The sequence below is a fragment of the Hakea prostrata genome, chromosome 7 (assembly GCF_041222555.1).
Source record: "Hakea prostrata isolate BN-2017 chromosome 7, UWA_Hpros_2, whole genome shotgun sequence".
NCBI lineage: Eukaryota > Viridiplantae > Streptophyta > Magnoliopsida > Proteales > Proteaceae > Hakea > Hakea prostrata.
In genome coordinates, this window is record NC_142606.1 from 65,480,508 (window position 1) to 65,552,596 (window position 72,089).

General features: G+C 37.5%; 2 protein-coding genes across 2 annotated transcripts; both read left to right on the forward strand.

Annotated features, from left to right (window-relative positions):
• Positions 1-11,473: 11,473 nt before the first annotated feature.
• LOC149011724 (putative UPF0481 protein At3g02645) lies at positions 11,474-11,884 on the forward strand. Its single transcript, XM_089162735.1, has one exon. The coding sequence runs from the start codon at positions 11,474-11,476 to the stop codon at positions 11,882-11,884; it is 411 nt and encodes a 136-aa protein (XP_089018861.1).
• A 12,026-nt stretch (positions 11,885-23,910) lies between these two features.
• LOC149011725 (UPF0481 protein At3g47200-like) lies at positions 23,911-46,656 on the forward strand. The gene is made up of 4 exons (XM_089162737.1): positions 23,911-24,011; positions 24,136-24,253; positions 45,108-45,242; positions 45,391-46,656. The coding sequence occupies exons 1-4, from the start codon at positions 23,911-23,913 to the stop codon at positions 46,654-46,656; spliced, it is 1,620 nt and encodes a 539-aa protein (XP_089018863.1).
• The last annotated feature ends 25,433 nt before the right edge of the window (positions 46,657-72,089 follow it).

Genomic DNA, 72,089 nt, shown 5'->3' on the forward strand with positions numbered 1-72,089 from the left:
GGTTATGCTGTTTTCCTGGGACCCAACATCGTTTTTTGGAATTCTCAAAAACAATCCATTGTTGCTCGTCCAGTACAGAGTTTGAATATCGAGCTATTGCTAATGTTGCTGCTTGCTCACTTGGCTACAATCTCTACTTCTAGAGCTTCATATATTCCTAAGGCTGCTCGTGTACTCTGGTGTGATAATATTGGTGCCAATTATCTTACTGCAAATCCTATCTTTCATGCTCATACCAAACATGTGGAGATTGACTTCCACTTTGTTCATGATAAAGTTGCCAAAGGAGATCTTCATGTTCGTTTCTTATCTACTAAGGATCAACTGGCTAACATCCCAAGCCGCTAACTACTCCACATTTCAGCACCTTGCTGGCCAACCTCAAGGTCGTCAGTTCACCTCCCTTGAGTTTGTGGGGCCGTATTAGGGATACCCTAGCCGCCACTTCATCTCAAGCTTATGTAGCTAGGGTTGTTTCCAAGAGTTCCACCGCTGTTAGAAGTCTCATAACTGATCAAACACCAGTTACTACATTCAAGGATTCCAAGAGTTCCATTGTTGTTAGAAGTCCCATAGCTAATCAAACACCAGTTACTACATTCAAGAAGAACTCTACAATTGGTACTCACAAAGACTCTAGTCAACTCAAAGAAGAGTTTGATACTGATTGGTACAAAACCCTAGTCAATATTTTATGTAATCTAAAACACCTACCTTCTTGTAAACCAAAACAGTAACTCAAGAGTCCTAGAACCACAACTACAAGAGTCCTGGAACACTTTTTTTTTTCGCTAGAAGGGTCATTTGTATTAAAAAGCAAAAAGAAAAATAACAAACATACTATCAAAGTGCCATCCCTCAAGCCCGCAACATCAGTTGCCCCCAAATACACCCAATCTCACTGGATTCAACTCAAATAATCACGATAATGAATCAAAATCTGAAATGAGAGCGACCAACAACCTCTAAATCAAGTTCTCTCCTTATCATTGCTATCCAGGGTATATTAACATCAGTTTGTTCTAACCTTTTTATTTTTACTTGGGCAACCAGGCTTACGACGAAGAGAGCCACCCTCCACTTGATCAGGAAGAGAGCTTGAAGGAAGAACTACTTCTAAAAGCTACTGCTCATCCATACTAGAGTGAACGACCAAAAAGAGCCTTCCAAACTATCTAAATTTTGTTGGGCCCCACACAATCCCACTTGACGCTCAACCGAATTTTGTTGGACCAACAGATCATTAATTCCTACCGAATTTTGCTGGGCCCCACATGGTCCCACGTGATGCTCAACCAATTGATCATTATCTCCATTTAAATTTCGTTGGGTCCCACTTGTTCCAGCAGAGCAATCCACGCTACTTGAAGGAGTTGTAACCAACTTCAAATTCAATTCCGAATTTTTCTTGGCCAATAAATCATTATCTTCAACCGAAATTTGTTGGGCCCCATATGGTCCCATTTAATGCTCAACCAACTGATCAAGATCTCCATTCAAATTTTGTTGGGCCCCACTTGTTTCAGTAGAACAGTCCACGCTACTTGAAAGAGTTGTATCCAAATTCGAATTCAATTCCGAAAATTGTTTGGCCAACTGATCATTATCTCCAACTGAATTTTGTTGGGCACCACATGGTCCCACTTGATGCTCAATTAACTGATCATTAATTCCATTCAAATTTTGTTGGGCCCCACTTGTTCCAACAAAGCAGTCCATTCTACTTGAAGGACTTATAACCAACTTCGAATTCAATTCCTTGTTCAAAATCTTTTGAATTTGAAAAGGATCCGTTCCAAGAGAGAAAGAAAGATCACGGGAGGAACTCTTACCCGACTCAACTACCACCTCAAAAGGAACCACTCTATTGGATTTGAGTTTTGAATTCAAATTAGAGATTGAATCAACTGAATCTTCATTGGATGAAATTGCATGAATCCTCCAAACCTGCCTCCTCTAAAGCCACACGGATGGATTGTTGAAGTGAACTAGGAGTCTGCATTCGCACACCTACATTAGGAATCACATCCACAATAGGAATTTCTATGCTTGAAGGCTGCACCTGCAACTCATTCACCTTAGAAGATAACTTACAATAAAGTGGTGCTTATACAAACTAGATCGTTAGATGAAGCTTCCCGACTACACTGGTCGGCCCTGCATCTAACCTTTGTTTTGCTGACCTTCACTGATTGAGCAAATTCAACATGCATCACCCACTATATGTGCTTGTTATTAGGGACAGATTTCCTAAACTACCTCTAATTAGAGGTTTCACGCGCAGTACCAAAAACTGCCACTATCAAATGACTGCGATACATTTCCTAGTGGTTTTCGGTAATTGGTGGAAAATTTGCCCCGAGTCAGACTTTTTCTTGTAGTGACTACGTCCAACATTAAAACCAATCGATTTTGATGCTATTGTGTGCACCATCTTATTGTATAGTGGAGAAGACATCAAAGTAAGGTCATCTTCTACCTTCAAAAATAGAAGATGTCGATGGATGCATATTCTTTGAGAAGACTTGGGACTGTTAAATTCAATATAGCGTAGATGACTTCGTTTTTTAATCATTCAGCTCTATCAATAGCTTGCTTCCCCATTAGACTATTCAAAACTCCATTAGTGGCACATGAGTCGGCATTCATCTTATGCAACCCTCTTATTGCATAGTAGTTTCTACCTCCGAAAATAGAGGATCTTGGGTCGTATTGTTTAAGTAGAGTTGGGATTATTAAATTCAATCTAGCTTAGACAATTTTGTTTTCAATCATTCATGCTTTGTCAATAGGTGGCCTTTCCAATGAACTTTTTAAGATTCTATGCGCCGCGCCGCTGGGGCCCCCTCCGGTGATGGATCGATTCTTAAGGGCGTTGGTTACATGAATCTAGAGATTTCAAATCTCGATTCATGATCAGATCAACCCGTTTAGTTGTCACAATGACTCGTCTATGATCCAGCTATGGGATTCACACCTCCAGTGATGGAATCTGATTCTATAAAATCATGTTTGGTGGCTGTTATAAAAGAGGGACAAAAGGAAAAGACAAAACAAAATTTAACACCATTAATCACGCTTTAATAGGTTACAATAAAAGTACGAGAAAAAAACTATAAAAAAAAAATTAAAAATACAGAAGAATCCAAATTTAATGGGATATTAAGAAATATAAAATATAACAGAAAAAGAAAAACGGCAAATAGACTTATTAGCCTCCAGGTTTACGATTTAGATTTGTATTTATCTTGCAGCAGCCAGCGGCGACTATTAAAATGATTCATGCCCTGTCAACGGGTGGCGGCTTCTCCAATAGATTATTCAAAACTCCATTATTATCACATGAGTTGCCACCCCCCATCCAGCCATAGAACAACTCAAGCATCACAATACTGTATTCTGCAGCCTCGTTGGAGATCCATAAAAAAGCTAAACTTGTATTCATTGATGAGATTTTAAAAATTCACAACTTGTTTCAGTTTTGTCATTTTAGAATCAGCTCTGGATCAATTTTCGCACCGACAGCTAATATCTCATTTTCTTTTCTACCGTTATTGATTTATGTCAATGAGGACTTTAACTAAGCCCTCTTTTTATAATAAGTCAATGAGACTTCGAGTAAGTCACGCTTTTCATCAGTTACAAGTAATATATTATCAATATTGTCACTCTCACTATTCTTTAGGTTGATGATATTATCCTTACTAGTAGTTTTGACAGTCTCTTGGCCCAGTTTCTTTAGGATCTAGGCTCTGTTTTTGCATTAAAGGATTTAGGTTCTCTTCATTAATTTTTTAGGCATGTCTATTACTCGATCTTCTACTGATCTACATTTGTCTCAGAGCTAGAATATTCAAGATCTTCTCAAGTCGGCAAATATGACTGATTGCAAACCACACTCTATTCCAGTTTCCACTACTGACAAGTTAAGGAAGTTTACAAGGGAACCCATGATGTATCATAGTATCGTTGGTGCCCTTCAATATGCGACAATGACAAGGCCCGATATTCAATTTGCAGTAAATATAGTTTGTCAGTTTATGCACTCTCCTACAGTTGATCATTGGTCAGCCGTTAAACATATTCTTCGCTATTTAAAAGGAATTTCCTCACAAAGACTTATTAATCATGACTCTCCACTTAGTTTATCTGCCTTTTCAGATGTTGATTGGGCAAGTTGTCCTAATGATCGCAAATCTACTGGTGGTTATGCTATATTTTTCGGATGTAACTTTATCTCTTGGAGTTCGAAGAAGCAAAATATGGATTCTCTAAATCTCTAATTTTTGAAGTAGTCCTTATGTAACTTTGCCCATATATGGTTGTTTTGTTGTTGACGTTGTGCTTTTACTCTTTTTATTTTCACCTCGTTGAAGCCATTCACAGCTATTAAAATCGTGATCTTTCTAGTTTTGAATTTTGATGATGACAATAGATCATCTCTAGCAGTTGAGATGAAGTATTGGGAGCTTCACTCCATGGCCATTGATGCTAGTTCACTAAACAATGACCAAATCAGGACATTGGTGGAGTCCATAGAGGGAAATCTAGAAGAGATCAATTTCTTGCAATCTAATTACGACATATTTCGAGTTTCCAAAAGATTTCTCAAGTCAAATCTAGAAGCCCACACCCCTCTATCAGTCTCAGTGGGCCCTTTGCAATATAACAAGGAGCAGTTACTAACCATGGAAACTGTTGAGTATGGCTCGTGCTTCGCATTGTGTCACAGACGGACATGGTGGTCCCACTCTTCGGTGAGCGAACGGGTGTCTTATATTCTGTGGGTCCATGTAATTATAGTTTTAATTATATTTGTAATTGAAATAGGGTTTGGATCAATTACTAGTACTGGGACTTACCTTCCATGATTCCCCATTTGATCAATGGGAAAGAAAAATCAATCTCCCGCCATGGACCAGGAACCCCTTCGCAGCAGACAAATTTTTTGTAAACTCTGTCCTCCTTGCAGACATCTTGGGTTTGATATTTATCTTCCTCAACCAACTCCTAGAGAAAGTGGCCAACCCAATACTGCATAGTCTTGGGGAGGATGACAAGCCACACACCTATCTCTCCAACCCTCATTATTGGAAGGTAGGGTACCCTCCAACAACAACATGAATTTGACCTAAGCAATCCCCCTTCCCTAAGTAACCAAGCTCTTTCGTGTAGCCTAGGGATCCTAATCTGGAACTCTAAAGGAATTTGGAAACCAATCTTCATCAACTGAAGATGCTTAGGGTGAAGGACATTGGGAAAATATTGGGGACTTCACCTAGTAATGAAACTAGAATGCCTCCAGTGGAGATGGGTTTCAAAATCTCCAAAGAAAGGCAAACTCAACTCTGTAGTGTCCTCTAAAGAAGCATCTTCTCAGATAGACTCAACATGCTCACTACCAAAGATAGAAGCAGGTTCCTAAAGCTCAGTAGGGAAGTTTCCCTCAAAAGGGTCTCCTCTAATCCCCAGATCTTTCCGAGTTCTCTTGGGAACGCCAAGGTTCCCTTGGGCATCATATTTCTTGATCAATTTTCTACCCATGGTCTCAAGCAAGGTTGAAAACTTAATAAGGAGTAAGAAGGTTGAGTTAAGAGGAAGAAGGTAACTTTGATGTAGATTGATGTAAAACTCTTGTGCTTCAAAAATCATAGTTGTAGTAAAAAGGAAAAAGAGAAGAAAGAGGAAGATGAAGGTTTTATAGCAAGCCAAATTTCAAATGGACGATCCAGATTGCTTCCAATCAACGGTTACTAAAAGGCAACATTCTGTTTTGGGATAACGTTCAGTTAATAGATAAACGTGGCAATGTGGGGCACGCCTCAAGCGACGTGCATGTCACCTCAATTACTGTCAAAACCATCAAATCATTTCTTGGTTTGCTTCAAAAGCAACTCTGGTGGTTCGAGTTCTCAACTTCAAGCGCCGTTTAGGTGGGATCTTGAGAAGTTACTCTCTGGATTGAACCCCCTATATTCTAAATCCGAAGACTAGGGGCCTTATGTTATATCAATCTTTGCTTAGACCACCGAACTAGTGTGAACCATTCGGATTGAGATAACCAGTTTCGGCTCAGATGAAAGGGCCAACTAGCTACTTTCCGGTGTTCACTTTCTGGGAAGATCGTTACGCCTATGGAACCACCATTTATGGATTGCCACGTGGAAGTTTTAACATACTGTTGTAAGCGCTCATTGGATTTCTCAGTTGTCACTTCTTGGCAAGAGTCGCAAGTCGATAAGAGATAGTCCATGTCTATCAGCACGGTGTTAGAGCATTAAAGCATTAAATGCATTGCTCTTATACATTAAATGCTCTGTGCTTATCAAGGGATGCACCAATTTTCCTATATCCTCCTGGGAATTGCTTCCTTGCAACTTGTCTGAAGTTCAAGAGGGGATACGTCACATCCAGAGCCCACGATGGTCAGAATCATTAACAGATATGAGAAAAGGTGTATCAAGCCTCTAGCTACTTGCGCAAGATTGATGACATTCCAAATCCTCACCCTTCATTCAAATTGGAAGAATTGGATGGTTGAGGTTCGTCTTTTCCAGCAAAGACATCCTATTTGCCTGTAAGAGTAAACTTTCATTTTTGGATTTGGTAAGCCAAGTAAGCTTAGCATTTACTCCTGCGACTACCCAAGAGCACTGATGAGCACTGATACTCTTTGGGCATTAACTCCTCCCTATGAAGATTTGTGTTATCTATAATCTGACTTTTCCATCGGAGGTGGCTTCCCGTCAGCAGAGGCGGCCCACTCTCACTGTTCTTCTTATCCACAAATCACTAGTTCAAGGCATTTTTGGACCAAAACCGAGTTAGCAGATTTTGGAACAACATAAAGTATGTTCATGGGAGCCGGCTTTACTAAAAGAACCGGGTAGCTTCGGTCTCGGAAGCAAGGTTGATAGCTATGTATGTAGGACTGAATCTTGCTTTGTTTTTTTTTTTTTCTTCTAGTTAACGGATTGAAGCTTGCTAAAGATAGGGGATTCACACCTCTAGTGCTGGAAATCCAGCTCTATAAAAGTAGTTAGCCTGCTTGCTCCATGAAGCTCTTGGTAGATGTGCATGCTACGGTTGTTATACATAAATGTCCAAATTTTAGTTATCTCCCATGAAGAGGTGACATTCTTTCAAGATCCGTAATTGAACTTGTGGAGATCTTCCAAGCAAATTAATTTGTGTAGAGGCTTAACGCCTCACAATATTGCTCTTTACTAGTGTTTTCTTGGGGCGGTTAGTCTCAATTCTCTTTAAAGCCAAAATCTACATGTACTTCTTGTTGTACAGTGTAAGTTTATTTTCATCTGTTGAACTTCTAAAATTGCATGGATCACTCTTGTGGTCCAAATAATTGCAACTTAAATATGAAGTCATAGAATTATAACTTCATTGACCAAAATACCTTTTCTTCTTTTATGTCGGAAAAAAAAAACAATAAGTACGAAGTTGAATATCCATACACAACATTTGTGATAGGAAAGAAGTGTAAATGCACATTTTTCTGAACTCAACTCTGTGATGTAGTACTTCTATCCTATTAACAATATCCATAAGTAAATGAACATTTTTGCTTTTTGGTAATTCCGTAAGTAGATTGTTATTCCCAGATTGATACTAAGAGGGGGGGTGAATCAATGTTTTCAAAAATTTACCACAATGTGGCTGGGTCTATCAGATAGTGTACCACCACTCTGCAATCAAGGCACTCCAATATGTGCAACAAAGAAAAATAAACAAAAAACGCAATGCACCAGAGTTTACGTGGTTCGGCCAAATTGCCTACATCCACGGAATAATACCCTACCTAGGGTTTCGTATATTACTCAATACACTCTTAGATATTTTGACTGCTACAACAGTCCAGGAACACCAATCCCTGCTATAGTCTAAAATGCAATTCAGACAAGGGCACCAACCCCAACCCCCTAGACAAGCTCCAACTTGCTAGGTCACAATGTAAACCAATAATTCAAGTTCCCCATATTACATTCATGAGCTAGATTCTTCATCATTAAACATAACCTAGAAAATAATAAACAATCACTTGTGAATACGGGTTACCTCAACTTGTGTGAGATACATGATAATAATACTTGTTTCTCTTGGGTTATGGGCCCACCACGCTTCTGCTGCACTTTTAAGACAGGCTAACAACAGCCCTTTATCTTTCTTGAAAGCAAGTAACTACAACCATGTTCCCTTCTTTTCTTCTGCTGCTTCTTCTTCCTTCTCTTTCACTTTCTTTCTTGTTCAGCAAAACAAAAGACTTCCTTCAACAACAACTTTTATTCCCAAGCTTCAGATCTCCAAAGCCAACCAACGTCTTCTGGTTCGACCTCCACTCTCTTCCCAAGCTCCTCAAAACGTCCTCCCTCTTTTGCTGGAGTTTGCTCTCCTTTTATAGATTAATTTAACTCAGAGTTTGAATCAAACTCAGAGTTCCTATCTGACTTAAACAAGGAATGTTTTAACGTACAAATCAGACTAACTTAGAGATTTCCAATGAACAATCCCACCGTTGGATTTGAAGTTCAAGAAGTCGTGAAGCTCTCCTCCAAAAATCAGCTCAATCGGACACTGGATGACCATCCGATGAAGAGGTTGATCAAAATTGGACTCAGAGTTTGAATCAAACTCAGAGTTCCTATCTGACTTAAACAAGGAGTGTTTTGACGTAAAAATCGGACTAACTTAGAGATCTCCAATGAAAAATCCCACCGTTGGATTTGAAGATCAAGAAGTCGTGAAGCTCTCCTCCAAAAATCGGCTCAATCGGACACTGGATGACCATCCGATGAAGAGGTTGATCAAAACTGGACAGAGACCCTCAAAAACGGGATTTTTGAGTTTTCTTTATTTGAATTGGATTCTTTCTCTCGGAACCTTTTTGTGTGTTGCTGTACCATATCAAAACCCACTAAAGTTGCCAACAATGACAACACCTTCATTTTAGGCCAATGGAACAACATAGATGAACCACCATGTTTTGACTAGCCAATTAACTATTGGGTTGAAGAATGAAATTGCTGTTTTTTTGTTCAAAAATTGCCATAATCTAGAGGGAAGGAAGACCCAGGAATCCGGGTCTACAGACACATTTTACTGCATGTTCGCCTTAAGGTGAAGATAACCTTTTTTATTGTTTTTAAATAAATATCTTTTGCTGGTCAGGTTAAATGAATGATTATAAGGTATTCAAGCAGTATTTCGTATAATTATTATTAGGTTAATAAGATATTGATTTTAATACATTAAAAAAAATTATATACGATCTTTAATAGGTTACAACAAAAATAAGGAGAAAAAATTATATATTAAAGAAGAATCTCAATCAATGGGATTCTAAAAAATAACGAAATAGAGGGTGAAAAAACAGGTCTTGCTTAGGTGTCATGTAATTAATGCACGACACCATGCAGTGTATGATTTGGATCAAAACAAGAGTTCAGAATTTGATCTCAACTACATGTTCCACACAAGTGCTGAAAAATAATTTTGCAAAATGAACGATTGAAATCAATATTTCGATTTAAGTTTCAATCTCGACTGTACACAGCACGGTGCCTCGCATATACCCCCGCAGAAACTCGACTGTACACAGCACGGTGCTTCGCATATACCCAACCAATTCAAAAAAATAAAAAATAAATAAAATGCTCGATTGCTCGTGCCATTGTGAACGGGTGGCTTTCTCCAAAAGACTATTCAAAACCACATTAATGGCACTTGGATTGTCGCTAATACAGCCATTAGGAATAGGAAGATTCCAAATAACAACTCCATCCCGCAAATGGAGAACTCCGAAATGGCCAAGTTTGTGTACTTTTCTAGTACTTTAAAATTTGCAATTTTTTTTTTTTCTGTCATTTTAAAATCAACTGATCTGTATCAAATTTTGCATCCATTCACGTGGGGCGTGGAGAATACGATTCTTTTGCCAACAACTAATATAACATTTTCTTTTCTTCCCATTATAAATTTAAGGCCAGGAGATTTTAAGTGAATCCCCTTTTTTTTTATCAGTTACAAGAAATTTGCAATATTATATTTTTGCTATTTTTTATTGATGTTATTAAGGGAATTTTTTTTTTTTTTTAGAACTTTATTTACTGAACGTGGTGCATTAGTAGATCACATGACTTGTTAACACTCATTTGTCCAAGATTTTCATAATCATCATTGATTTCTAGTGTAAAGCTCTCCTCCAAAGCTTCTCCAAAACTTTGCTTGTTTGAGCTCTTCTTTGTCCCCAAGAATATTTGGTAAGCAATTGTTTCATGTTAGGAAATTTCATTTTCTTCAAATTTCCTAATTGATTACCCATCTAATTTCATTTAAAAATATGAGTTCTTATTAGGGATCTCTTGTGATGTTTTGAACTTTTTTTTTCTTTTGGATTTGTGTTAATTGTGGAATTTTTGTAAGGATATCTTTGTTGTTTCTACTAGCTTGATTTTCAATTTTTCTTTCTGGTTGAAGCCATTCTCAACATATACTTGCTATATAATCTTGATAAAACCCTTTTGATCATCTAGTTACTATTTTTTTTTTTTTTTTTTTTCTTTTTTCCGCATAAATCATCTAGCTACTAGTTGTAGTCTTATTATTGTTTTGTTTCCTGCAACTTTACTAATGGATTATTACACATCTTTGGCAGTTGTGTTCTTTCCTCTTCTTCTTAGTTGAAAAGAAAACTAGCTATGGAGCTTCATTCAATGGCAAATGCTTCTAGTTTTTCTGGTGATTCTAGTACATCTATGAACAACGATGATGAAATCAAGAGACCAATCAAGTCCGAGGAGGAAGAACAAGAACAGGTCAGTTCACTTTACTCAATGGCCGATGCTACTGCTGGTTCTTTAACTTAGCTTGTGATTCTACAACATTTATGAATGGAAATTTTAAGTTAGTGATTTTACTAGATGTGTAATTAAAGAAAATGTTGACATATTGCCAACAGAGCACTGACGAAATTAAGATAATGATCGAGTCCATGGAAGAAAATCTAGGTGGCCCAATCCTTTCTAGTGCTGAAGAATTAGAATCATTAGAGAAAGGGGGAAACCCGCGGGGCAGGCCCCGCAAAAAGAAAAACAACCCCAAAAAACAACCCAACCGGGGGGGGGCCACAAACCCCCCCCCCTAAAACAGGGGCAGAGGGAGCGGGCGGAGAGGCAGTTTATGCTGAAAATCAGCCCCTTCGGTTCTTGAGCATTCAGGCCCATCAAGTAAAAAAATATTGTTTAAAAAAAAAAAAAAAAAGCATTTGCTCGATCTTTTAAGATTTGTTCTCATCCCATCATCTCCATGGGAGATACCATCTAATGAACTATATGTGCAGCTTGATTACAATGCATCGCAACTGAAGAGTGCTGGTATCAAGTTCCTGAAGAAGGAGGATGCTTCTAATTTATTTGACATACATTTTGACAAAGGAGTATTGACAATCCCAACTATCAAAATGTTTGATCAAACAGAACTTCTCCTTAGAAACCTTATGGCCTTTGAGCAAGGTAAACCCGCCACCAATCGCTACTTCACAGCCTATGCAACCTTCATGGATGGCCTCATTGACACTGATAAGGATGTGGCTTTGCTAACAGAGCAAGGAATTATTATAAACTGCCTTGGCAGCCCAGAAATTGTGGCTGTCACATTTAACAACATTACCAAAGGTGTTTTCATGAGTCCTTACTTCAATGGAGTTGTCAAGGACTTGAATGACTATTACAATAAACCATGGAATAAACTGATGGAAAATTTGAGGCAAACCTATTTCAACTCGCCATGGGCAGGAATTTCAGTCGCTGCTGCAGCGGTTGTCATCATCTTAGCAATAATACAGACTATTTGTTCTCTCTTACAAATTTAAAAATGAAGGCATTACTCAAAACTCTATGTCATGTATCACTTTCTATTTTCTTAGATGGTCATGGCTAGCTATTAAGTGCTACTTGTATCATATTCACATGATTTTCATTCATGTGTTTTTTTTTTTATTGAAGTATTCATGTCAAAAGGAACCATTGAGGTGTACTAAGGCAACTATTGTTATACCAAAATAAAAAAAGGGCAACTTTTATTGTAAGGTTGAGGGTTTGTGGTTCCTATATCTAACTGTTTTTCCTTTTTTTTCTCTTTAATATTCATATAAGTCTGATCCTTTAATAAATAACATGAATCTCCTTCCTTCCTTTTTTTTTTTTTTTTTTTTTTGATGAAACATGGGTCTCTTTTTTGAATCTCAAAAATGGAAGTCTTGTTTGATATTTTTAGATTGCTATGCACGTTATTCTGTCCAGTGTTGAGTTTTTCTCCCTTTCTTGCATTTTGTGATTCAAGTTCAGTAGTAGATACCTGAAATCTCCGATCCCTTATGTATTGACAAAAAATGCCAGGAAAGAGAACATCTCACAGTGGCTGAACTTGCATAGAAAAGCTTGTGCCAAGTTTATTTTTTATTTATTTCACTTGTTTCCGTTCTGTTCTTAAACTACTAAAGTTTCTTGTAACCATTAAATTAACTTTTTTATTTTTTATTTTTTTGCGGGGTGGGGGGAGGGGGGGTGGGGTGTGGGGTTGTAATAAGGTTTGTAATCAGAATTCTAATACAGTCAACTATAAGAAAAACACAGGAAAAATGGGGCAAAAAAAATCATCACGTTTTAGGTTACAATGGAAGTAGAAGGAATAAGAACCAAAAAATAAGAATCTCAATTTCTAAGAAGTGCCTTTTTCAGGCGATGGAGGCTTTCGGTTGATTTCACAATGCCCCAAGAGATGTTGCTGTGATAGCAAAAGCCACCAGATAGATACTTTGCAATATGCTATGATGGGGCTCACAAGGAAGGTATGGGTGGCTATGGCTCTCTATTGGGCATGACAGTTGGGGGCGGGTGCAAACCCGTGTTTGCCATGGCTGGAGGTACCCTTGTGATAACATTTTGTGGACTAAGCTAGGGCTGAAGAAGGCGATAGAGTTACATTTGACTCGTATTCATCTTCGCTCAAATGCAGAGGTAGAGATTTTCATGATCACAGAGGTTTACCATCTGCCACGGTATGTTTGTGATTTGGTGTGGGACGTTCGGGAGTTGGCGAAACGATTCAACTTGTGCATTTTTGTCCTTCAAGTGAGGGAGGTGAATTGTGGTGTAGATTTCCTGGATGCATTCGTTCACTCCACTTCAAGAAATTCATTTTAATCCTGATGCTCTTCCGTTTGTATTATCCAAAATTGTTAGGAATGATTTCAATGGCAAGAAATATTATAGAGAGTAATATTTTTAATAGAAAGATCAGCTTTATTAAAAGAGGGATAAAAAATATTACAAGAACAAAACACTTTCAAACCCGCAACAATTGTTGCCAGTAAAAATAACTGCAAAACAACAGCACTAGACGTAACTAGGAATACTATGGAAACCATAATAGAATAGGTTTAACGAAATATCTTTCTCAATCTATTGTTGATGAGAGAGAGTTGTTTTATATCATATGAGTGATTACAATTAAGAACATTACATAAAAGACATGGGTAAAATAGACATTTTATCTAATACCCTCCCGCAAAGTCAAGGGTCCTGAAAGGAGCCTGAGTTTGGAACGAAGTTGCTGAAAGCGAGACACGGACAATCCCTTTGTAAGAATGTCGGCAAGCTGCTCATGTGTAGACAAGTAGCGAACATGAAGACCCCCATTGGCAACTTTGTCACGAACAAAATGAAAATCTATTTCAATGTGCTTGGTACGAGCATGAAACATCGGGTTAGCAGAGAGATAGGTAGCACCGATATTATCGCACCAAAGAGTGGGTGTAGAAGAGGATGCAAGACCTAGTTCAGTAAGAAGCGATTGCACCCATGTTAACTCAGTAGTTGCCAATGCAAGAGCCCGATATTCACTTTCTGTACTTGAGCGAGCAACAGTGGTTTGTTTGCGAGACTGCCAAGAGATGAGATTGTCACCCAAAAATATCAAGAACCCTCCCGTAGACTTACGATCATCTGGGCAACCGGCCCAATCTGCATCAGTGTAAGCCATGAGATCACGAGTGGAAGAGGGAGTGAGATGTAACCCATAGAGTATAGTTCCCTTGAGATATCTTAACAACCTCTTCAAAGCTGCCCAATGTAAATCAGTCGGAGAAGCCAAAAACTGACACAATTTGTTGACGGAGAATGCTATATCGGGACGAGTCAAGGTCACATATTGTAAAGCTCCAACAATACTTCGATAAAGAGTGGGATCAGGGAGTATTTGACCACCCTCCTTTGATAAAGTTGAAGAGGGAGAAAAAGGAGTTGATATTGGTTTAGCGCCAGTCATACCAGCCCGATCAAGTAAAGTACAAATATATCTTTGTTGGGAGAGAAGTAACCCTGTAGGAAGTGTAATGAGTTCTATCCCCAAGAAAAACCGTGCCGGTCCAAGATCCTTTAGAGCAAACTCAGATGCCAAAGTGTGCATAAGATGAGAAATAGCCTGATGAGACGGTCCAGTGATGAGAATGTCATCAACATAAACAAGAATGAAGAGCGGACCATCATCATGATGACGAAAAAATAATGAAGAATCAATCTTAGACCCCATAAACCCAAGGCTAAGCAAAAAGGTACTCAAACGATGAAACCATGCCCTCAGTGCTTGTTTGAGCCCATATAAGGAGCGCTGAAGTTTGCAAACATGACCCGGAAAATTACAATCAACATAACCTGGCAGTTGATGCATATAAACATCCTCAGTGATAGAACCATGCAAGAATGCATTATTGACATCAAGCTGTCGAATGGGCCAATGAGAAGAGACAGCTAAGGCAAGAAGAATGCGAATAGTGGTCGGTTTAACCACAGGACTAAACGTTTCATCATAATCTAAACCATATTCTTGAGTGTAGCCTTTAGCAACAAGACGGGCTTTGTGACGCTCAATGGTACCATCGGAGCGATGCTTAATTCTAAAAAGCCACTTGCAACCAATGATATTACCCATAGGGGGAGGAAGAGTTAATACCCAAGTCTTGTTAATAATAAGGGCATTAAACTCGGCGTCCATAGCTTGACGCCAAACAAGATGCTTCGAAGCCTGAGAGTAACATGTCGGTTCAACATCAACTTGACATGTGCTAATGAGAGCCATGGGAATAGGATGTTTTGTTGCAAGAAGACTAAAAACTTTCTTGGGAACCCGAATCCCAGCCTGTGAACGGGTCAGCATAGGATGCGTGCGTGAAGAAATAGGGTCATTTGATGGTGCATTAGAAGGGTTATTTGATGGTGCATGAGGTACAGCTGAAGGTGAGTCATGGAGTACACACTCATTTTGTGACAAAGGCCCAGCACCCAAAATACAAGGTAAGGAAGAGGAAGCTATTTCCAAAGTCCCTGTAGTGAAAGGCCCAGATGGTCCATGATAGTCATGAGGCCCAACAGATATGGGTAAACCATTATCCATATCTAATGAAAAATTAATACACTTATCAAAATGTCCAAGTCCATTAGTTACATGCCCAGAATTATCAAAATGTCCAAGCCCATTAGTTACAGGCCCAAAATGAAGACAATGTTCAAGTCCATTAGATACAATACCAGTAATGTTAACAACATAATTATCTTGTGCTTGTGACTCACTGCCTTGAGTCTGAGATCCATGCGACCTAATAACAGAATTTTCTTGAGCTTGTGACCCTCGTCCTTGATGCTGAGATCCATAAGACCTAATAACAGAATTTTCAGGAGCTTGTGACCCACTTCTTGGAATCTGAGAGCCATGAGACATTGACAGTGAAGATGAAGGAGATTCAGCATCTTGAAAAACAACAAGAGGCACCGCCGGCCATAAAGAACATTCTTGAGCCTCTTGACTGGAAGAAGAGGATGATAATGACCTATTTGCTTTCATAGGAAAGATCATTTCATCAAACATAACATGGCAAGATATGATTATCTTTTGTGTGAGTGGGTTATAACATCGATAACCATGGTGATTTGCACTATATCCAACAAAAATGCAAGAGGCAGACCTATACTCAATTTTGTGTTTATTGTAAGGTCTTAATAGGTGAAAGCACCTACAGCCAAAGACCTTCAAGAAAAGATAATCGGGCGGACGATTATGCACCCGAAAATAAGGAGAGTCATATCCAAGAACTGCTATGGGAAGACGATTCATCAAGTAGACAAGCAGAGAAAATGCTTCAGACCAAAAATCTAAAGATAATCTAGAGTGGGCAAGTAATGACAAACCAACATCCACAATCTGACGGTGTCTGCGTTCAACTCGTCCATTTTGTTGAGATGTATGGGGCAGGATAATCTATGTCCAATACCACAATTTCTGAGAAATTTGGAAAAACTTTGAAATTCCCCTCCCCAATCAGATTGGAAATATTTAATGGTGGAAGTAAATTGGTTCTCAACAAACACTTTAAAAATTTGAAAAACAGAAAATGCCTCAGATTTATTAGAAAGTGTATACAACCATGTATAACGAGTGAAGTCATCTACAAATGAGATATAATAGCGATGACCCTCATGAGAAGGAACAAAAGAGGGACCCCAAAGATCAGAATACACAATTTGTAGAGGAGCTGTAGTATGAGTATGACAAGTACGAAAAGGTAAACAATGAAATTTGCCTAACTGACAAGGGGTACAAAGGGAACTATCCTTGCTACCAACAGTAGGAAGAGAAAAACGTTTTATTATACGACTGACCATAGGAGAAGCAGCATGCCCAAGTCGAAGATGCCAAATTGCAGGTGAAGCAGAAACAGCTGACAAAGCCGTGGGAGAGGATGATGAAGATGGAAATTTGTAAATGCCATTGTCAAGAGGACCGGTCAGCAGGATACGCTCCGAGGAGAGATCCTTCACATGAAAACAAGAGGCATGAAACTCAAGATAAACAGCATTATCTGTAGTAAATTTACTCACAGACAGAAGATTAGCAGAAACAGTAGGCACATGTAAGACATGATTAAGAGCAAAAGAGTTGTGAGAACAATGAAGAGTAGTATTGCCACAATGTTTAATTTCCAAACTTGAACCATCACCAATTTTGACAGTCTCTGAGCCATTGTATTCTGAAGCACTGCTCAAGGAACTCAGATCGGAGGTAATATGATGAGATGCCCCTGAATCTGGAACCCAAGATGATGATTGAGCAAAATTTGCCTGTGGGGAAGATGCAGCAAATGATTGAAGCTGATAACAAAACCGAGCAGAGTGTCCGGAGCGATTGCAAAGATGACAAATAGAAGGTCTTGAAAAATTTTGATGAGGTCTTGAAAAATGTTGATTATCTCCCCGAAAGCTACCTCTAACAGAAGATCGATTACCAGAAGAATTTTGAGGTCTGAGAGCACTGAAATTCTAAGATCGAGTACCACCTCTATATGCCCGGTACCCAGAAGCATAAGCAGGTCATGTCCTAGAACCAGATTCTTGATCAGTCCTGTAACCCAAAGCTGAAGAAGAGGCTAATTGAGCAGTAACATTAGTGAGATCTTGAAGGGCAGTAAGCATACGAAGTTCCTCACACAGCAAAAGTCCATGAAGATCAGACATGGAAACTGGAGTTTCTCTAGTTGTCACAGAGGTAACAAAAGCACTATATTCAGATCCAAGACCTCCAAGAACATAGAGAACAAGATCAGAATCAGAGATCGATTGATTCGCTAGGGAAAGTGCATCAGAGAGTTTCTTTACCCGCAACAAATAAGCAGAGATGGAATCTTCTCCCTTCTTGATCGAGTGTAACTGCATCCGAAGTTGCATTATTCGAGCCTGTGAAGCAGAGGCATATGTGGACTCAAGAGTCTTCCATACCTTGAATGCTGTAGAATATCCAACAACCTGGGAATGAACTTCTTCAGTAAGAGACGTTAAAATCCAACTTAACAAGATTTGATCCTGTCGTTGCCAAGTAAAATACGCAGGATTTTGCGATGAATTGAACACTGAAGTCGATCCAGAAGGTTCAAGAAAAGGGGCAGGGCAAGGGAATGAACCATCAAGATATTTCAAAAGATCAAAACTCTTTAGTAGAGGCATGAACTGAGACCTCCAAACAAGGTAATTTGTTGCAGAGAGTTTAATCGACAAGAAGTGGTGTATATTTGAGAAATTCAACTGTGGAAAAACATCAGACGAGGTAGAATCCGAAGCAACCGAATCAGACGCCATAGCAGCAAAACAAAAATTAGATCACAACCGCAAGAGAACTGATCACAACTGCAAGAGATGAGAAACCAAAAAAAGGCGACAAGAAACAGATCGAACACCAGAGACACAATCGACCAAGAGACAGAGACACAATCGTCAAAAAAACAGAGACACGATCACAATAGATCAGATCTGAAGAAACTTCACCAAGAAACATCAAGAATCATCACAAAACACCATGAAGATCCATCACCAAACTACTTAGAGCAACCAATCAAACAGCAGAAACTTCAAAATTGGAGCACAAAAATCTGCAGATCGCACACACCAGCACCAAACAAAGCTGAAACCAACAGCGCCAAACAGGTGATATTCTTCAGCACCAAAAGCTAGAACAAGAAAATCGCACATACGAGAGTAGAAATTGCAGAAATTGCACATACAAAACCACAGGAAGAAATTGCAGAAAACACAGTGAGGAGACCGAACCTGCACCTGATACCATAATAGAATAGGTTTAACGAAATATCTTTCTCAATCTATTGTTGATGAGAGAGAGTTGTTTTATATCATATGAGTGATTACAATTAAGAACATTACATAAAAGACATGGGTAAAATAGACATTTTATCTAATAAACCAAAATCTAGGCTGTTGCATAGCATCCCTACCAAACTCTGCATGAATATGAGTCAGCCACTCCAAGTGTGAAATCCCTCATAAACCCTAACCCGAAAATTTATGTTGTGGGTCGGAAGACCCAAAGGCAAGGTAGAAGACAATTGTGGGCCATTCCATTGGAACCCATTGGATCTGACCTAGAACCAATGGAGGTTGATGATGAAGAACCTAGTATGGAAACCCTGTTTGACTTTGAAAGAAGATGTAGCTTGAGTGATGATGGACTTGAGAGATGGACTATGAGTACACCCTTGGAAGGTCCTATACAACCAGGTAAGACTCTCTCTTAAGTTGGAAAAGGACCCAAGTGGAGCTTGTGGCTTTTAGAGTCCAAAGGACCATTTTTGACTAATAGGCACTGGTTGATTGATTGCCTTGGTCACCCCAAGCGACCAATCTAGTCCTCGAGACAGATTTGGTATTTTGGAAGTTTTGGTTTTCCTAAACCCTATATATAAAAACTTCGATCTAATTCAAACCACTTTGCCTCTAAGTTATTGTGGAACATGAGAAGAACCCTAGAGCTCTCTCTTCAAGGCCAAAGAAGATCCCCAAGCATCTGTGAGAGATTCCTCCTTCGAATCTTCTCCAAGGTTAGTATACGATCTCATACTCTCTAGATCTATTCTCTGTTTTGTTTCTACCCATTGTTGTGATTTTGAGAAGGATCTTATGCTACTGTAATGATCTATTCTCTTATTCTCACAGTCTTAGAGTGAATCTCCATTCATTCTATCCTTTTTGTGGACAACAAGGTGTGATTTCAATATTAAACCTAGCATGATCTTCATGATCTTAGTTCTACTTGAGTTGTTTGACCTTTAACCTATGCTAGATCTATTCTTAGGTTATTTGTTGATCATGATCTACTGATGGTGTTGCTAACCAATCAAAAATAAAATCCTATACTAATCTAGCTAGCAGAAAGTATGGGATTGAACTATGGGCAACTAAAAGGCTAAGTTACTAAGATTGAATTCAACAAAACTAAATTTAAATTAAATCTATTAATTAATGCAAAAACTTAAATGAATATGTGGAGACCTTTGAGATTTCAAATCCCCAATGCTTTTCACTAACCGATGTAATTCTACACTTCAAAACAAATTAATGATGATTTTCCTAGGTATGCCCTATCTTCGCAAGATTGTCATCCTTCGCTGAAGCTTGGCACGCTTAGTTTGCTTAGCTATAGAACATCTTTGGCTAAACTCAAACACAATCAACTAGAAGATATAGAACATTCAAATTAATGAAATAAGCACTGGTTCATCTACATCCCGAAGAAAAGGAACTAGCTACTCATTATCACAAAGTTCATAAAATAAATAAAGATGAAATTTGAGAGAGAGAGAGAGAGAGAGAGAGAGAGAGAGAGAGAGAGAGAGAGAGAGATGTGGTCTTCTTCTTGAGCAATGAGAGAAAGATGAGGGCCAAGATCCGCGTTCGCCGTCTTCTCCTTCTCCTCTGTGGTTGGCTTCTCTTTATGTATTCTACACACAATGAATTCCCCCTCTTTACCCTTCACTTAGACCTTTATTCGTTTGGATTCTGAAAAAACTCAAAATTAGAAAGTTGAATATATTTTAGATATCGTTCCATAACAACTTGAATCACTGCAATCCAAGTTCATACGAGAGAGATATGTACAAAATACTCAAGGTGGATCTGCTTACACAATTTTCAGATCTTATTATCAATTTTGTTCCTTGGACCTCTACCTCTACCCAATTGTGATGGTCCACAGTGTCGACCAATAGACGACACTTCACCTATGGCTTAAGACTTCTTTATGAGATTCATTGAAAAGATGCAGTTCGGTTCAATGGTGTTCGGTCCTATATCTGAACTTATACTAGCCACCAACTACATTCGGACGATGAAGAAGCAAAAGTGAAAATTTCATTGATTTAAAGGCCCAAATGGGAGGGCCAACCCTTACCCCTAGAAAAAAAGAAGAAGAAATTCAAACAAGAATAATACTAGTGTTGATGATTACAATTCTGCAAGAGTGTCAGGAATCTGGTCATTTGCTGGTTCGAGAGCCTGGTCTTGAGCGTTTGTTTGGGCTACAACATTTTCTTCCACGGTCTCGCGTTCGGGAGTCATTGGAGCCTCATCGCTGAGGTAGCCTTCGATGTTCGGGTTAGCAAGAGGAGGATTGTCTTTCTCTAAGACCCAATCCTGGATATCCAGTCCTAGATCCTCGAATGTCTCCTCGTAAATGAGGTCCACATATTGCTCAATCGGGAAGGCAAGGTCCCTTGCCAGAATGCTTTTCCAGACCTCATTGATGCCAGCCCGATAAGCCACTAAGTTATAGAGAGCCAGTAGGCTATCGAAAGGCTTGCCATTTAAATACTTTGCAACGCAAGCCTTCCAAATCTATGGGCTCAAGCTTTTGGGACCCGAAGGGTTGGCAGACATCAGTCTATCCTCCAACTCCAACTTCTCCCAAATAAGGCTCTCAATCTTGGCCTCCGAAGAAGAAACGAAAGTCCTTAGCTGGCCCAGCTCCTTTTTCATCTCCTCCATTCGGGACTTGGCGACCATCAGCTCTCCTACAGCAGTGTGGAGGCGAGCACTCTCCTCCGTCCGCTTTGAGACCTCCTATTGTCTGGTCTCAGCAATGGCATTGCTACGCTTAGCCCGAGCGCTAAGGCGACCCACTCTTAGATACACTTCCATGTCACGATGGAAGTGTTCTGTGAGGACCCTGCATCCGAAAGACATTCGAGAGTAAGCCAATAAACATAAGGCAGGAAAAAGAAAAAAAAGAGACGAGAGATGCAAGTACCAAGATTCAAGACAAACCTGATAGAGGAGTTCACCAGTTCCTCATCGGGCATGGCGTTCAAGGCCTCCCGATCTCCAGGGGCACAAGCGTTGACGACCCAGTCAATGGACTTGTCCGTGTTTCGGGAAATCAAGTCCCCGGTCGTCAACCTCCAGTTGGGGACATAGACTCCCTCACCACTGGCTTTGCTTCTCTTGGAAGCAGCATCATCAACTAACTCTCGTTTCCTCCGAACTAGAGAAGTGTCATCATGGGTGGACTCAACAACGTCCACCAGTTTCTTTTCCTTGGCAACAGCATCCTGCCTTATTTTCAGAAGGCCCTTTGGGCCGCAGCCACCCCCTTTGGGATAACAAAAGAAGAAACCCCCTTCAAGGCAGGGGAACCTTCGGGAACCCTATCTTTTCCCTTTCTGAGTACCCGTTCTTCTGCAGCATTACAACTCTGCTTGGCCAGAGCCTTCACTGCAGTTGGGTTGAACTTGGGAGGCACTACAAGGCAAAAAAAGAAAGATTAGCATCATTACAAGAGAAACAATAGAATTAATAACAGATAACAAGATTCAGGCACTCACCATGGGTCAGACCCCAAAAACGAAAGACCAATTCGTACTCCATGGCATACCCATGGATTTCCTGATGCGGTCAAATAGCTTTAATGGCTCGAACCGCCTCATCCTTGGTTGTAGAGAGAGAGGAAGAGGACGATTGAGCTGAGTATAGGTGTTCGAGTGACTCCAGGAGACCGGGAAGTTAAGCTCAGACTCGGGAGCATGGTAGAATAAATATTGATGACGCCATCCCTTATGGTTTGAAGGGCAAGTGCCATCAGCAAGGATTCCCCCTTGCCATCCTAACTCACCCTTCGAGCGTTTAGAGAGAAACACCCAACCGGGAGGGTTGGACTTGCTCAAACAAAAAAATGGGAAAACAAAGCTCAACAGAGGTAGAAGAACTTACTTGTTTAGTAGAACCCTCTCCGTCAATTAGACGATCAACGGAGTCCTTATTGGAGGTCCTATCACTACCCAAGGAAATGAAGAACAACAAGGATTTGAGCAGAGAAGAAAAAAGAAAGACAGGAAGAACGAAGCGAACTACCCGAATGAAAAATAGGAATAACAAAGGATGGAAGGAACTTACTTGTGATCAGGTAATAAGTTGAAACTTGAGAGAAGAAGCTTGATTTATAGGAGCAGAGCAAAAACTGGAAATCTTCAAAGAAAATGCAAAGTTTCTGTAGCAAGAACAAATGTGCAAAAGTGAAAAGTGAGAGTGAAAGAGAAAAGGTCTTTTTATGCACTAATGGAAGAAAATGAGCGAACGAGATTAACCCCAATCAATGAGAGAGATTGCGTGACGGTTCGAGAGAAGTGAATCAACGAGCCAGATCCAAGAACATCAATGGTTCTTGATCGCTGACGGTTCGAGCAACAAAAGTAATGATGGCAACGCTTCCCCAAAGGCCACGTGGTGTACGACTCACATGAAATGAGGAGTTTAGACGGCTCGACGACACACCGCTGAACGCATGCGTCAGAAGCAATAAATGCAATCCTAGCCAAACCGAAAAGACATTTCAGCTTCATTCATGATCAGGATGAAGAAAACTAAGCCAAGCTTTCGAGCAGGGGGCTTCTCATGATCATTTGGCCTGGGGGGCTAATGATATGGGCAAATAAGATCGAACCCGGTTGAACCAGGTTCAGGTCCTAAACCCCAGCTGAATCACTATCGGGACCAGTTTTGACCTGGTCTCAATGATCGTGAATGGAAGAGCAATTTGACGGTTATAAGCCAAGAACGTGATCCCGAATCTTACGGGATATGTAACCAAGTTAAAGGAGGTAACTGCCATTGAGGCGGAGTGGGGATCGTGCCAAAATTGGTAACTACCCACCTTACCAAATATCAAGGGTAAAACCCTACAATCAGACGGCCACCAACGAGGATCACGAATGCATCCAACGATCAAGAATCAACAGTAAAATCTATATAAACGAGTAGCCTACTCGTATACGAGGGATCGGAATCGTTTCTCTTATTTTCATATTCAATTTAGGCTCTGCATCTAGCCAGAGCTCTGTGATCAGTTCATAGACTGACTTAGCCTTCGGAACTAGCCTCCCGACCCCGTGGTCGGCCACATCTAACCCTGTCTTGTAGGTTCGTTATCAGAGATCTAAGGCTGAGCAGACTTTTGGACGCATGATTTCCTAATATTTAATGTCATTGACATCGATTGAGACATGGTTAAATGCTTGCTGGTCTCTATGGGGATTTCTGGGAAAGTTTGAGAATGTTTATCTTTGGAATTGCAAATGACTGTTTTGATTCAAATCAGGCAATCCTGACTGGGTTGGTTTGTGGATTCGTTACACACTCCCGGGTTGTCTATAAGAATTTTCTTTTCTGGCACTTATGATAGTTATGGTGATAGATGTTAATTTTTAGAGTTTAATAATCAAATTTGATGTTGCAGTCTGCCAATGTTCGATCTTCTCTCTGTTCTCATACCTTCTCCAAGTGAGGATGCAATTTCTTATCTAGTTATAATGGTTGAAGCAGCTCCTCAGAGGAAGCTAGAATCGGACAACCTGGTAAGACGCCTGGATTTGATAGATCATCATTGCTTTTCCATGATATTGATTTTGGAATAATAGTCTTGACTTGTCATCCATTTCTTTCCATATTCGGAATCCAATAAGACCGACAAATCTATCAATAGTTGTGCCAAACAACCAAGGTATCGGCCACCAGCGAGGAACAGTCCATGTGAGCTCCTAATTCTCAAAATTATTTTCTTATTTTATTTTTCACTTGGTGACATATTGTTGCATCATTTTAAGGTCTTTGAAGTGAATTGGCTGCTGGAGAATCTTTTATTTCTAAAGAGTAGTCTCTGAATTGTGCGGTTAAAGAAGTTTCAATTGAATGTTTTTGATTGTCACTTGTGACATTTCACTCCCTCTTCCTACCAGGGCTGCAGTGGGGGAAGTGATGGAGGATCGTTTTAGAGTTGATTGATCAAGAAACCATTTCTTTCCCTGTTTCCAAATATTATACAAATTCGTCCCTTAAGTTAGAAGTGATAATTTTACATGTTACTTATCACTCCAGGTGTATGTTTCTTCTAGCTTAGGATTGATGATGATTTTTTTAATTAAAAAAAAAAAAGTCTTTTTGGGCGAAGATTTTATTTCTTCCATCACTAAATATGAGAATTTATCTCTACGGTTTGCTAAGGAATGGTTAGCCAACATAGTTTTCTACGATGCTTTCAAACTATTGCCAAAAAGCCAATTTTCTGCGACGCTTCTAAAATATTCGTCCCCAAAAAATGCGTAAAATTACCCATGTCGGCTACCGTTGCCCAAAAAGTTTTTGGTGACGCTTATTACCATTGCCAACAATCAAATTATTCGTGACGATTGTAATCGCAAATAAAATCCATTATTCGTGACGATTGTAACCGTCGCCAAAAAGATTTTCCCACATTCACTACTGTTTGTGCTATTATTTAAAGAGAAGAAACTAGAAAATGTGTATGCAATTTGAATCTATTATAGGATTCATCCAAGATGATTCACTATCAATTTCCATTATCTCAGGCTCTAAATACGTTGGAGGACTCAATTCTCAATATACACCACTTGGGGAAGAGAGGAAAAAAAATTTGAAGCAAGTTTTGCCAAGCAATTTGCCATCGTATTCTGGCTTCTTGATATCCTTAATATTAGAAATTGCATGAACCATGCCTAGAATTCAAGCACCTTCTTTAGATAGATGATCATCCTATCATCTTTTGCTTCGTATACCCTTATGACTTGGCTGACCACTAATTCAAGATCACTTTTGACCTCAATGTCTTGCACGCACAGAGATTTGGCTAAACGGCGGCCTGCAATTAAAGCTTCATACTCTGCTTCATTATTAGAAGCATGAAATTCGAAGCGAAGTGCACTTTGAATGACAAAATCGGATGGACTTTGAAGAATCAATCAAGCTCCAGATCCCTGAGAGTGACTCTAGCCGTCAACATGGAGAATCCATTTGCCAAGAATTTCACTGGGATTTTCTCAATCCATGGGTGGCAAGATACTCTCAATGACAAAGTCTACTAAGATTGTGATTTTATTGTAGCTCTAGGTTTATAATCAATATGGTGCTCCGTTAATTCTACTGCCCAAGATACCATTCTCCCACCAAGATCGGGTTTATGAAGTATCTTCTACAATGGCCAATTAGTTAAGACAAAAATAGAGTGTGCTTGAAAATAAGGTCTAAGTTTCCTGGCCGCCACTAATAGAACCAAGGCTTGCTTTTCAAATTTGGGATATCTAGTTTCCGAATCTAACAGTGTATGACTTAAAAGTAAATTGGATTTTGATGTGTACCTTCTTCTTGGATTAATACTGCGCTCACTGCTGCTGTTGTAGAAGATAGATATATTTGTAAAGCCTCCCCTGGAATCGGCCGAGATAGCACTAGTGGGCTGGTTAGTCTCCTTTTTAATTCTTCGAATGAAGTTTGGTATTCTTCTAACCACCTGAATTCATTTTGTGCATTTAAGTTCTTTAATGCTTTGAAAAAAGGTGCACACTTATCTCCAGATCAAGATATGAATCTACTCAAGGCTACTATCTTCCATGTCAAGCTTTGAATCTCTTTTACGTTACTCAGAGGCTCCATGTCTAAAATAGCTTTTATTTTTTTTGGATTCACCTCAATACCTTGCTGGGTGAGCATCTACCCCAAAAATTTTCTTGATGAGACCCCAAATGCACATTTTCGAGGTTGAGCTTCATTCCATTTCTTCTCAGATTGTCAAAGCATTTTTCCAAATTAGATAGATGATTAGCTTTACCCTTCACCAAAAGATCATCTACATACATCTCCATGTTACAGCCAATTTGATTAGCAAATAATTTGTTCATCGCCCTTTGGTATGTTGCCCCAATGTTTTCTAAACCGAAAGGCATTACTTTGTAATAGTAGCTTTCTCGATTGGTCATAAATGTTGTATGGGGTTGATCCTCCTTTTTCATAAGTATATGATTGTAGCCAGAATATGTGTCCATAAAACTTAACATTTGCTGACCTAAAGTGGCATCTATCAGTTGATCAATTCGTGGTAACGGGTAGCAATCCTTTGGATAGGCTTTGTTCAGATCAGTGTAGTCTACACACATTCTCCATTTTCCATTGTGTTTTGTCACCAGCACCACATTTGTTAATCACTTCAGACATTCAATTTGCTCTATAAATTCTAACTTTTTGAGCTTTTCCACTTCAACTTTTATGCCTCATGCTTTTCTGGTGAGAAATTTCTTCTCCTTTGCTTCACAAGTTTTATGGTACTGTCAATCCAAAGGCTATGCTTTGCCAACTCTCTGCTCAGTCCTGGCATGTCTTAACCTGACCAAGCAAATACATCTGTGCTCTTTCGAAGAAACTCAGTTTACAACATTTCGTCTTGTTCTGTCTATTCAGCTCCTATCATGGTCCTTGTTGTGAAAAATAACAACGCAAGTGTACTTTGTCATAAAGATAGGTAGAAAAATCAGGGAAAGTGTCATCAAGATCTTTGGTGGAGTCAAATTCAAGAATCATCTGCATATGGCTTCAAGAACATAGAGTGAATTGGGGGATTCACTCTAGCGCTATTAGAATTAGAGAAGAGGTCATTACAGTAGTGTAATACCCTTCTCATAATCAGAAGATCATAAGTAGAGAAGAAAGAATGAATTAAAGAATAAACAAATTGAATACTAACATTTTAGAAGAGAAACCGATGAAGAAACCTGAACAGATGCTTGAGGATCTTCCTTGGCTTTGGAGGAGAGGTTCTAGGGCTCTTCCCACGTTCTCTAGAGGTTTAGAAACATAGTGGGACATAGTGGGATAGTTTACCACAAAATTCAAAGAAATAAAGCTTTTAAAAACCTTCAAAACAGAAATTTACCAAATTACCCCTACCTAGACAGCTTGTTCAAAAATAGGGATTTAATGGGCCTAACTTCAATGTTTTTGGATGGGCTTCTTTCAACACATCATACTACTTACCTAGTATGGAAGGATGTCTTCAAACCAGGTCCAACTAGGCTTTAGGCCCATCAACCAAGTTCTTCTTCACAAATGAGTAGTGCAACTCCAAATCAAATAAGGTTTCCATAAGGAAACACTATCATGAATATCCATAGGTTTCGGGTCAAACACCATGTCTTTTACACTAAGGGAGAGGTCTGACTTGACTTCCTAGGACTTTCCAAGGATAACAACACGGTATTTAAGGTCCAACTCTAGGTCAAACATTAAACAAACCCTTCTTCACCCAAAACAAATAGGGTGTTCAGGCTAGGTTTGGGCTAGATGTCACACCAGTGACAATGGTGAAGTGACTCTGTTTCATCCTACAACGGTAACCAGTCCCGTGCGAAGACTCAGTGATCCACTGTTGGTTATGCAATGATAGGATTGCATATGTCAGGGTTGGGCTCATGGACGACCAAGGAGCGGACCAGCTGTCGTGAGGAGTCATGAGAGCACTCCGCCCCAACAATATGTGGATGACCATAGGGTTAAGGAGTGGAGTCCAACAGTGGTAGCTAGTTCGTGAGGGTTCTCACGCCTAGGTTGCGAAGGATACTGAACCGAGTTGGTTGGTGCCATAAGGGAAGTATCTGGATTCCATATAGTATGTTACCAGTATAACTTGCATTGGATTAGAAACCCCAACATGCGCCAGTACTCATGCCAATGGTCGTGGTAAGAGAGTGTTGACTTAAACCCCAACCATTTTTGTGAGCCAGGTGTGAACTTATCCCTTTACCCAGGATCCCAACAAAGGTAACCAGTCCTTGCAGGATCAGAGTGACTAGACCTACCCAGAGGAGTGCTGGTGTTATATCTTAAAGCATGTCAACCTTGGCCGCAACAATTCATCCCAACCCATTTCAGCTTGTATCTAGGCAGGTCAAGACATAACTGCATCAGAAAGAACATTGACTATGTTTCTTGTGTGTTTGAGATAAGGTAGAATTCTAAAGATGCTTTGGTTGTTGAGATAGGTTAGAGTTTTGTTGTTGAGATAATGTAGAATTCCAGAGGTCCTTGTGTGTTGAAATAATGTTGAACATTGAAGATTCAACTAAGTTTTAGATAACGTAGACTTCTAAAGATCACTTTGTGTTTGCGATAAGATAAGACTCTAGAGATTATCTTCAATTGAAGACAAGGGTTTGGCCAGGGTTGGCATGCTTCCAAGTGTCTTTCCAAAGATGCCCTAAATAGCTGGTGATAATGTGGTGGCTAGGGCAACTCTAGATTAGGCCAAGGTTGTTGGTGAAGTGCCAGAAAAAAACCTTAACAAAATCTAAATAATAAATACCACTAAACGCCTTAACCAACCGAATCATCTCTTTTGTGCATAGATCTTGTATCACATAATGACCAAGATAGAAAGTAATGATACAATAAAGTTGTTGGGTAAGTTGAGTAATAACAAATTAAACTCAAGAGAAGGAATACGTAACACATTCATGAGGAGTAAAGTGGGTGTGGACTACAACTCTCAATATGAGTAACTGAAGCAACCTCCATTTGAAAGATGAATAGATTAGGTGTTGAGAATAAGACTATCAGAATGAAATAAAGCTAGATCGGAAAATATATAAAGATTGGCACGAGAATCAACACCCATAACGTAGATGATTTATCTGTAGCATTTAGCAGGGGTGGAAAATTATCAGCTTCCAACAAAGAGGGAACTTTGTGAAATTGATTTATGGAGAAAGATGGAGCAACAATGAGGGCAGCCATGGCTGTAGTATAGTCATTAGATAAGAATTCATGGTTAAGGTGCAAAATTGTTTGTTAGGTTGACACTCTAATGCTCCCATGTCATCTTTAGTAGCTCAACTTCAATTGTTGGTAAACAAACTTAAGATCTACTGCTCAAAAGACTAAGGTTGAGACATCTCTTAGGGAGACAAAGATGCAAGAAGCCAAAACAAAAAGGGTACTTCAATTAGACGTGTAACTGGATAGTTGAAATCTATCGAAAAATTACATTCATGTTTGTTTAAGGGCATTCTAATTCGGATTTTTTTCTTATTAAAAAAATTATCCATATCCATCCAATACTAAATTCGGATTTAGATAATTGCTTTTCAAATTGAATAATTATCCAATTAAAATTTTATCTAGTTAAATTTTTATTTTTATTTTTTGGTGAAAAATTATATTATGTGTTAATTTTAAATGACATCTCACCAAAATAAATTTGAACTGGTTAACCCTAGCTAATAGTTTGAAACTCACCCAAAACCCCATGAATTCTCCATAGCCAATTGGCCAAATTATGGAAAATTCATTTGATCAATCATAGATTTTTTTTTCTTTCTACAAGGCTAATAATTGAACTCGGGAATGGATAACTGGAAAATGAAAATTGGAATTTGAAAATCAATAGTTCGATAATTTGTCGACTTAAATAATATTAAATATTTTATAAAATTTTAAATACAAATTCAAATACCTTATTTAAATTTCCATTCAATTTCACATCAGATACAATATTTTACAGCTCTGACTTCAACTGCCCAGCTCGCAAAACATACCCTTGGAATAAAACAACTTCCCAGCTTTTGGATTTTTTCAAACGCCGAACCTACCTGCAGAAAAAATGAAAAACAATAATCAATTAATCACGCTATTGTACGAACTTGTCGGAAATAATCAAATTACACATGTTTCGTGCATCCATGACAAAGGCGGAGGACCCGAAGCCTCCATCATTAAACTTTGTTTCTTTTATCCGTTCAAACATAGAAGACAAAAAAGTATTGATCTGCTGTGTTGAAAATTGGGATCATTGTATCCTTGGTCGGCCCACCTTATCGGAAACAAATGTTCCCCTGAGTGGAAATTTGAGAGTTTTCTATGTTTGATGGGGACCACTCATTTGAAAAAATATTTAATTTTCTACATTTGATAGGGATTTTTTTTAATTTATTATTATTTTTTACCAAGTTGAGGGCGCGTTTGATAACATTCTTAAAAAACGTTTCTGGCGTTCTTCTGTTCTTTGGAAACGGAAGAACGGGTTAGAGGCGTTTGATAAAACGGTTCGTTCTTCTGTTTTTTAAGAACAGACCAGTCAGAAAAGTGTTCTAAATAACGCTTTTTGCAGAACATAAAAAATATGGTTTTACCAAAGAACAGAAACGGAAGTAATAAAATTGGTTCGAATTGAAGCCTTAGAACAAGTTTATCAAACACCAACTTATTTTTCAATCCAAAAAAAAAAAAAAAAAAAAAAAAAAAAACACTAACATATTCTATTAGTGTTTTAAAAATATTTTCAGAAAGGATTTATCAAACAGCCAATTTCAAGCAAAGACCGGTCTTTTAGCACAGAAACATTAAAAAACGGTTTTGCATAAGAACTGGTTTCTCAGAACAGAAACGTTACCAAACGCATACTAAGGGACTGGGGCCATTTCATCTGAAAGACCCTTGCGTGGTAGAAAATTTGAGAGCGATTTATTTTTTACGGGACCCATTTCATCAAATTAAACCCTTATCGTGAAATTTTTTTTTGGAGTTAAATAATATGACATCAGGCATAATTGAAATCACATGTCACGACTTCTTCAATAAAAGATATTGGTTTTACCAACTGAGCAACTCAACCATGGTAATTCTTATCATGATTTCAACCCTGAGGTTTGATTCAATTAATTTTTAACCCCAAAAAAAATAATATCTTGCAGTTGCCTCCCTTTAATATCCTAAAAGAACTAATTAAAGATAAACTATTATTTTTATGATCAAAATACTGTTACGTCTTTTTAATAGTTAGTATTACAACATTAGGAGAATTTGGATTCAGCAGTTTCAATAAAAATGATGGAATGTACTTATAATATATATATTTTTTTTCTATTTCATGATTTTAAAACTTTAAATTTGAAGAATTTAACCTTGGTTGATATTTGATTAAACCTATAGAAAACAAAACCGTGATTGAGTAGGGTGCCTCCGCTAACGATTGCAATTTTTTCCACCATTTCAGCGAGTTATGTGTAATACAAGTCAAGTGAGCTCTATTCGAATTGATTTGTCTGGAAAATGACGGGTTAGCACTGTTGTAACTAATATATCCATTACCGGTTTATACCGGTCAAACCAACCTCAGCCGGGTTCAATTGAGAGATAAAGGTAAGATGATCAAAGACGTCCAAAGAGGAGCGATGATCTGATGGTCATGATTGAAAGAGTATTATAAGCGGGAAAGCCAGTATAAACGAGGGAAGATTCGTAAGAAGGTAAGTCTCTAGAATCAACCAAAACTCTAAGCTCACTCTGATTGAACTCGATTACTAGCATTTTAGAAGCTCCAGAGAGCTCTGTAAACACCATCGACACCATACTGACTAGATTGTCGGAGACAAGACGCCGATCAAGACGATCGGCTTCGTTTCTTACTGTGATTCTGTTTCTTTCAGGAGTGAGAGGATGATCGATCGAAGAGCAAACCAGATCGAATCAGATCTGAGGAGTTTGGTGCGGAAAACTACGGTTCAAGGCGATCGGCAGAAATAGCACCAACATTTGGCGCCGTCTGTGGGAATAAAGGTCAGAACAGAAGCTATGGCTCAATCACCTGAGCGAGAGGAGGAATTACCGATAGAAATGGCGGAAACAAGCCAGAGGGAGCCAAGGAGAGTAAATCCAAAAAGAAGAACGAGAGAAGTGGTTCCGATGCCGCAATTTCCAGTGATGCAAACTCGACAGAGGCAGAGAATGTTGGAGGATCATTCTCCACCTCGTCCAACTGATTAGCTTGAAAGGCAAGAGAAACAATTAGCAGATACATTGGCGACATCTCGTCCAGAGTTAGATCCAAATCTGATCGCTGAGCGGTTTGAGAGCATGCAAGCATCAAATACCGGAGACACAAAATCGATGAGGACTTTCATCAAGCGGATCGGAGTACATCCTGAGGAAAGAGTTCCGGTTTTGTCAGCTGGAAGATCTCGAACTCTTTCCCGAGCAAAAGCGACCTCTGTCCCAAATTCTCAGATTCAAAAGTCAGGAGGAAGCCGAAGGAGATCATTTCTGAAGGAAGGATCAGGAGAAAGTGCGGATCCAAACTATATTCCACTAGAGACTGAAGATCGAGAATCGTCTAGAGATGATCAATTGAGTCATATCTGGAGCAAAAAGAGTAGAAGCGTTGCGGATTGGAGAGATAAGAAAGAAACAGGAAAATCAGGAGATTGCAGATTTGAAGTCTATGGATCGGAAATCAGTAAAAGATTTCGCGTCCTCGATGATCAGATTCAGCGACTGGTGAACAAAGATGGCGGAGAAAAAGCTGAGGAAATAATGAACCAAAATCCATTTGCTAAAGACATTATGTCAGCACCATTGCCGCGCAATTTTAAACTTCCGACATTCACGATGTATGATGGAAGCACAGATCCAATGGAACACCTGGCTCAGTTCAACTCTGTTATGATGCTAGCAGGTAACTCTGATATTTTAAAGTGTCGCTCATTTCCATCTTCCTTGAAAGGATCTACAACAACCTGGTTCTTCAGCTTATTACCAGATTCCATTAAGGATTTTAAGGATTTGACGAAACTATTCTTGTCAAGATTCCAAAGTAGCATGAAAAGCAGCAAAATTGTTGATAATTTAGCTGCAATCCATCAAAAATTTGGAGAATCAGTTCGAAATTACATGAAGAGATTCAATCAGGAGTCAATTCAAATTAAAAATTTGAATGACGCGGTGGCATATGACGCTATGTTCAGAGGCCTAACAGATGAGCATCTTCTGGAATTCCTAATCATGAACAAGCCAACGAATATAGCGGAATTGACGACTCGCTGTAATCAGTATGCAAATATGAAAGACATTCTCCAAGCAAGAAAATAAACTAACAGCAGTGGAATTAAAAGGAAAGATGATGGAGTTGTGAAATCTGATCAGAGAGATCAGAGAGAGCGAAGGAATAGCAGGAGTTTTTCAAGAAATATTCCTGATCGTCAATACAGAAGGGACATCCCAAAACCATTCCAAGAAAACTACACTCCTCTCAACGCAAGAAGATCAGAAATTCTGATGCAAATTAAGCATCAGGGATTTATGAAATGGCCATTACCTATGATAGCAAAGGCGGATGAAAGGAATCCGAATAGATTCTGTAGATATCACAAAGATCATGGTCATGATACCGATGACTGCAGAATTCTAAAAAATGAAATTGAACGACTAATTAGTCAAGGAAGATTGGACCAATATGTACAAAAGAGAAATGGGGGCAACAGAAGAAATGCCGCTGATCAGCCGAGAAGGTGGAACAATCGAACACCAGCTAGAGAAGAACAAGTCAAGGGAGATTTTCAGTACAACTCGCCAGAGGAAAATACTAAACAGCAGGAAAATCGGCAGATTCAACAGAAGCAGTCCCCCGTCATGACCATCCTCGGAAGTTTGGACTTAAATTCAATTTCAAAATCTAAGGCGCATGCCAGGTATGTGAATACTGTCGAATCTCATGTTACTACTAGAAGAATCAAAATGATGAAGGAAATAGTCTTCACAGAGGAAGAAATGGAAGGAATTCAAGAACCACACGATGACGCCATTGTGGTGGTCATCGAGGTGGCAAACATAGATATTCATAGAGTTCTGGTAGACACAGGATCATCTGTAGACATCATGTCTTACGAAGCTTTTCAGCGATTGAAGTTGGATACGGTCAAGATAAAACCTTGCAGCACAAGGCTATTTGGATTTTCTGGAGAGTCTACTTCGGTAGAGGGGACTGTGGAGCTAACAATAACACTTGGAACACATCCACAAACGGTAACTACAGTTACTAAATTTTTGTTAATAAAGAGTCTATCAGCATACAATATAATTCTCGGGAGACCAATGTTGAATACTATTGGTGCAATAATTTCGACAAGACATTTGAAGGTCAAGTTCCCAACGGAAGGAGGCATTGGAGAATGCAAATCAGATTAGAAAACTTCAAGGCAGAGCTATACAACTTTTTTGAAGGATTCAAAAGCACAAGGTAAGGCACTCGCCTTTACTGTTGAAGCTACGGATAACAGGGATGAGGAAAAAATTCAAAGAAGTGAACCGGTAGAAAAGCTGGAAAAAAATTGTTTTGGTTTGGAGAATCCAGAAAAAGGGACCATGATAGGAGCTGATCAGAACAGTCAGGACAAGGAGCAATTGAAAGAATTTCTTCAGCAAAACGCAGATGTCTTTGCCTGGTCAGCACAAGACATGCTAGGTTTAAGCAGAGAAGTGGAGGAGCATTGTCTATGGATAGATAAATCTATCAAACCAGTGAAACAGAGACGAAGGAATTTCTCGTCAGAAAAGCATGATGCAATTAAGGTTGAAGTGGACAAGCTTAGGAGATCTGAGTTCATTGAGCAAATCGAGTGTCCAAGGTGGCTAGCAAATGTGGTAATGGTGAAAAAGCATAATGGAAAATGGCGAATGTGTGTAGATTACACTGATTTGAACAAGGCATGTCCCAAGGATTGCTATCCTTTGCAGCGAATTGATTAGTTAATCGATGCTACATCAGGTCAGCAAATGTTGAGTTTTATGGACGCCTATTCTGGTTATAATCAAATTCTTATGAAGAAAGAGGATCAGCCTCACACGGCATTCATGACCAATCGGGAAAGCTATTGTTATAAAGTTATGCCTTTTGGGTTAAAAAATGCTGGTGCAACATACCAAAGGGCAATGAACAAGCTGTTCGCTGATCAGATTGGAAGAAATATGGAGGTTTATGTGGATGATCTTCTTGTAAAAAGTCAATTTAAATCTGATCATCTCGCCGATTTAAGAGAGTGCTTTGATGTATTGAGGAGAAATGGAATGAGACTCAATCCTGAGAAGTGTGCATTTGGAGTTTCATCTGGTAAATTCCTAGGTTTCATGGTCACACAAAGGGGTATTGAAGCAAATCCAGAAAAAATCAGGGCTATCTTAAATATGACGGCTCCCAGCAGTATGAAAGAAATTCAAAGCTTAACAGGAAGAGTTGCAGCATTAAGTAGATTTATATCCAGATCAGGAGATAAGTGTGCACCATTCTTCAAGGCGGTGAAGAATCTAAATGCACTCAACGAATTCAAATGGTCAGAGGACTGTCAGAATTCATTTGAAGAGCTGAAGAGGAGGTTGACCAGTCCACCAGTTTTATCTCGACCAAAACCTGGAGAGAGCTTGTAGATATATCTATCTTCTTCAAAGGCGGCGGTAAGCGCGGTGTTAATCCGGGAGGAAGGTACTGTTCAAAATCCTATCTACTTTGTAAGCCATACATTGTTAGATGCAGAATCTAGATATCCGAAATTTGAGAAACAGGCTTTCGCCTTAATAGTAGCAGCCAGGAAGCTCCGACCCTATTTCAGGCTCATCCAATTATTGTTCTTACTAACTGGCCTTTAAAGAAAATACTGCATAAGCCTGATTTGGCGGGGAGAATGGTATCATGGGCAGTAGAGTTAACAGAACATGATATAGATTATAAACCTAGAACTGCGATAAAGGCACAAGTTTTGGCTGATTTTATTGCTGAAAGTATTTCATCACCAGAGGAGGAAAAAGATTCTAGTAAGGTGTCTTCTGTGTGGACCTTACATGTAGATGGGTCAAGTCATTCGCAGGGATCAGGAGTGGGAGTGATTTTACAAAGTCCGTTCGGATTTGTAATTCAAAATGCACTTCGGTTTAATTTTCATGCTTCAAACAATGAAGCAGAATATGAAGCTCTTATTGCAGGGTTACGACTAGCCAAATCTCTCTGTGTTCAAAGCATCGAAGTAAAAAGTGATTCTGAGCTGGTGGTCAGTCAAGTCACGGGAGCGTATGGTGCGAAAGATGATCGAATGGTCAGCTATCTTAAAAAAGTATCACAATGTAAGGAATGGTTCGCACAATTCTCAGTCACAAGGATATCTCGAAATCAAAATAATGAAGCAGATTCTCTGGCAAAATTGGCATCCACAAAGTTTGTTTCTATTCCACAAACTGTATATTATGAGGAGCTAGATATTCCGGCATATTCAGAGCCAGAGATAATGGAAATTGACGCACATATATCTTGGATGGATCCTATTATACAGTATCTGAAGGATGGTATTCTTCCTGAAGATAGGGAAAAGGCCAGAACTGTGAAAAGAAGAGCTGCCAGGTTTATTCTAAAAAATGAGTTATTATATAAAAGAACAGTTTTTGGGCCACTTTTGAAATGTTTGGGACCCTCTGATGCTCTTTATGCCTTATTCGAGGTTCACGAAGGAATCTGTGGAAACCACTTAGGTGGAAAAGCTTTGGCGTATAAAATTTTAAGACAAGGATTTTATTGGCCACAATGCAATCTGAGGCGATTGAGTATGTAAGAAGGTGTCATCAATGCCAGATTCATGCACCAATTCGGAACCAGCCAGCAGAGCAGCTAACATCAATTCTTAACCCTCTCCCATTTGCTATGTGGGGTATGGATTTGTTGGGACCTTTTCCTGTTGCAACTGGAGGGAAAAAGTTTGTAGTGGCTGCAATCGATTATTTCACGAAATGGGTAGAAGCAGAAGCCTTGGCAACAACTACCACGTGTCAAATTGAAAAATTCTTCAGAAATCATGTCATGTTCAGATATGGCCTACCAAAGATTCTACTGACTGATCACGGACCGCAATTTGATAATGAAAGATTCAAGGAATTCTGTGCAGACTATCATATTGAGTGCAAACAATCATCTGTGGCATATCCTCAATGCAATGGCCAAATTGAGGTAACAAACAGAACACTTTTGCATGGGATAAAAAAGAGGCTGGATGAAGCGCATAGTTTGTGGATTGATGAACTACCTCATGTACTATGGGCTTAAAGGACTACGGTCAAGACCCCAACAGGTGAAACACCTTTCAGACTGGCATATGGGTTAGAAGCATTGGCTCCAGTGGAGGTTATGGTGGGATCAAACAGATATGAGGGATTTGATCAAATAACTAATGAAGAAGGACTGCGGGCAAACCTCGAATTTTTAGATGAAGTCAGAGAAAAGGCCTTATACCGTAATATGGAATATCAGAGGAGAACAGCGGCGTATTATAATGCTCGAATCAAACATAAATCTTTCAGAGTAGGAGATTTGGTTTTGAGGAAAAAATCAGCATCAGATCCAAGGAACTGTGGAAAGCTTTCTGCAAACTGGGAAGGGCCATATGTGGTAACAAAAACTGTGAGCAAAAACACATATTGGCTGAAGGATTCTCATGGAAGTTGTTTGAAACGACCGTGGAATGTAATTCACCTTAAGAAATACTATCAGTAGAAAGAATTTTCTGGTATTCTTGGAGAAAGCATTTTATTAAACGTGGTCATCCAAAGTTTCTTCTTCATTATTAATCCAAAGGACATTTATGCGAACCAGTTCTTCTGATCACGCCATTTCAACGCTGATCCAGGGTCATTCCTTCCGAGGATGATCCCGACTTTCCGAAGTCAGGCCCAAGTGGTCAGCCTTACGAGGTCACGTCATGCCTTTTCAACACTGACTCAGGATCACTCCTTCCGAGGATGATCCCGGCTTTCTGAAGTTAGGCTCAAGTAGCCAGCCTTCCGAGGCATGATTATGCTAGCTGATCCGGATCATGCCTTCCGAGGGTGATCCCGACTCTTCGTGAGTTAGGCTCAAGTAGCCAGCCTTCCGAGGCTTGGTCATGCTTTCCGAAGCTGATCACGGATCATGCCTTCCGAGGGTGATCCCAACTCTTCGTGAGTTAGGCTCAAGTAGCCAGCCTTCCGAGGCCTGGTCATGCTTTCCGAAGCTGATCACGGATCATTCCTTCCGAGGCCTGGTCATGCTTTCCGAAGCTGGTCACGGATCATTCCTTCCGAGGGTGGTCCCGACTTTACGTAAGTCAGGCTCAAGAAGCCAGGTCATGCTAAGCTAATCACGAATCATTCCTTTCACGAGGATGATCCCGGATTGTTCCTTCCGAGGAATGATCCCGACTTTTCGAAGTCAGGCTCCAGTAGCCATCTTTCTAAGGCAGCATTCGGATCAAGTACGACGGAATTAATCAATAAAATAACTCAAGGATCAGGTTACACCGAGGACTATTAATCAAAGTTCAAAGATCAGATCAGGTATTAAATCAACATCTCAAGGTATCTGATCAGGTATTAAAGTTCCTTTCAAATACTTTTTCATCAGAAGTCAATTTACAAAGTTTCATCAAAGATGTATACATCTAATCAATTATGAGTTGGTTAGAAGATGATAGTTAACATTACGAAAGATACTATTATGTCGAAACTAAAAAAAATATATATATATATATAACAATAGAAGGAAGGAAGAAAATTTCATTCATATAAAAGTTTGACAAGTTAAAAAACCTCATATGCAAAAGAGGTAGGCAAGAAAGAAAAAGGTAAGTTCATAAAGCAAAAAGAGTGTTTTCTTCATATTTGTGGTTTTGTAGATGGATCAACATCTGTAGCATTACCAGATGGATCAACATCAACAATATCATCAGCAGCAATATCTTCATCTCCTTGAGCAGGTAAATTATCATCATCATTGTCATCTGAACCACTGGCAGAATGATCTGAGCCAGAGCTGGAGGAATCACTCATATCATTGTCAGAATCATCTTCTGATGAGCAATCAGAGCTGGGATACTTTAAATTCCTAAGATCAAAAAAGGTTCTAGAAGGGAGGAATTCTGGGGATAACAACTTGAAATCTAAACCAGGATGAATCTTAAGGATTTCTGAAAAAATTTGGTTAGAGCAATCCTTTACCATATTCTTGCAAAACCTTAGGAAAGTTGGATTATCTCCAACTTCCTTCATTGAAGAGGTAACTGAATTTAAGACTATCTAGTTTTCACTTTGTATTCTTCTCTTCTCAACTTCAAACTATTTCCTCTCTGCTTCTAAGTCTTCATGCAGCAAAGTTTTGAATTTTAAAGTTTCATCCAGGAGAGCATGAAGGTTTTCTTTCTCTTTAGAAACCAAATTAAAGGAAGCATCGAGATTATCCTTTTCTACTGTTATTTCATCGAGTCTTAACCCCAAATCATTATTTTTATCCTCCAAAGCAGACTTCTCCAGCAGAATTGAACTGAAAGCTTTCACATGATATTCTTGAGCCAACTCTAAAGCTGTATTTAGCTTTTCAATCTCATTAAACTTTTCCTGGAGTTCATTCTTCTCTTTCTCAATACTTTGTGACCAAACCAAGGCTCTGGTTAGCTTTCCTTTAAAATTTTCTCTTTCACCTGTGGCAATTCTAGCCCTGTCAAGGGCATCATTCTTTAACATGTTAAGTTGAAAAAGCTCATTCCTATGATTCAAAACGGCTTTTCTCAACATAGAAACTTCTTCCTGCAATTCAGCACAATGGTCAGAGCAAATTTCATAATCAGTATGCAAACTATCAAGATCATTCATCAAATCTATCTCTCTGAACTCAGCTGCTGTTAATTTTCTCTCTCTGAAGATCCCAATTTTCTTCGAAAATCCTATACCTCATTAACCAATTCGAAGTTCTTTTTGATCAGTTCATCATTTTCCTGAGACAAAGTTTTTTCTCTCTCAAATACTTCAGAAAATGCATTGAAGGCAGCCCCAAAACATCTATTGATCAATCAAATATATATATATATATATATATATATATATATATATATATATATATATATATATATATATATATATATATATATATATATATATATATATATATATATATATATATATACATTAAAAACAATATAATAATCAAATCAATAGTAAATTAATTCTAAATAAAAGAAAGGGAAAAAGGTCTAAATCTTACCCCCACCCATGAGAATAAAGGTCAGAATCAGACATCCGTACAGTATTCCTCTTGTCACGGGGGATTCTGCCTTTTGTGCCCCATTCTCTAGCAGCCTCCCAATTACGGCTGGCCGTATGATTTTCTTTTAAAAACCACTCAGGGTGGAAAAGATTCTAGGAATCAGCATTGCTCATGGTATCATCAACCTGGTCAAGGGCTGGTTGGAGATCAGCTATCTCAAGAATATTCTTAGGATTAACATTTACTGCAGCATCATTTGAACCAGTCTGCATGATGATATTTTCTTGGTTTTCATGACCATCATGAGGGTCAATTACCATGAGAGCTTCAGGTGGGACAAGATTATTCTCTGGTAGAGCTACTTCATGAATTTCCTGGGAAACATTTTGGTTATTTTCCTCCAAAGGAGGAACATCTTGATCACTTTTCTTAGGAGGGGGAACATCAGTATCTGGGGCAGCAACAACATCAGTATCTGGGACAGCAACATCCAACACAGGGATCGATAAAGGTAAAACGGAAATTTCATTCACACGATCCTCGGCAACAACATCCAAGGGAGAGACAGGAACATCAACATTTTCATCACATAATTGATCAGCTATTTCCTCAATAATACCACCTGCAGCATGTGTTAATATGTCTTCAGCAATTTTCTTCAGATGGTTAGAAGAATAGTCAAATAAATCCTTACCTTGACCTTCGTCCTCAACCATTTTTTCTGGGAAGACAGAAGTATCATGAGGAATTTCTTCATGTGGACTATCTTCAACAGTGGGAACTTCCGTGGGAGCAGTATGAATTTCTTTTCTTCTTTTCTTCTTCTTCTTTGAGCCAGACGAGCCCCGGTCGGGGAATCGGACTCGTAGACCTAAGTCTACATCTCAGTGTATTGGAGGTTCTGGAGGTCCTCATCTTGGGACCAGGGGTCTCACTTGCAACTGTTTTCACAATTTGCACATCGGCATCTTCTCTGATGGCACTTTCTGGAGCCGGGGTGGTTTTCTCTTGATCAGGGGAATCTCTCTTAGCAGTTTTTCTTTTTGAAGGATGACGGGCAGTGTGTTTTCTTTTCTTGGAGGGTTTAATAACCCTATAATCGGATTTCTCTTCCTCTGAAACACTTCTTCTTAGATCAACAACATTAAGGATGGGACGAGCAATTACTTCTGATGGTAAAAATATATGATAATGAGTAAGGATTACAAAAAGAAAGAAAGGTATGCAACAGTTATTATCTTTACCTGGAAAAAGGCCATGACTAATGAGACCTGCATCTGTCTTCAACTTGGCCGCATCTATGGGAGTTCCAGTCGGAATCATACTCCAGGTTATTCGGTCATATTCAGTAAGCACATGACGTACTTTTAAAGGAGATAAGGATTCCAAGGAATGAAGACACCATCGAGACCGGAAGTTTGGATTTGGAATGGCGCAGAAGAAGTATTTTTCCTGCCATTGCTTGTTGTCATGGGGAATGGAAGAATCAATGAAAATTTTGGATTCTCTTCCCAGTTCACCCACAATGCAAGTTCTTCTGGCAAAGTGAAGGTATCGGCGTTCGCGGGATACTTTCAAGGTGTAATAATTTCTGAAAAGGTCAACAAATGGGACACGATTCATCTGGAGAATAAACGCAAAAAAACAGTAAACCAGTCTCCAACTATTTGGAGTAAGCTGAGAAGGACAGACATGATAATAGTCCAATAAAGATTGAACTACGGGAATCAGGGGGATTCTAAAACCTGAATCAAGGTGATCAAGGTAGATGGTGATAACACCTGGATCAATTGAGTAAGGACGGTCGGAGGAGTCAGGAACCCATACTCTAGCATCAGAAGGAAAATGGTAACTTTCCAAATAAGAATCCAGGTGAAATTTCTTTATTTTGGTGGGATACCACTCGGGACCAGCATGCTTTGGGTCCATTTTTTCTCTGGACATGTTGACAGGAGTATAAAGAAGGATGGCTTCATCGTGAGCATACGGAACAGGTTTCCAGTCTGAAGGATTATGCTGAGAGGAGGAAGCACCAGACACGTTTTTCATTTGCTCGCTGCTTGGAGGTATATCAGGTTGGACAGAGGTACTGGGTACTGAAGGATTGGAAGCAGTATCCATGGCGGAGACAAGAAAGGAAGAAGAAGAAAACTGGAAAGGTAAAATCTGAAAAAGAGTGATAAAGGAAATAGCAGATAGGTATGTTTGATGTTCGCGAAGAAGAACAGAGTACGGAAAGGAAAAGGCGACAGTTGACTGATATTTATAAAGAATGAGAGAGGATTTCTTGAAAGGAGGGGGAAATACACGATGGTCCAAAATCAATGGTCATTACCTTTCGTAACCGACGCGTGGGATCAATCGACTAACGTATGAAAATAGCAGTTGAAGAGAATGAAGATGATGTGTGAAAGGGCAAGGGAACAATATGATGGTAATGCATGGGAAAAAGACGAAATCAGTGATCAAGTGGCGGTAACGTTAAGGAAGTTAAAAAGTTATATTTGAAAATTCATAAAAGGTCTGACAAGACAGTGATTTCAGCCGGTTTTAAGATAACTTGGGGGCTGAGTACAACAATATAATTTCAACCAATACAAAGGACATGATTTCATGAGGGACATGGTTATAAGTAGATTTTCAAGGTAATGATGATATGATATGATAACTCGTCATCAAGGTTTTGAAGAAATCGAGGATTACCTGGGGAAAAGGCGTAATAGCTGGACAAGGAATACTGTGTGATTTTGATGAAAAGGATAAAACTTGCTGATCAGAGTCTCATTTAGATTCAACCTGATCAGCAGGCTTGGGGGCTTATGTTGTAACTAATATATCCATTATAGGTTTATACCGGTCAAACCAACCTCAGCCGGGTTCAATTGAGAGATAAAGGTAAGATGATCAAAGACGTCCAAAGAGGAGCGATGATGTGATGGTCATGATTAAAATAGTATTATAAGCGGGAAAGCCAGTATAAAAGTGAGGGAAGATTCGTAAGAATGTAAGTCTCTAGAATCAACCAAAACTCTAAGCTCACTCTGATTGAACTCGATTACTAGCATTTTAGAAGCTCCAGAGAGCTCTGTAAACACCATCGACACCATACTGACTAGATCGTCGGAGACGAGACGCCAATCAAGACGATCGGCTCCGTTTCTTACTGTGATTCTGTTTCTTTCAGGAGTGAGAGGTTGATCGATCGAAGAGCAAACCAGATCGAATCAGATCTGAGGAGTTTGGTGCGGAAAATTACGGTTCAAGGCGATCGGCAGAAATAGCACCAACAACACCCTACACAAGATCAAACGTGAAGAATAACTTAGAAACACCATGAATGGCAAATCCATGGCAATCCACGGAAAATCAATCACATAGGTGCAAGAATCCAAAGAATAACAATTCAAGAGAGTTTAATTTTGGACCTTCTTTATCAGTGTGGCTTTAACAGAAGGTTTAATTTAGTTTAGTTATAAAAATATTAGGAAAGGTCGAGTCTTGTAAAATATAATTTTGGATAGGTTTAGGAGTAGATTTTCTTTAAGGGGAGAGAGAAAGTTAAATTTTAATGAAAAATCAAATATGTGGATCCCACGAGCTAAGCTAAGGTTTCACACAAATAAACTTTTTTTATGCGGTGGGAAAAAAATGGATGCCACATCAGCAGAATGCTTATGTATTCATTTTCCCACTCCACCAAACCAAATAAAGTTAGCTTTTAAGATTTCATTATAATCGGTGTGCTTTTCCCTTCACATTTTATCCAACCCATTATATTCGGTCAAACAAACGGTCTTTTAGGTTAAATGAGATTAAAAAAAAATTGAGTACCTTGGAAAATATTTCAATTTGCTAAAACTTGCATGGGAAGAATATAAAAAGCAATCTTATTGAAGTTATTTCACGAAAACTTGTCATGGAAAGGAAGAAGGAGAGACTAGCACACTTGAGGAGCATAACATATATTTAGACTAGCACACTTCTCAAGCAATGTATGCTGCATTTGAGAAGGATGAATCATTCCCAAAAGTGAGATTGATTCGATCATCGCTTGGATGTTTTGTTTCACTGACGATATATTTAGTTCAAGTCCAGTGTGGGGCAGCTGATGAGATTGTACAATTTATTACTTGCTTTTGTCATTTTATGTTGTATGGTTGTGGAGATTTCAAACTTTGTAATTTGTTTACATTTTGTCATTTTATCAGCTATAGTGTCCTCAATTATTCTATTTTTTGAAGGTCCCTTCCTCTATTGATGAGAAAGTAAAAGTAATAATTGCAGAAGATTCATTGGTCATCAACGGTTGATACATGCATTTATCATTAAATATGAGAGTTTACTTCAGCTTTTGTATCGTCTAGGACCCTTGAGGCCAGCTTTTTTTTGTGAAGAATTGGTGGTTACCTGCACAAACTGCATATACAGGTTAGTATTTCATCTCATTTTCCATGTTAGAAAGAGCTTCATATTGTTTAGTTTCCTGCAACTTTACTAATTGATTATTACACATTTGTAGTAATTGTGTTCTTTCCTCTTCTTCTTAGTTGAAAAAAACACTAGCTATGGAGCTTCATTCAATGGCAAATGCTTCTTGTTTTTCTGGTGATTCTAGTACATTTATGAACAACGATGATGAAATCAAGAAACTGATCGAGTCCAACGAGGAAGAACAAGAACAGGTCAGTTGACTTTACTCAATGGCCAATACTAATGCTTGTTCTTTAACTTAGCTTGTGATTCTACAACATTTATGAATGAAAACTTTTAAGTTAGTGATTTTACTAGATGTGTAATTAAAGAAAAAGTTGACATCATGATTGCCAACAGATCATTGACGAAATTAAGATAATGATCGAGTCCGTGGAAAAAAAGCTAAACAAGGTCAATTCGTCCCGATCTCCTTGTAATATATACCATGTCTCTATAAATCTTTACAAGCAAAAGCCAGATGCGTACACACCTCTTTTGGTCTCAATTGGCCTTCTGCATCATAATGATAAACACTTATGGATCACAGAAACACTTAAGTTGCAGTATATGGATCGCCTTCTAAAGCGATGTAAGAGAACCTTTGAGTTTTGTGTGAATGCTCTGAATTGTTTGGAGGAAGAAGCTCGCAAATGTTATTCAGATACCATGAATCTAGGAAAATGTGAGTTTGTCAAGATGATGGTGATGGATAGCTGCTTTATACTTGAGTTCCTTCACATCTGGAAAACAAACGAGAGGAACCATTTGGTATTGGATGATGCATGGGCTGGTGATATTGCTATGGACATGTTTATGGTTGAAAATCAGCTCCCTTTTTCGGTTCTCAAGCATTTAGATGCCCAACTGTTCAATCGCGATCATAATTTCTCATTCAGTTATGATTTATATGAGCCGTTCATAAGAAAATTTGGAGAAATGCTAATTGGCCTAATCCTTTTTAGTGTTGAAGCATTAGAATCATTGCTACAGGCAGAGGGCGAACCAAAGCATTTTCTCGATCTTTTAAGATGTGTTCTCATCCCATCATCTCCAAGGGAGATACCATCCAATGAATCATATCTGGAGCTTGCTTATAATGCATCGCAACTTAAGAGTGCTGGTATCAAGTTCCAGAAGAAGGAGAATGCTTCTAATTTATTTGACATACATTTTGACACGAGAAAAGGAGTATTGACAATCCCAACTATCAACATGTTTTATGATACAGAATTTCTCCTTAGAAACCTTATAGCCTTTGAGCAAGATAAATCCTGCATTAGTCGCTACTTCACAGCTTTTGCAAGCTTCATGGATGGCCTCATTGACACTGATCGGGATGTGGCCTTGTTAACAGAGCAAGGAATTATTATGAACACTCTTGGCAGCCCAAAAGTTGTGGCAGACATATTTAACAACGTTGGCCAAGGTACAATCCCGAGTCCTTACTTCAATGGTGTTGTCAAGGATTTGAATGGTTATTACAATAAGTCATGGAATAAATGGATGGCAAATTTGAGGCAAAACTATTTCAACTCACCATGGGCGGGAATTTCAGTCGCTGCTGCAGTGCTCGTTATTATCCTGACAATAATACAAACTATTTGTTCTCTCTTACAAATTTAAAATTGAAGACATACTCAAAACTCTGAGTCATGTATCACTTTCTATATTCTTAGATCGTCATGCCTAGCTATTACGTGCTGCTTGTATTATATTCACTTGATTTTCTTTCATGTGTTTTCTTTTTTAATTGAAGTATTCATGTCAAAAGGAACCATTGAGGTTGGTGTATTAAGTCAACTGTTGTCATACCCAAAAAAAAAAAAAAAAAAAACAAAAAAGAGGCAACTTCTATTGTAACGTTGAGGGTTTGTGGTTCCTATATCTGACTGTTTTTTCTTTTTATCTCTTTAATATTCATAAAAGTCTGACCTTTTAATAAAAAAACATGAATTCCTTCATTTTTTTTTGTTTTTTTGGTGAAACATGAATCTCTTTTTTCAATCTCGAAAAAAATGGAAGCCTCAGCTTGATATCCTTAGATTGTTATGCACATTAAATTCTGTCCAGCGTTAAGTTTTCTCCCCTTGCTTGCATTTTGTGATTCAAGTTCAGTAGTAGATACGTGAAATCTCTGTTCCCTTACTTATTGACAAAAAATGCCACCCATCCTCCCAGTCAAAAGAAGAAAAAAAAAAGATGATTTGTTTTTCAATGGTTAGTTCTTTCAGCGCATCTCACAATGGCTAAACTTGCAAACAAAAGCTTGTGTCAAGTTTTTTTTATTTTTTTTATTTCACTTGTTTCAACCACCTAAAGCTTTTCTTTTTCTCTTTTTTTCGCTACCTGAAGTTAAAGTTTCATTTTATTTATTTTGTAATTTTTGGTACCATTAAAGTCATACTGTTCTTAACTACCAAGGTTTCTTGTACCATTAAATTATCTTGAGTGGAGTTCAAATGAATCACAATAAGAGCTTTAGGTAGTTTATTAGACTAAGAAGAATTATCCAAACGCCCCCAGCATCTCAAGGCATCATGTCCAATTTTCTTGCAAGGTTGATTTTCCTTTCCAACATGAGATGTTGAACTAGAACAAAAGACCTTGTAGAAGGCACAAAACCCTTGTTCTGTGAAGAAAATTAATTCCGACCACCTCCATGGCTGAAGCAACCTCCACAGCCAACACACAAACCCGGATTACCAGTACAACCTCCATAGAAAGCAAGATTGAAGTTGGGAGCCTCAAGAAGACCATCACGTCTTCTACGAATGTGACTCTGCAACAATGGTATGACCTCTGCATACGATGGTGCATGAGGCTAACATCGTAAGCGGAGGTTTCATACGCAGCACCCAAATTGGTTGAGAGAATAAACACTTCCCTCCTAATCTGGCACCGGTTTCCCAATCACTACAAGCTAATCACAAAGAGTCTTAAAATGAATCAAGAAATCACTAAGAGATTGAGTCTCTATTTTATTCAAAAAATGTAATCGATATAGCAATTCAAACTGGCGCACTTTAGATGTTGGCGAGAACTCATCATTCAAAACACGCCAAAGACTTGCGGTAGATGGAACATTGACTGGCAGACCAAGAACTCCTTCTGACAAAGTGCCAGTAATCCACGCCTTGACGGGCCGATTAGTACGCCGTCATGTTTGATAAGAGGGATTTGGAAAATCAACACCATCAATCGACTTCAAAACACAATCAGGTGCAAAACAATCTCTTGAAAAGACCCCCAACAAATCTTGACTTTCGACCAAATATTGAAATTGAGTTTGCCGAAGGAGAAAATTCTCCAAACTCAAATGAAGCGACACAAAATTTATAACATTAAGTATGCTTGGAAAAGGAAATAGAGAATTTGTAGAGGAGTTTGAAATGGTTTCAGTCGAAGAAGAAGAAGACGCCATGGTTTGAAACCAAGATTCAAAGAACTCAAAAAGGTTTTCTTTGTTTCACGAAAAACAAGAAATGAAAAATTCAACAAACACTCGCACGAGAAAAAGAAAGGACATGTGAGGCCTGATACCATAACACAATACTTTATTAATTAGGATATGGTGTATATATATATAGGATGGATAAAAGACACGTGTCATAATCATAACTCCCTAATAGTACAATCCTATTAAAATGTGTCTCCGACTCATTTCCTTCAAAGGATGGGTGGGAGCGTGCGAAGGAACTACCATGCTACCTCTAAATAAAAGCATACGAATATCCAGTCCATATTGATGCATGCTCCGGTGCAACGTCTTATTTGGACCTATAACATGAGGGTGAGATAGTCAGTTCACCTTTCTTTCTATGTTTGTTCTTCCCCCTCATAAAAAAATGGTGTTTTTCACATCATTTCACCCTTCAGGTTTCGTCAACTCCGTGTGGTCCAGGAGGGGGCTCACCAGGTGGCATGGATGTGAAGGTCAATCCACAGAAGGCTCTCTTCCTTGGAGAAGCTTAATTTTCACCTTGCATGTCAATTGCTTCTTTTTGTTATTTTACCAGCGCTGTATCATTTTTCACACCGACCGGCGATGGCTTTCATTTATAACCAAAAACGGGAAGATAGTCAGCAAGACTTCTAATTAAATCTCCTTTTTCTATCACTTAATTGAAAGCATCAATAAAAGATAATTTTCTGCATTGACCAAGCTCTCTCAAGTCTGTCGGGGAGAGTTTATTTCAAAAATATAAATTCAAGAAGAAAAAAAATCTCCCGGGGTATTTGCTATGCATTCATCAATTATTTATGAGGTAAAGCTTCCGTATCATTTTATTTGTTTGAAGTCTCCTTTGTTCCCAAGAATCTTTGGTGGGTAATTATTCCATGCTTATAAATTATCGATCTAATTTCATTTTAGATTAATGATCTTATATGATGGTTTGAACTTCAGTTTTTCTTTTAGTGTTGTTAAATGTGGCATTTTTATAAGGATATCAATGTTGTTTCTATTTTTTTTCAATTTCCAAATTTTCTTCTTGTTGAAGCCGTCCTGAACTACATATTTCTAATGTTTTAATTTGACAAAACTTTTTAGATCTAGCTACTAGTTGTAGTCTTATTACTACCTATGATGTCTTCTATCAGTTGGAAAGAACATAGGGAGCTTCATTCAATGGCAATTGCTTCAAGTTTTTTTGGTGATTCTAGCACATCTATGAACAACAATGAAGAAATCAAGAAACTGATTGAATCAAGGAGGGAAAACAAAGACAGGTCAGTTCACTTCATTCAATGGCCAATGGTACTGCTGGTTCTTTGGGTGATTTTGCAGCATTTAAGAAGGAAAATTTTAATTTAGTGATTTTTCTAGCTATGTAGAGAAAAAGAAACTATATGTTTATTACCAATAGAACATCGATGAAATCAAGACAATGATTGAGTGCGTGGAAATAAAACTAAAAGAGGTCAGTTCATCGCAATCATGTCATGATATATATATATATATATATATATATATATATATATATATATCATGTTGGTAGACAGCTTTGCATGCAAAAGCCAGAAGCCTACACACCTTAGTCGGTCTCAATTGGCCTTTTGCACCATTATGACAACCACTTATGAATCACGGAAACACATAAGTTGCAGTACTTGAATCGCCTTCTAAATCGATCTAGGAAAACCTTTGAGTTTTGTGTCAAGGCTGTAAGTGATTTGTCAAGATGATGGTGTTAGATAGTTGCTTTATACTTGAATTCCTTGAAACCAAGAATTCGAGGAATTGTGATAATCATTTTGTATCCAATCTACCATGGAGGAATGGAATCCATGGTGATATGATTAGGCTTGAAAACCAGCTTCCTTTGTTTGTCCTGAGGCATTTAGATGGCCTACTATTTAATCACCATCATGGATTCTCAGTCAATTATCATGTATATCAGTGGCTCTTACAGCCTTGCACACAATTGATTGCTTAATGGCCCAGTCCTTTCTAGCGCTCAAGAATTAGAATCACTACTACTGGCAAAGGGCATTGAACCAAGGCATTTCTTGATTTATTAAGATGTATTGCCATCCCATTATCTCCAATGGAGATGACATCGAACTAAAGGTATGTGCTGCTTACTTATAATGCCTCGGAACTTAAGAACACCGGTGTTAAGTTTCACAAGAAGGAGAATGCTTCTTTATTTGACATAGATTTTGACATGAAAAAGGGAGTATTAACAATCCCAACTCTCAACATCGAAGATCGAACAAAAGTCCTCTTTCGAAACCTTATCGCTTCTGAGCAAGGTAAAACCTACACCGATTGTTACTTCACAGCCTATGCAATATTCATGGATCGCCTCGTTGACACTGCTAAGGATGTCTCCTTGCTAATACAAAAAGGAAATATTAGAAACAACCTTGGCAGCCCAAAAGATGTGGTGACCTTATTCAACAATACTGGCAAACAAGTTACCGTCTGGAATTCTTACTTGACTGGTGTTATCATCGATTTGAATGAATATCACAATGAACCATGGAATAGAAGGATGGCAGGGCAGGAATTTCAGTCGCTGCTGCAGCGTTCATCATCATCCTGACAATAATACAGACTATTTGCTCTTTCTTACAACTCAAAACTCTGTGTCTTCTTAGATTGTCATGGCCATTATGTACTACATGGGTCATACGCTGTTTTTTCTTCGATGTATTTTTTGACTGAAGTGTTTGTAAGTGTTGTAGTGGAGACATAAATCTCTATTTTGGTGAATCTTTGATTGGGATTCTTCGATCCTACTATGTTGCTTTTAATTCTTTATGCTGTTTAAAGCTTTGCTTTTACTTCTTTTTTTGAAGTTGGAGATTTTCTTCTATATAGGAGATAGGGATACTATATATGCCGTCCAGAAGAATTGTGAGTCTTTACCACTCTATCAACCCTGCATTGACATTACTTTCACTTTTTGCATCTCTAGCATTTTAAAGCTTTCCTTTGTAGCCAAAATTGGTGTTTCACTTGTGCGAGTCGAATTGAATAATATTTTATTCCTTATTCCATGTTGGAGAGTGATCCATATAACCACCACCATCATGACCCACAAAGGCCCTTGAAAAGAGTACATAGCCTTTTGTAGATCAATCCACATCAATTCTGTTGAAACTCAATTGGAGTGGCATGACAAGCAGCTAGAAATCACCTACTATTCAAGTTATTCACTACTTCAAGAATGAGGAATTGATGAAACGATGCACTCCAAGTGGAATTACTGGAACATTAGGACCAGGAGAGTGACTAGGACACACGAAAGCTGGTCACAACCACCAGCAGAATTTTTTATTCCGAGTGGCTTGGGAAGAGTGTTGGCGTAATTAGTTCAACCTCTACAATGGCATTTCCAAAAGGCTGGGAAATTGCATTAATAATTACACTTTTAATATCCTTATTCAACAGAAAAAAAAAAGTCATATTCAAAACTTTGTTAACAAGTAAATCAACGATAAATTAGTATTGATATTTTTTTCGTAGTTAAAGAAAATTATATTTTAGTTACAAATATAGCTATCTGTCCTTAATAAAAAAAGTTCCTGAAATATCACATTGGAGGCAAAAAAAGATGTCAATATTCATGATGAGACGTTGGGGTGTAGATTTGTGAGATTTTAATTCTCTATATATTAGCTTTTATTGTTTATAATATATTATCTCGCATTTGTTAACAACTAAAAATGACTTAGTTCGAAAAATAAAAATTATCTTAAAAATAATATAAAAAGTGAACTCATAGTCTAATATGATCAAAATGACTGAAGGTCAAAGTCGAGACTTATAGTTATATCAATGTTAATGTGAAGATTCGGGTAAAAATCTAATACATGATCAAGGTCAAATTAACATTAAGACTAGAGCCAAAATTAGGGTCAGGATCGGGCCAAAATCAGGTGGATGCTTACTACATTGGTAATGAAGATATAATTTATTTTTATTAATTTTTTACAAGACATGATCATATTTTTAAAATTTGACACGTGTCAAATATTCACCCATGTGGATTATAATTAATTCTTCCCCATAATGGGTGGAAGGTCCAAACTCAAATCAAGGCCAAAATCATGGGCCTAGATCAAGGCCAAGATCAGGACCAAGACTAGGGTCAGAATCAGGGCCAAAATCAGGGCCAAGATCAGGGCCAGGATTAGGGCCAGGACCAGGGCCAAAATCAGGGTCAAAATCAGGGCCAAATCAAGGCCAAAATCAGGGCCAGAATTAGGGCCAAGTTTAGGGCCAAAATCAGGGACGGGCTGGGATGGGCTAGGCGGGCCAAAGAGTAATCCTAGGCCCTCCCTTGGCCCTAGTTCAAGGCCAGAATATTTTGGCCCTAACCCGCCCTTAGGGCCAAAATCTTTAGCCCAAGCCCTATTCGGGCTCAGGGTGGGCTTAGGCCGGGTCAGGGCCGCCAGGGCCAAACTTGCACCCCTAATAACAACGTCTCATAAACGTTGGGGAATACACTGCGATAAGGTACCATCATAGGCGTTTACTAAAAGTATCAGCGTTGCAACATGGCAACATTTTCCTGGTGTTTACAAAAAAGTAGGGATAGGTCTACGGCGGCATTTTAGGAACTTATGGTGGCCTTTCCAGGTTAGACCCCTTTTCTTGTAATGTCTAAAGCTTGAGAGATAAGAACCTCCTGCACACAATGACCCAACAAATTAAACCAGTACTCATTTACAAAGGTTTGTCTCTAATTTGACCTCATAAATTTTCTACCCCTTGAAGGAACCTCCACCAAGTCACATGCACGGATACACCATAGCCTGAAAGTGCACTTCGAGACCAAAGTTAAAACTCCCCGGTCCTTATTTCTCAAATGAACAAAGTGCAGCATATTCGATGGTTGAGATTTAATCCACCAAATTGGATGGTTGAATTTTGTGAACTTACAACCCATCCATTCTCATACTCTACTACATTTTTTCCAAATAATAATAATAAGAGAAAATTGCATTGGCACCCCCAAAATGGAGGCCTTAAAGCACTAACACCCCACTTTATGTTTAAAAAGTAGAGAGACCCCAAAATTGAATTTTATTGGGTATATTTGTCTAATTTGTCATTGAAAACCTTATAGACACTATTTATTATAGGGATATTTTTGAAAATAAACAATGATTTAACTATTTTCAATGATAAATTTAATAAATATATCTAATAAAAATCTAATTTTTGGGGTCTCTATACTTTTTAAACATATAGTGGGGTGTCAGTGCTTTAAAACCTTTCATTTTGGGATGCTAGTACAATTTGCTCTAATAATAAACTATTAAACAAATTATATCAACACTCCAAAATAGAGACCTTAAAACACTGACAATCCACTTTTTGAAAACCGTTAAAATGTTGTTTATATTTTTTTTAATTCGAAAAATATTCATTTCAATTATCAAAAAAAAAAAAAAAAACCAAGTCCCATTGTCGTCATCGTCTGGATCTTTTTTTTGGGTATACATGCGCTTTTTATATGTAGTCACTCTCTTCTCATAACCTCTCGTTCCCTGTGCTCCAACGACAGTGTCGGCCTCAAACTTGCCTATATGACCGAGGGTAAGATCTAACACCTTCACAGAGGTGGGATCATTGTGAGCCCTAATGATCAACTCATGATTATCACAGATCTGGGCTTCTGGCTTGGGCCATTTTTACTTCTCCCTGGCTTAGTTCAATGGTTATCAGTTGAAGCTACCGTAACGTCTCCAACCCTCTTTGCTACCGACATCAGCAACTGTTCCGAAATTCAGACAAGCTCATCTGCTTCCCAAGAAACCAGTTGCAGCAGTTCTCAATCCAACCACTCCCTCCAATCAGTAATCGCCAACACTTCTCTCCAAACAACCTCTCATGAAACGACCAACTATAACATCTCCGTCTCCTACCATTATTTGCCTTGCTGCCTCTGGCGATCTTCTCTAGCTAGTATCCACCAGCAACAAAATTTGCATCTTTGCCTTAACAGATTATCAATATATCCACACAATGGATGACAAAGATTCCTCTTCTTTGTCAAGTAACGACTTTTGAATTCTTTCCTATCTTACACTATGACCTCTGAGGCCCAATTTTATGGTGAATCATATAGAGAAGGGTTTGAGGTGAGATAAATGGGTGAAAGTTATTGGAGAATAAGTCTAATAGAAAATGGTAGATAAAGTCCTTTAATTCTATTATACATGAGGGTATAATAATTTTTGTAATTACAACTAGCCATTCTAACTGAATAGGACTCGCGTGCTTTTCCCAAAAAAAAAAGTTGAGTTTGATTGCTTTAATTAAGACCTCCATTTTGGAGTGCCCATGCAATTTGAAGAAATCCAAAGGTTGGTCGATTTTTAACTCATCAGAATGAAAAATTTTATTTAGTGATTTTACTAGATATGTGAAGAGAAATAAATGAGATGATTGCCAACAAAACATCGAAGAAATCAAAGATAATGATCAAGTCCTTTGAAAAAACACTAAAAGAGATCCGTTCATCATAGTCTTGTTATGATATATACCATGTTCCTAGACAACTTCGCAATCAAAAGCTGGAAGCCTACACACCTTAGTTGGTCTCAATTGGCCGGCCCTTTGTATCATAGTGTCAAAAAATTATGGATCATGGAAATACAAAATTAGTTGCACTATTTGAATCACCTTCTAAATCGATTTGGAAAAACCTTTTAGTTTTGTGTGAAGGCTCTGAGTGATTTAGAGGAAGAAGCTCGAAAATGTTATTCAAACATCATGAGCTTATGAACAAGTGAGTTTATGAAGATGATGGTGGTGGGTGGTTGCTTTATAATTGAGTTCCTCAAGGAAATAAGAGAAAAAGGAGAAGGATCATTTCAGATCAAATGATTCATATTGGACTAAAATCATGATTGACTTGATTAAGCTTGAAAATCAACTTCCTTTGCTTGCTTTTGAGGGTTTATTTACCCTACTTGTTTATCCCTATCTGAACATCTCACTTAATTGGTATTTATATTTGCTTCTCATAGGATGGTTTGCAGGTAACCTAAATTGCTTAATCCTTTCATGTCCCGAAGAATTAGGATAATTACTCAGGGCATTGGCATAGGGTATGGCTCTAATGAAGAGTATGTGCGACTGACTTCTTTATAATGCCTCGGAACTTAAAAGAGTGCTGGTGTCAAGTTTCAAAAGAAGGAAAATGCCTATTTATTCAACATAGATTTTGACATGAAAAATGAAGTATTGGCAATCCCAACTATCCAAATATTTGGTGAGACAAAAGTCGTTCTAAGAAACCTCGTCGCCTTTGAGCAAGATGAACCCTGCACTAGTCGTTACTTCACAGCCTACACAACCTTCATGGATGGCCTCATTGACACTGCTAAGGACGTCACCTTGCTAAGTGCTAACATAGAAAGGAATTATTATAAACAATCTTGGCAGCCTAGAAGATGTGAGGACCATATTCAACAACATTGTCTAGCTGCCATTACTATTGTATTATTCTTAATACTAATAAAAAATAATAATAAAGGTTTCATTTTATTGGATTTATAAGTGTGTAAAATTTTCCTTTATTTATTTTAGGAAAGTGTTCATTTAGTGTCACACTGGAAACCGAGAAGTTAGAATCTAAGTTAATTAAAAGGCACTATCTATTAACTTTGATTTATAATAATAAGACATGCCAATGCGCGTGCAGTGTACGAGCGAGGACGGTGTACTCTCCGAGAGCGCTCACGCATGGCGTGGGCAATGGGCTGCTTAGGCGCTTTTGGAGCACGCTTGCATCACTTTGAGCGAGATCATCTTAACCGTGTATTTTGATCAACGGCATATCAAGGGCAATAGAAGTAGATACATTGAATTCTAAGAATCTAGTATAAGGTGATACACATATCTATTCGATAGTTCAATTTGGATAGTTAGATCGTCCGGCCGAACGATCCAACGGCACAGATCTGAATGTAGGCATCTGTATCCCTACAAAGAGGTGCACCCATACGAATAGAGTCATAAACTATTCACTACAGAGACCTCAATGCCTATAAATACCCTCTAGCTTCTCAATAGCAAGACAGAAGAAGAATTCGAAATTTTCTATGTTCCTGGGTTTTGTCTATGCTTTGCAAAACCTAGGAAAAACAACTTTGAGTTGGGCTTCTTTGTATCCTGCTTGGGAGACAGTTCGCCAATACCTTATAGCACCTTCCATGAAGGCGAATTACGTCTTAAGGAAACTGATTATTGTAACGTGCCTAGATGTTTCCATCTTTCACACTGTGCTTTGGTGCTCCTAATACTGGTTAATTTACTCTTACTTCACTAGTATTACCAAGGATTTAAACCATGCAAAAAAGGGATGGCAAATTTGAGGCAAAACTATTTCAACGCTCCATGGGCAGGAGTTTGACTGCAACATTCGTCATAATCTTGACAATAATACAGACTATCATTCTATCTTACAATCTACAAAATGAAGGGGTACTGAAAATTGTGTTAGGTCTACATTCTTAGATCATCATGAGCACTATATACCCAAAAAAAAAAAAAATGAGCACTATATACGTGCTTCACGTGTTGATTCTTTTTTAGGGAAGGTTCTACTTTCACTTTTTTATCTCTAACACTCTTCCAGATCTGCACTTTCTTCGGTTATATGTGCTTAGCAAACTTTTGAAATCTCCGAGAACAATGAAGATTAGTATGTATCATCCAAAATTTGCAGGTTTAATAAACTAACGTCGTGACTACTGCTCGATGTGTCCCGTCTAATGGGTCTTCTTAGTTTTCTTCTGAATCTTCCGATAAGACTTGCCCTTAACATATATCTTCTTCTCTAGTTCTTCTTATTGGAATAGTTCCTTCTGGGCAAAACTAACCTGATCGATCCATACTTGAAAGCCATCCACCACTGAATCTAGTTCCACAATCCTTGGGTATCTCTGGTGGATCCTGCAATAAGAATAGTAGAACCTCAGTTTTTTGTTTCAAAAGAAGGTAATAAGAATTCAAATTACCGTTAATACTATAATTCAAAGTACCACTGGTTGCTGTCCTTGAAGCTTCAAATAATCAAAAGATGGAACATGCTTGCAATCAAATTGTTTTCTCAGACGGCTAAAAATCGCATATGATGATTTAAGTGCTCAGAAATGAATAATGTTTCTAGAGTTCTTAAACGGGTTCATCTTTTTAAATTTGAAATTTTAAAATCCTTGAACGTAAAGTAAAAAAGTCATATTTTTGGAATTTGCAATTCTATACATTTAGGGTGAGGACTATCAAATATAAGTAGGGCTTTGTCTTAGCCCAACAGGATTTGAATTCTGGCCTACTATTTGGAGACGTTGGTTTTTTACCAAGTGAGCCGTCCCTAGGAGTTAATAAATAAATAAGTCATATTTCTAGGTATTTAATTGGAATTGTCAGATCGAAGTTCTCCTAAGTAATATAATCTACAAATTGAAAATATATAAGGCCTAGGGATTAAATAAACAAATAAATAAATAAGTCATATTTATTAGTATATTCCTTTTTTTAATTGGAATTGTTAGATCGAAGTTTCCTACATAGGGGAGTAAATGGATAACCGAAATCCGCTCCCAAATTTGTATCCACATCTGTTTAGCGCTATCCGAATAAGTCCGATTACTGATAGAATGCGAATATGGTATACACCTTTCTTACCGATTATTATCCGCCCGATAAAATTATCAGATTAAGTTACTTATTTGGATTTATTTTCTTAATTTTATAATTTTTTACTTGAGATATGTGACTATTTTTATAGACTTTCTACTAAAATAACTACCAAAGTTGCCAAATTCTTAAATTTCAAATATAATCTTACAAATAAAATGGTAAAGATGTCAACAGGTAGTCGAAAATATATATTCAATTTGTATACATGGCCATTTAGAAGAATCTACTTAAGAAAATAATTATCCAATTATCATCCGAATCCGACTGAATCCGTTGAAAACTGATAGGATATTATCCGAATCTGTCTAAATATACTAGGATGCGAATATGGTATAACCACTATCCAATCCGATCCGTTTACACCCCTACTCCTGCGTAATATAATCTACAAGTTGAAAAGATATACGGCTTACGAATTAAATAAAATAAAATAAAAAAGTCATATATAAGTATATCCCTTCTTTTAATTGGAATAGTCCGATGAAAGTTCTCCTACATAATGTAATCTACAAGTTGAAAAGATATAAAAGTATTTTTATCTAATATATTCTTAGTTGTTTTTGTAAGGGTAATCTATTCAGTCTGGGTTGAACCATTTCTTGAACCGGTTTCGGTTCACGTTATTTGTATACATATGTATTGGTTCAGCTAGGTTAGTTATTCGTATGCAAGAAATCATATTAGGGGTTTTTTGGGGTTTTAGCTGGGAGGTTCTGTTCTTCTCTGTTCTTTGTTCCATGGCTTGTGATCTTGATCGAAGGAAGTGATCGGTGCTAAGATTTGAAGGCATCTCCGACATCATGGAGAGCATACGACGGCAGCAATGGATGCTTGTATTCAGTTTATTTTGATTATCTTCTCTGTTATGTTTCCTCTCGATTCTGTAAGTATTTCGAACAATCTCATAGTAGATTGGACTCGTACTTGAGTCCCGGAGACATAGGTCCTCGGACCGAACTCCGTTATCAAATCTTTGTTGCCTTCTTGCTTTGCTTTTGGTAATATCTCAGTCAATCGATCACGTATGCATTAATAAATTGGCATCAGAGCTTCGGTGTTTCGGTGATTCGATGTTGAACGAATTAGGGTTTGTATGTGTTTACTTCCTAATTTGTTTCTGTTTGATCTCATAGGTAATATAGATTGCTTTACTGTTCTTCTTGATCTGTAAATGCGTCTACTGGTTACCAGTCTGATATTTGGATCTTCTGTTAATGGTTTTAAATGATCAATTGGTTCGGTAATGGTGTTAGTCTATATATGAGATTGTATTATGTTATATTAATTGCTGAATTAATCATTGGATATAGGATGTGCTAGAAAATGATACATGTCTACACTATTTATTCATTTTTGTTAGCCAGACACTTTATTTGGTTTATATTGGCCGTATGTGTTAACAATTGTGCATAGTTTGATGCTGCTGTAAATTGTATATGTTTAGCAATAGTTTGTGGTTAGATTAATTCTTGCAATTACTTTTTTTCAGAATTGTTCATAGCAGTATTCTTGATTTATTTCTTGTATATATTGATTTGTAAGATTTACCGAAGTAAAAGTGGAGTTAAGTAAGGAGTTGAGTCTACCTAGGGAGGGTTCTCCTCCCAATGTGGTTTCCACAAGCTTTAGTAGAGCTATAGGTCTGGGTGAAAACCCTAAGTACCTAGATTTGGGAGCCCCAGTGGGGATTTCCAGGGTAGACATAGAAAAGTTTGATGAGACTAGGGATTTTGGAATATGGAAGAGGAAGATTAGAGCTATCATGGCCCAACAAAGACTTCTTAGGGCAATAGATGATCCTGATGCTTTCTTTGAAAGCATAGACCTTGTATTGAGGACTGAGGTGATAGAGAATGCAATTGGTTGCATGCTCTGGAACATCACTGATGGTGTTATTAGGTGCCTAGATGAAGAGGATAACACTCCTATCAAAGTGTGGACAAAGCTTGAACAAATTTATCAGAAAAAGAATTTCGGTAACATGATTTGTTTGAAGGAAAGATTGTATGGTTTTAAAATGGATCCTACTATCAGTCTAGACCAAAATCTAGATGTGTTTAGGAAATTAGTTCAAGATTTAGCCAGCACTAGGGAGAAGAGTAAATTATGACTAAGACTTGTCTATCATCTTGTTAAATTCCCTTCACAATGATTATCTTGTTGTTAAGAATTCTATTAAATATGATTGTCAAAATATTACATTGAATAATGTATTGATGCTTTAAAGAATAGGGAGTCAGAGTTGTTGGCTTCTGGTAAGGATAAGGGAAGTGGGGAGAACCTATTTGTTAAGGGCAAGTGCTCTTACAACCAGGGGAAAGCCCAGGGGAAGGATAAGGGAAATGACAACCATATCGATAACAATGGGAATGATTGATCTGACTCTAGCACCAAGAGATGTTTTTATTGTAAGAAAGTGGGTCACTTTAAGAAAAATTGATTTGCATACAAAAGAAAATTGAAAGAAAAATGAAACATCTAATTCTGATATGCCTACTTCTAGTAATAGTCAAGCTATGTGTATGAAGATATTTGTGAAGTGCTGACTATTTCTAATAATGATAGGCATGATTGATGGATTATTGATTCTGGTTGTACTTACCATATGTGCCCTCATTTACATTGATTTACACACTTGACTAAGATAGAAAATGCTAAAATTATGATGGGAAACAATGATGTGTGTGATGTGATTGGCATTGGTACAATTAAATTGATCACTCATACTAAGTCTATTTTCACATTGCATGATGTTAGATACATACCTGGTTTAAAGAGGAACTTGATTTTAATAAGTAGCTTTGATATTGCTGAATTTGATACAAATATCTCTGGGGTATTCTTACAATTTCTAAAGAGTCACATGCATGTTTGAAAGGTAAATCTCAGTCTGGTTTGTATGTGTTGGATGGTAGTACATACTTTGATGATGTCTCTAGCATTTGTTGTTTATCTAATGAGTCATGCATCATAGACAAGCAACACAAGTTGAGGGGATGGGTCCCAATTATCTTGTGATATATTAGAGCATATTCATACTGATTTGTGGGGACCAACATCAATCATGTTTTATGGAAGTAACTCTTATCTTTTATCCCTAGTTGATGACTATACTAGGAGTACTTGGGATTTCTTATTGAAGTCCAAGTTTGGGAACCTTTGAGGTCCCAAGTGATGTCTTTGGTAGCATAGACCTTGCTTTAAAGACCTAGTTATTCGAGTTACCATTGGGTGCACACTTTGGTTTATCCTATTTTGTTCCTTTGTAAAAAATCGGTGGTCTATATAAGGTGTTTATGCTTGTATAAGGAAGTTGATTATTAAATAAATCTTAGACAAGATATTTTGTGCCTTGCTTTATATTAGTATTAGTTAAGCTATGCTTTATTGTGTGAGAAGTCTTAACCAATTATGATAATGTTGGCATGTTAATTGATTATTGTTTTAATGTACTCTCATATATGCTCATATTTGCATTGGTATACTTGCTTGACTGAAGTTTGGAATGCTAGAGTGATAATAGGTGGTGTTGACATGTGTGAGATTGTTTTTGCACAGTTGGTTGCACACACATGATGGTTCCTATTTCACTTGGTATGGCATTAGGTGTATCCTTGGTGTTTGGAGAGGTTTGGCCTCCAGTTCAGCCTAGATAGTGCTGGTCTTGACACAAGTGTTGTCAAGGGGTGTATCCTCACATGTTGTTGGGGTTCACATGAGATTCAGGGGGTATGGTTTTGTCAGCTTGTGTGGTTTGAGTGGGAGTAGTTATCTTTAAGGTGTCTTGGATTTATGTTGTTGTCTAGTAGGTTGGTTTGCACATGTATGTTTGCTAGTTATGTCATGTTTGCAGTTGGACTTTTGTATCTTGTGTGCATTGTGATTAGGCATCATCATATTTAGTTGAAGTCTTGCTCATTATTTCGTGTTGCATTAGTTTGGCCTTGTATGATCAGTCTTGTTGAGTCTTATGGAAGTTACTTCCTTTTTCTTTATATCTGGTTGGTATCTACTCTAGGTGACCTGGATTTGTCTAGCAGTTGACTTGTGCCCCTCCTCGTGGTGAGTGGGTGGAGAGGTTTTGGTTGAATAGTGGTAGTAGACTAATGATGGAGTTAGGACTATGATTGCCTTTGATTTTGTCTTGATATTTTTCATCTTGTTATTAAATGTAAGTCTATAAAAGTGTTTGCTATCCTGTGTTACTCCGTTTATTATTTTATTGGGTAATTGGATAGTTGTTGTCTATTTTTTACACTAATGTAGAAGAAAGAATGATTTGCAACTTCTTTAGGCATTTTAACAACTGAATTGAAAATATGACTTGTAAATGAATCCTATTGTGGTGGTTTCATGTGTACTCTATTGGCATTGATATATAAGACTAGATGTTTGAGTTTTGCATTTAGGTTTGACAATTGCTTCTATTTTCTCATTTCTTTTTCTGTGTCTTATATATGCCTTTATGTGGTTTACATATTGGTTGCATGTCCTATTTTGGGAAGTTTTTAAAATCAGAATTTTGAAATGGAAGATACTTGGATCTGTTAGGAATTTCCTAAGTTTTTGGGATCTACCTAGCTGAGGGGGAGAGGTTTATTCTTATTTGTCTGAATTTATTATTTGACAATGATCATTAGAAATTTAACATGTTGGATTCTATTCAGTTAAAATTTATTTAGCTGTTCATGTGTTAAACATTCTTTGATCATTGTCATGGTTTATATATATATATATATATATATATATATATATATATATATATATATATATATATATATATATATATATATATATATATGTATAAAAAAAAAATATATATATAAAAAAATATATTAAATTGTTCAAATCTCTCTTCTCTAGTTGTTAAGTTATCTTATGTATCATTTGATATATATTAGACTTAATTTGGCTTATATTGTGAGCATTTGTGTAAATTCATGACCTTTTTTTTTTTGGCAAAATCTATTTGTTTGGACCCATGTTGTTCATTTGTGATGGTTTTAAGGCTTTGTAAACCTAGTTTGTCTTTGGTTATCACCATGTTCTTTTTGAAAGATTATACTTGCTTTGTTTTATGTCTTGTTTTAAATTATATTGTTATGCTTCTACTAGCATGAGTAAGTCTATGTGGTGGTTTGTTACATCTTGTGAGAGTATATTCTTTATTTTTCCATTTATCTTTGGTATGGTGATGTCTAAGTATATTTTGTGTGTTTTATCAGGTTTTGCATATGTTGCATTTTTAGGAGAGATGCTGCCCAATTTTCTACAGCTCTTGTTCCTTTTAGCTCTATTATGAGATGTATGCCTAGTTTGTGCATGTTACTCTCCATGGTTGTTTGCTTGAGTTGTTAACATCTTGAGTTGTTGTTTAGGACTTCTTTACATGTTGCATTTGTTGCATGGTGTGCCTACAAGGAGTCATTTGTTGTTGTATGATTAGTTGGATATGTTTATGTATTTTGCATATTTGTATTTGCTTTGTACTATTGGTCTTTATTTATTATTATTTTTTTTTTTTTTGTCTTGTCTTGTCTTGTAGGAACACTTAGACGATGACAGTTGAAGTCAAGTCTTTTATGGGAATTTTTTTATGCTTACAGATTAAGGGGGAGATTTGTAAAGGTAATATGTTCGGTTCGGGTTGAACCATTTCTTGAACCAGTTTTGGTTCATGTTATTTGTATACATATGTATTGGTTCAGCTGGGTTAGTTATTCATATGCAAGAAATCAGATTAGGGGTTTTTTGGGGTTTCGGCTAAGAGGTTTTGTTCTTTTCTGTTCTTCGTTCTATGGCTTGATCTTGATCGAAGGAAGTGATCGGTGCTAAGATTTGAAGGCGTCTCCGACATAATAGAGAGCATACGACGGCAGCAATGGATGCTTGTATTCGGTTTATTTTGATTATCTTCTCTGTGATGTTTCCTCTCGATTCTGTAAGTATTTCGAACAATCCTATAGTAGATTGAACTCGTACCTGAGTCCCGAAGACGTAGGTCCTCGGACCGAACTCTGTTATCAAATCTTTGTTGCCTTCTTGCTTTGCTTTTGGTAATATCTCAGTCGATCGATCACGTATGTGTTAACAACTTTTCTTTCTTTTCTTTTATTTATTTATTTATTTATTACTATCATAATCAATGGTATAAGTCAAAGTCAATATCAACTTCCGAGGGCGTTGCAGCATTGCTTCATGTAAACAATAATACGAAGTTTACCCAAAAAACAAATTAATAATACAATATTCCACTAATTTTTCAAGTTAAAGATTAGTGAAGGTTCCTAGCCTTTTCACTTTAACTCTAGCTCTATTAATTACATATTCATTTTTAGTTTTGTTGTTTGCATGAAATGCTTAAGGGCCTATTTGGTTACATGAAAAATCTCTGGATTCACAAATGGGAGATTTATACCCGTTTGGTTGTGTGAATCCCTGGATTCATGAAATCTAAAGATTCACATTTTTACACTAAAAACATGAATCTATAGATTTATAGGTATGAAGTGAAATCCAAAGATTTCATCTCTACTATAAAAACGTTAAACATTTAAACCATGACTCCATAAATGTTTTTTTTTTATGATGAATATATAGATTTCATTCTAAAGATTTAAGCTAATTAAACAGTTAATTTTATGAACCATGACTCCATAGATTTGAAATCTATAAATTTGAAATCTTTGTATTTTTGAAATCTCCAAACTCAAGTAACCAAATAGGCCCTAAGGTGGTTTGCCAAATAAATAAATGTTTTAGGTGTAGTTTTTTTCTGGGAGAAACTGTCACTTTCACCTACTTAATTACCCTTCATCTAATATAAGTCTAAAGTGGTTATTCAAAAAAAAAAAAAAAATATATATATATATATATATATATATATATATATATATATATATATATATATATAAAAAATATATATATATATATATATATATATATATTATATATAATTAAAAAAAAAAATCAGCTTAAAGAAAATCAAAATATCAGACAACGCCTCCCACTAACGTTCTTTTAAGAAATTAAGATTGCGTTTATCTAATGGTTATATTCATTTCTTTTGTAACCAATAGTTAGAATGAAGGAGTCAAAAATTTTATACCATTGTCTTGAAGCTTGTACAAAGTTTACCCAAAAAAAAGACAATAATACAAACGGTTTGCTCCATTAATTTTTTAAGTTAAATGAATGCTGTAAGGATTAGTAAAGGTTGCCTAGCCTTTTCACTTTGATTCTAACTCTATTAATTACATATTCATTTTTAGTATTAGTGTTTCTACAATCTGCATGAAATGGTTAAGGTGGTTTGCCAAAAAAAATGGTTAAGGTGTATCTTTTTTTCTGGGAGAAACTGTCACTGCCACCCACGTAGTTACCCTTTATCTAATATCAATCTACATTGATTATCTAAAATAGATAAATAAATAAAATAAAATAAAAACATTACCCCAAAAAAAACTTAAATTAAATCAAAATATCAGATGGGCGCCAGCCAATAAGGTAAAGTATCTCTAAGTGGACAGCTCAATTTATTTATTTATTTTATGGGTAATTTTCATATGGACCCCTGAGGTTTGGTCCATATCACTTTTAGTTCAGTTTAAATTTTCTTTTGCGTATGACTCCCATGTGGTTTTAAAAAATGATTAAACAAGGACAAACTTAACAGAAACGGTTAGTTTAATAAATTTTGTGATGAAAATACCCTTGTGTCCTTTGAATTTTTTTTAATTTTAGTTTTAATCTACTAAAATAGATACTAAAATAAATAAATAAATGAAAAGTTTACTAAACTATTCCAAAAAAAAAAAAAAAAAAAAAAAAAAAAAAAGAGTTCGAAAACAAAAACGGAATAGTTACTCTGCAAGTTCACAGCGGAAGAAGACGAACAGCCAGCTTCAAATCCATCACCTATATTAAGATACAAAGGCTACGATTACCAGATACAAAGCTTGTTCTTTGATTCAACAATAATCTATATAAGAGTAATGGTGAGAACAAGCATCAGAAGCCCAAACAAATTTAGAGTAAGGATACATATAGCGGTAGAAAAGAAAATTGAATTAGAAATGGTGTAGACGAAACTAGAAAGCCCACCCCAACCTACCGCTGAGGAAGCAGGTCTAACTTTTGTAAACCCTAACCGAACAATTTGCCGTAACATGATGCCAATCCTCCCCTTAATTATACTTGTTTCATTTCCCAAACCACTTTCCAGTTTTAACGCATGATGCCCCTTGATCCTGAACAGGTATGGGATTTGCTTTTGGTTGGATAAGATTTAATTCTTCAAAAATTTCGTTGGTGGAGGCGGAATGGGTTTACAGATGCCAAAAGAGAAGAAGCATCAGGGCACATAAATCCCATCCAAGGAGCTATTCCTGTAGCCGCTCTGATTCAACAAAGTATGCAACATTACCAAAGTTGTCGAAGGATAATTGTTCAATCTAATGAACTACGATGAAACTTTGGATTGGGCTGAGCAGCCATGTTCATGTTAAGGAAACTAACCTAACGCAGCGGAATAATCAACAATAATGGAAGAGAAGAAGGAATCACACACACACAACACAGGGTTTACTTGGTTCGGTCAGAGACCTACATCCAAGGATGAGATATGCTCTCACCAAGCTTATGCAATCTTCAAATAACAAAGGAAGGTTACAGCCCTAATCAATGACAAAACTCTATATAAAGACTAGAGAGATAACAACCGAAACAATGGAACAACCACACCTGAATCAAGATGCAACCAGAGCTTCAACTATCTCCTGCGTGAATCCAAGAGCATCAAATACCGAAGCCTTTACACGCACCAAACAGTATACACTGCTTCAGCCTTGTACAAGAGCAAAGAACCATCACCAAGAACACACCAGGGCCAACCGAAACCCTCAACAGCAAATGAAGAACCAGCAGAGACCGAGAGCAAAAACCTGAGAGAAAAAATAGAGAGGAGAGAGAGTGATATCGTGCGAATGATATGAGAACCTCAAAACCCCAAATACATATCCTCTAATAAGAATATGCAATTACCCTATTGCCCTCAAAACATAATAATAAGACAAACTATCTTATTACATGAAAAAGACCATACTGCCCCTGCTACCCCCTGTTACATATTACAATTCAACACCAAGAACAAAACGAGTTTGGAACAAACCATAGAAATAAAAAATAAAAAGAAGCACCCAATTAGAACAGCCTGATTCAAATCCCAAACTCGATGTCTCCTTCTAATTTGGAGAGGAATAACCGGCTCAACTAATGGATTTGAAGCAGGTTGTTCGTCTTCTTCCTTCTGTTAGTGAACTTGCAGAGCAACTATTCCGTTTTGTTTTCAAACTATGTTGTTTTTGCGTTGAAATAGTTTTCGTAAACTTTTATTTTTTTTATTTTTATTATTTATTTTAGTATCTATTTTAATAGATTAAAATTAAGATAATAATAAAAAAATTCAAAGGATAGAAGGGTATTTTCATCACAAAATTTATTAAACTAATAGTTTCTGTTAAGCTTGTCCTTATTTAATTGTTTCTTAGAATCATAGAGGAGCCATATGCAAAAGGGAAACTTAAATTGGACTAAAAGTGACATGAACCAAACTTCAAGGGGTCCAAATGAAAATTACCCTTATTTTATTTATTTTTTCACTAGAAATGGACAGCTGAATGGGTAGCACTAATTTTAGGGGTAATTAGGGTTACGTTCGAAAGTTTTCCAACATAATAAGATAAAGTATTACATCCAGTTACTTTTACAACATCCATTTTTGAGTTTTATAAATCTGTAGCTGATTCCAACTGAGATGAACATGAATGCTGTACATTAAATGCGAGAACCTATTAGATTTTGATTTCGACCATATGTTTCGTAAATTGGTGAAAAGCGAAACAGATGGTTTCGATTAAAATTTTGATCTGAATCGTAAACAGGTTAAAGTTGTACATTTAATGTGTAGCATTGAAGTCAAACTGGAGCTCAACTACCCAACTAACACGTTGGTGCTTTCAAACGACAAATATTAAATGGGCAGTACTGAATTATGGACCCCAATTATCCAACTAACTGGTTGTTGTTTTCAAACAATAAATAGTAAATGTGCAGCACCCTAAGAACCCCAACTACCCAATTGACAAGGTTTTCAAACGACAAATATTAATTACTGTCAATGATGGGTTAGTAAAGCGGTTAATTAAAGACTTTATCTTCCACGGAGAGGTCTTGGGTTCGCACCCATTCAGCGGCATTAATTTGAGAATGTAATCGTAGTGCGCGTAAGCTGTCCCGAATGAACCTCATAAAAAAATGTAAAAAAGAAGAAGTTAAATTTGGCCAAAATAAAAAGATAAATATTAATTACATATAACGATATACGGTGTACCCCCCTCCTTTGTCTGTTGTGAGAAACAAATGTATGACTTTTCCCCAATTGATTGCAACTACCATGGTTGATGGGATTCTATTTTATGTCGGTTGAGTTTGTTTTTTTTTTTTTTATTTTTTTATTTATTTTTTTTTTTTACACGAGGACATTTTGAAGTAATATGCAATTTGCATGAACATGATTTTACAACCATAGTATCTCTTTCTCAATTACGATGAGAAAGCCAAAAAAAAAAAATAAAAAATTGTAGAGAGACTTGTCCAAAAATTTCTTTGGTTAATGTGCAGTACCAATAGCGAACAGCTCGATCTCAACCGTTGCATCATTGTTGCACACAAACTCAACTTGTCCACAGTTGGCGCATTTTTTCAAATCTTGCATTGAAAGGGAAAAAAAAATGCAAAACAGACTCGTTGGTCGATGACTGACATGTTTTCAATTTCAGGTTATACATTGTTAAAGTCCAAAGTTGGCGCATCTTTTCAAGTCTTGCATTGAAGAAAAAAAGAATGCAAACTCACTCTCCATGATTGACGTTCATTTCAGGTCGTACATTGCTTTTTTATAAGTGAGAATGAGTTTATGATCGAAAACCAATTGAAGCTCTCAAGGATTGCCTTTCTATTTTTTGCTATTTTTCAATGGAAGCATTGCTCAAAACCTACCTTAGAATTCCCTAGAAATTCTATTTTTCTCATCCCATTTACCTCTCATAAGACTTTCTTAATAATACCAAACACCTAACCCATATTTAACACTAAGTGGGACCCATCAAATTCAAATTTTGAATTCAAAAGAGAAAAAATGATTTTTATCACAAACCCAACAAAAGGCCTAACTCTTCAAAGATATATTTATTTTGGCATCATTTTGACATGAAAAATAGAATATTGAACATACCAACTATGATGATGGCAAACAATACAAAACTATTCCTTGATTAGAAATCTCATTGCCTGTGGAAAGGCCCAAGACTATACTTATTTTCTTTGAGAACGAGGCTCAAGACTGTACTTATTATTTCATAACCTATGCATGCATCATGGAATACCTCATTACCACTCCCAAGGATGCATGAAGAGCTTATTTAGTAATCTTGGAAAATATACCCGTCTCCAGAGTTCTTATTTTGCTGATGTTACCAAGGATTTGGACTATCATGGTCAAGCATGGTGTAAGTGTAAGTCAATAAATTTGTTGCAGAGCTACTTCAACACACCTTGAGTATCAATTTCTGTGGGCGTTGCAGCATTGCTTCTTATCTTGACAATATTACAAAGTTTACCCAAAAAAAAAAAAGACTAATACCAACGGTTTGTTCTACTAATTTTTCAAGTTAAATGAATTTCGGACCCCAGCTGACACGTTGCTGCTTTTAAGCGATAAATATTAAATGTGCAACACCCAACTACGAATCCGGATCAACGACGTGCTCCCCGCCGGCTTATCACCACAAAAAACAGGGGGGCCAGGGGTGGTGATGGGAGTGTTTTTTTCTAATATTTTTTTAGAGGTGGGGCCCACCGTTTTTGTGGTGGAAAACTTGTCGGGGAACACTCTCAGTGCTCCCCGTCGGGGGTAATGATCCGAATTCCCCAACTACCCAATCTGTTGTGAGAAACAAATTTAAGATTTTTCTCGAATTGATTGTAAATTTGTAATTATTATGGCTGACGAGATTGTACGATTTTGCATGTCATGCGGTTTTTGTCATTTTAATGTAGGTTGAGGACATCTTAATTTTTTTTCTTTTCTTTTTGGGTAAACGAGGAGATTTTAAATTAATATGCAAGTTGCATGATTTTACAACCAGGGTCTCTTTTCTCAATTATGGATGAGAAAGCAAAAAAAAGTGTAGAGACTCACTTGCCCGGACATTGCTTGGGTTAATGCATAGCTCCTGAACGGTTCGATCTCTACCGGTTGTAGTATGATAATAGCGCAGCACTAAAGTTGAACTCCACTAGTCCACAATTGATGCATTTTTTTTTAATTTTAAATTAAAGAAAAAAAAAATACAAAAGAGACTCACTGGTCCATGATTGGGGAAAAAATTGTCTACTGTGCACATCTTTCTGTTGTGCACATCAGTGCACCACCACCTTGTGATATGTGTTTTATTCTAAATAAATGACTGAGATTAAATGGTTGGTTTTAAGGTGAAAGAGACCCATATTTATGATCCGTTTTGACTCAAATCCACCCATTGCTAAAACCAGTTCCAAAGTAACCCACAATTTTCCCATCTTCCTTTCACCCCCTGTCTTGCATCTCTGGTTCTCTCCCATTTGTAAAAACCCGATTAATTAGAAGTCCAAAAACTCTCTTCTCTTATATCTGTTTTCTTCCTTCTGCTGATCAAACTGCTGAACAAGCCCATCGTTTGTTCCAATGTTTAGGTTTTCAAACTGAGATTCAAGGGTTGGGGAAGAATTAAATATCTTTTGACTCTTTTGGATTCTCAATTATGTTAACACGGAAATAACCTCCGCTCATGGTGGCATCTTTAATCCAAAATTATCACAAACAACAACAATTCTTTGAAGTCCCTCCAAGAGAAGAAATCTCAATAGATTTCAGAATCCGTGCTCAAATTTTCAGAAAAAATAGGTTCCCAAATTGCTTTGAAAATAAGAACATAATCCTTTTAAGGTTTATTGTTTTCTCAATCTCTCTTCCATTTTGAAAATCTGTAAACAATACCTACCCTTGTTATAGTATGCCCATTTGAGTGTATACCAAGTGATTCTTGAAAAAACCAACTCAGCCACTTGGATATTCGTCGGAAAACTAGATGGAGGAAAGGTAGATGGAGCGAGAGATCCAGAGACGGAGGAAAGGGAGTGAGGAATAGGGATGGGAAACATGGTTTTTAATTTCTAGAACCGGGTTTAGGGTGGGTTTTGGCCAAAACGGATCACAAAAATGGGTCTCTTGCACCTTAAAACCAACCATTTAATCTCAGCCATTTATTTAAAATAAAATACATGTCACAAAGTCGTGGTGCACTGATGTGCACAGCAGACGATTTTTTTCTCCATGAATGACGTGTTTTTAAATTCAGATCTTACATTGTTAAAGTCGAAAATTTGCACATTTTTTCAAGTTTCATTGAAAGAAAAAGAAAATCCAAAAGAGGCTCACTGTCGATGATTGATGTGCTTTTAATTTCAATCTTCTCTTTCTAGTGCTTTTAATTTCAGGTCGTACATTACTTTTTGTAATTATGGGCCATACATTGCTTTATTTATGAGTGAGAATGAGCTTATAAAACTGATTGAAGCTCTCAGGGGTTGCCTTTCTATTTTTTGTTATTTTCCAGATGGAAGCATTGTGATTTGAGTTATGAAATAATATGATATCAAGTCTTGGACTAAGTTATCGTACAAGGGACGAATGTAATTATCTCAATTCTCATTCTTTTTTATTTCTATTTACATTAGTTTTGTCTAGTTGTTTCACCTTTGAGGTCCACTTATAAGTTCAATATTATTT

Coding starts and splice junctions, on each gene's coding strand:
- LOC149011724 (XM_089162735.1), top strand. CDS start 11,474: ATGTTTGATCAAACAGAACTTCTCCTTAGAAACCTTATGGCCTTTGAG.
- LOC149011725 (XM_089162737.1), top strand. CDS start 23,911: ATGCTTGCTGGTCTCTATGGGGATTTCTGGGAAAGTTTGAGAATGTTT. Junction 24,254..45,107: donor AGCTAGAATCGGACAACCTG/GTAAGACGCCTG, acceptor TCTTCTTCTTAG/TTGAAAAAAACACTAGCTAT. Junction 45,243..45,390: donor ACGAGGAAGAACAAGAACAG/GTCAGTTGACTT, acceptor GATTGCCAACAG/ATCATTGACGAAATTAAGAT.